The sequence below is a fragment of the Acomys minous genome (genome assembly GCF_964271855.1).
Source record: "Acomys minous genome assembly, chromosome: 1".
Classification (NCBI taxonomy): domain Eukaryota; kingdom Metazoa; phylum Chordata; class Mammalia; order Rodentia; family Muridae; genus Acomys; species Acomys minous.
This window is the reverse complement of record NC_140483.1, coordinates 185,842,617-185,914,705: the sequence shown is the minus strand read 5'-3', so window position 1 is coordinate 185,914,705 and position 72,089 is coordinate 185,842,617. Positions and strand designations below refer to the sequence as shown.

The 72,089-nt window shown below is 45.2% G+C and overlaps 1 long non-coding RNA gene across 1 annotated transcript; it reads left to right on the top strand.

The window, feature by feature from the left end:
• Nucleotides 1–18,137: 18,137 nt before the first annotated feature.
• Nucleotides 18,138–70,143, top strand: LOC311597066. Its single transcript, XR_014779081.1, has 3 exons — nucleotides 18,138–18,747; nucleotides 61,504–61,652; nucleotides 62,890–70,143. It is a non-coding gene; the product is annotated as an uncharacterized lncRNA (long non-coding RNA).
• Nucleotides 70,144–72,089: the final 1,946 nt, after the last annotated feature.

The following is a 72,089-nucleotide window of genomic DNA, read 5'->3' as shown; positions in this document are numbered from 1 at the left end:
GAGCCTCTCTTCTTGTGAGGCACAAGGATTTTCCTGAAGAAGGAACCAGAGCTTCGAAAGCTGTATAATTTGCTCAAATTTCATCTGAAGGACAGGAATTATACAATGTGTCCATTATATATCCAATATGACTGACCAATATGACCTCACAGCTCCTGTATTTTTGTTTGCTTGTTTTGGTTTTGTTTCTTATGACACAAAACTGTATTGCCCTACATCCACTTTCCCATGTTCCCATTTATCCTTTGGGTCCTCATTGGGTGAAATGAATGGGGTTTCCTCACCAGAAGCCTGGGAAACCTGCTTATTCAATATTAGCTTACATCTTTAGATGAACATTCAAAATCCTCTTCAGATCAACACAATAAAAATGTATTTATAATGCATTACTATCTTAATTTGTTTATGGCTTATCTTTGACATAGCCCCTTCCCTGCAATTTACAAACGAGGACACCGAGGCACAGAATGGTTAAGTGACTGACCCGAGGGGGAGATTTGTTCAATCCTAAAGATGGGCCTGAAGTTTTTCTACTTTGTATTCTGACTGGGAAGGCAGGAACATATGCTGAAGGGTAGGATCTCGCAGAGTTTCCTGTCAGGTTGTCCGCCTGCTAATTTAATCCTGTCATTTCTAGTTACGTCCCTTTGGAGAAGACGCCACCATTTTTTTTTCCTCTTTGTATATTTTTTACACTAAAAATATCCCTCTTGCTTGGTACTTCACTCTTAACAGGCGCCATCTTGGCCCAGTCCCATGAGTGTGTGCTGCATCCCCTCCCGTCTGCCAGAGGTGCTGTAACTTATTGCTGGATTTATTCAGAACCTTCCATTCCAGGATAGAGCAGGGAAGGGGGGCTGTGGTCTTTGTGGACCTGAAGCGCTCCTGAACCCTTCCTCCAGATGGTCATGCCCCAGTCAGAGTGAAGGATGCTCTGGAGGTAGGGGTTATTGTAGTTTCTTAAATGCTGTCCTTCAAAACCCTCTTGGCATAAATGTTTCATGCCTTTGCCTCTGTGAGGCCAGGGCTGGAACATTCAGCTGTGAGGGTGTTTATATTTGTGGAACTCTCTTGAACATTTGCTGCGGGTTTCCAACAGCTGCTAGGCTGAGGCTCTGGGGAGAGGAAGATCATGAATATTCAGGTGAAGCCACCAGAATGAACAGCCGTTAATAGAATAAATGCCTAAACAGTTGTGTAAGGCTTATTAAGACCTATTGGGGCTGAGATAATAAATTCCCACTCTGACATGTTGCAACTACTGTCGCTTAAACACTTTGGACCACCTCTTCCAGACCGAAGGGAAAAAATGATGTGAGTTCTCTTTGCGAACACAAAGAAGCACCTGGAAGCCTTGGCACAGTTGAAGAGAGTTGGCAGAGATCTTTCCGTGTACCAGTGCGGCCTCAGGAAAGCGATGTGTTGCTCGTTGTTTCTGTTTTCAAGGTTGTCTCAATCCACTCCAGGCTGGAGTGGCCATTGCTCTTGAACTACAGAAAATGTGTCTTGAGCCTCCCGGATACTGCCTCAGCATTAGTTCTCAGCCAACAAGATTGTGGGACCTGGACATAAATGTGTTTTACCCACAAGCCCATGGCCCAGGTCTGCTCTCCCTCCCGAAGAGTCAGTCCTTCCGGTGTGTTACCATATCAGAGAGGCCAACACACTCCCTGGTTTTCCCTGCTCATAGAGACCCACAGTAGGGAACTGATGCAAAGATTGCAAATGGATGGGAGATCTTTCCTCCCAGCGCCCATCGCAGAATGTGTTGGAGGTGTGTAGACTGTGAAGGGGGCATGTGGGCCACGGTGAAAAGGAGCTTTTTTCTTCTTCCGATGATGGTGACAGCTGTCACCTTGAGTCAGGATCACCTAAACTTCTTAGCTCTGACACCTCTGGTCACAAGGTTCCCCAAAGCTACTACAGAGGACTCTACTCAGGTTCACACCTAGAGCCAAACTCTATCATATTTGATCAGAAACCTGCTGTCAACTCAGATAAAGGGTACTTGACTTCAAATGAAGGCGACTAACTTAATGAAAGACACTTAGCCATGGCATCGGGAGTGCCTCCCCCAGAGGCAGGGACAGCTCCTCCGTGCTAGCCACGCCACCCAATCTCCCCTACTCTGAAGGTACAGCAGGGTACCAACGGATACTAGAAGCCATCCCCAGGGCTTTAGAAGGCACACACAGACAATGAGCCAACGCAGAGGCCTGAGGGTGGTTTGAGAGGAGTAGGAGATTTTAGAGCGATTCAGAAAATTCTACCTCAGTTTCCAGGTACTCAGCCTAGGTCAGAAGACGTAAGGGCAAACTGCTTCACTCTCTCGAACACATTGTCTTACCTGTGACTGAGTAGCATTCTACCTGTGTGAAATACTTTTTTTTTCCTATCAAAGGTGGTTCGCTCACCAAGGACCAATATTCCATAAATCTCTCTGACATTGTAAAACTTTTACACAAATCGTTTAATCTCCCTGAACTGGTAAAGCGTCTGTTTATGTAAAAGCCCTGCTGTATGACTGAGCTTCATGACCTGGGGTGGCCCGTCCTTCTCCTGTTTCCTTCATTTTCTTCATGTCAATTACAAATTAAATCACCGAGTCAGACCTCGAGGTTCTGCTCTCACCAACAGGAGGAGACACAGGCATTACCAGCTTTGGTATAAGAACTAAGTGAGCGTCCGGCTCCATGTGCCTGCCAGTCTTGTTTAGGCTCCATGTGCCTGCCAGCCTTGTTTATGTTGAGGCCCACCCTTCTTGCAAAAAGAAATTGCCTTTTGGTTTGCTTTTGTTTTTGTTCGAGTGTTTCTTTGTGTGGTGTTGAGAATATTCATTTTTCAACACAGCCACTCACAAGCTTATTTTCAGAATTAAAAGCACATAGACCTCTTGGTCAAGGAAGTAACTCATAGTCTGTACTCAATTAGTCAATGCATCCATTAATTAATTACTTCTCTTTCCTTTTGCCAATGACGCAACAAGGTTATTTTCTATTGTGTTATTTTATTTTATTTTATTTTTAGCACTGGGACTGAAGCTAGGGCCTCACACATGATGCTATACAAGAATTCTAACACTGAGTCATATTCCTACTCCTCTCTTAATATTTTATTTTGAGACAGGGCCTCCCTAAATTACATACACCATATGTAGCCCAGGCTGGCCTTGAACTTGTGACCCTTGAGCCTTAGCTTATTGAGTAGCTGGGATGACAAGGCCCAGAAGGAGGAAGGGTTAGGGTTTAAACACTCTCTTGTCATGTAGAAATTAGCATTTTTTCTTATGCAGTTTCTAAATATGTCCATGCCTTTAAGGCATTAGGTAAGTCAGCAATTTTCCTAAAATCTAGGCAGATTCAAGAAGAGAAATCTTTTATTCACTCGGTTTCTTCAGCCCTCCATACTCTCCTCATAGGAGTGACCTGGCTTTCAATATAAGACCAATTCTGTCTCAGAGTTTGTTTGTTTATTTTTCTTTCTTTCTTTCCTCCTCTTCCTCCTTTTTCAGTGTGTGTGTGCGTGTGTGTGTGTGTGTGTGCATGCACATGGGTGTGTATGTGTGTGTGTGTGTGTGTGTGTGTGGTGTGTGTGTTTCTGATATAGTGAGCAGTCCAGAGGAATGAATAGCTGGACTAAATTTGTTAGCAAAGTATGCTTAACAGGAAGGGCGCTTATTTCCAGGAATGGTAAAGGTAAGAGGAACAAGCAGAAGGCAAGCAGCAAAGTTCCTCAAGAAGCCGGAAGAGGAGGCCCGGACTGCGTATCGCACCATATTTTGAATAAAGATGTGTGCTTTTCTTCATTTTGTAGCTTAGTCAGGAGGGGTCTGATGGCCATTGTTTTTCAAGAGATGGGTCAGAAAACAGCCCTGAAAATCTATCCGAATGGGAAAACTCTTTCAGAAGTAGGCAAGGAAGACATTTGTGTAGCCCTAGTAAAGCTGAGGTAGACGTTTATCCGTAATGATGGCTGCTGGGTAAGGTCCGGATGGCGCTGGACGGCTGGCATGCCGTCAGGAGGTGCAGGCTAAGTATGCTTCCTTGGCCAACAGCAAAACCTGACTGATTTTAGACTAAACTTTATATCCTGTCACCCCCACAGCCCATGAGCTAATAGTTATTTTTGACACTTCCTTGTTTCCTTAGTGGGCACTTCTGGTACTGAATGTCACTTCCTGGGTTCTGGTTTGGAGACTTCTGCATGATGTCAGTCTCTGGGAGACGCTAGGCAATTCCCCACACAGTAGAAAACCCTTCCGAGTACAAGGTAATAGACTGAGTGTTTAAAAATTCCTGTCCCCACAGTCCAGACACTTTTGTTACATACACATGCTCTAGCCATTTCCTTCTGTCTCCCTCTGACTTTGAATAAACACCAAACATCACATGCTTCTTATTTTGGAAGAAAACTTCTGTGGAAGCCCACACATGGCCGGATCCTTTATCTAAGGAGTTTTGAGAATGGGTGATTTTATTTTCATCCAGTCTGTGGGAAACTAAATACAAAGTAGAGATTGTGTCATAGCTAATAAATGCAGGAAGAAGTCTCAAACATGGCTAAACCTAAGCTACCATTCCAAAGGGGGGGGTGTCATTTGGGGTCTACCCTAATGTTGCGGGGAGCAGGGGAGAGTGAGGGGTTGTATTTGGAAAAGGTAGAAAGGGTCGGTCACATCTGCTTTTCTATTATCTCACTGTTCCTCAGCAACCCTCTTAGTCGGGTGGGTGCTGTAGGGTGCATTACCACCCCACGGTCACTCTGGTAGGATCTATCCAGCAAGTCTAGGACTCCGTTTTGGCTCTAAGGCTGATTGTTTGATCCCAGCTCACCCTATACCAGTTTCCAAGAGACCTGCGAGCTTGTGTATTCCCTCAGAGCACCAGGCACACCCAGTTTCCCGTCAACCTTCTCAAGTTTCCTTAGGGAGAGTAAAGGAAATGGGAACATAGGTCTCCCCGTGCAGAGTGCAGAGCTTCAGCCAAGTAGTCCAAGCCACTTGCTTAATATCTTACACACATACACACACACACACACACACACACACACACACACACACACACACACACACACAGCCTTTTGTAGTTGTGGTTAAAGGTAATTTAAAATATGTTCCAGATGTGGCTAGCGGGTGGGTTAGCAGGTCTCCAGGCATGGGGAAGCCCGGCCATGTGTGTGCTCAGCACCCCAGGCTGACTCAGGAAGTCGGTCTATAGGCTCAAAAGTAACCAGTTTCCTCTCCCCTCCGGCTGGAGGAAGCGGGGTGGGGTGAGGCAGGGAGCTGCAGCTGGCTGAACTGGCTGCCTGGGAGGTGGAGCCCCACCCCTCCTAATTCTTCTGTGTAAGCTACAGCTGGTGCTTTTGGAGTTGGGTAAACGTGAGCCTTCTGAAACAGTGAAGCGGAGTCTTCTAAGTAGCTTAATTCCTCTAAATCTCAATATTCTTGTATTCTAATATTAATTCCTCTAAATCTCAATATTCTTATATTCTAAAATAAAGGAGAAACTACAGAATGAACGTGGAGCAAGAAACACTAGTATTCTGTTATTATTTCTGGAGAAGAATAACAAAATCAACGCTTTTTAGATTTTTTTTTTCCTCTAACGGTTCCCAAGTCAAAAAAGAAAACGGATCCCAAAGAATATTGTCAGCTACCCTCAGTGGTGTTGACAATGGTGAATGCCATCGCCCTCCATGAAGAGGAGGTGCCACGGGGCTGCTGCTGAGGGGTACAGAGGTTTCAGGGCGAGGAGAGCAACAGCAGCAGCTGTGGGAAAAGTGAACTCGGAGTAGCAGAGATATTTACAAGGATGACCCAGGTGAGGCTGTCCTTTGCTATGTAACATTTTACGCCTTCCCTTGACCTCCACCTGGACACCTCTGCACTTTGGGGCCGTGTTTGTTTGTTTGTTTGTTTGTTTTTGTTTTATTCCTGTTGACGACAAGCCCTCCAATGCAACGGTGGCTCCAAGCATCTCAGTCACTTTTAAGTTTCGTTCAAGAGTCTCTATGCTGTGCAGGGCTATTCTGGAGGCTCAGATGACATGTGGGCAGATCCACCTGTTGCTATGCGGGCACCTGACTGAACTAAAAAGGACCTTTGACCGGCAGGGACCTCTAGAAAGGAGATGACATCTATGATGAAGGTAATAAAGTCTAAGCTGGGGCTTCCAAGTCTGGAATCTTTGAAGTTTTTTCCATGAAAGGGGCAATATATTGTAGGCTCTTTCTTCCTTGACACATGTAGGGCCCCTCAGAGACTAAGCTTGTCCTGCAATGTCCAGCAGACAGACAAAAGTCGGCTACCTCTCAGTATCTGTACAGAGAGAAGGTACTGGGCTCTGCCACTCTCCTTGGGATTGTTGTCACACTGTTCAGCCGCCCAGCGTGGAATGGGTCTGACGCTGCCCCTGACCTCTGAAGTCCACTCCAGGGAAGGGTGAGGAGGCTATCTTGAAGGTTAATATGGGGTAGACACACATGCACACGAGATAATAATGGGATCTCTAGACTCACCCTTGGCCCTGACTTTGGTTACCTCTTGGGAATCTCTCTAAGCTTTGGTTTTTCCTAAATGAGAGCCAGCAGTACTGACTGCTGGGCTGTTTAGCAGAGAGGTATTGTCCAAAGTGTTTCATTAATGACACTGTGCTGGCAATGCCAGCTCTCCTGACACCACTTCTCACTGCTTACAAATTTTAGTATTGATCTTGGGTAGATTAAAGGGAAAAAATGGAGTGTTTATATTAAACACCATATAGGACATAGAGACTTTTAGTGGTCTGTAACACTCATTTCCAGTAAGGGGCTTTCTGAAATGAAACACTCTTCTGAAGCATTTATTTGAACTTAATTTTACTACCTGCCTCATGTAGACTGGGCTTTCTTCTATAGGAGTAAATGACTCACCCCGCAAGCTTTTCCAACAACAGTGAAAAGTTATAGCTATTTGATTTCCCCAATAAAGAGTTACTACCAGTAATAATCCCAGAGAATATTAGGCAAGGCGCTGTGATCTCCATTCTCAGGCCCAAACTCAACAACACTAAATATTTTATAATACTTCCCAGATAAACTCAGCAGAGGTGGCGCACAGCTCTGGGATGTTGCTGTGGCTGCCTCATGGAGCCAGTTCGCTTGCCGCTAGCTTGGCTATCTCGCCACAGGCAGATCTGAACCAGCTTGTGGGCAGAAGAGTCTGCAAGCCTCCAAGCTCAAAACAACTCCCAACCCTAATCTCTTTCTGGAATCTTCTTTTCTAGTTATTGTATCTAATAGTGCCATTAATGTCTACCCAGTCTCTCAGACTCAGTGTTTTTAGTGTGACAACCAATGCCATCCATCACCTTCCCAAAGCCAGTCCAGACAGAACTGTGTCGACCCAGGCAAAGTGTCTGTTAGTGTCTGCCGCTTGTCACAGCCTTTCCCTGAGCTACTGCCCAACTCAGAGTCTCCTCATGTGCACATGACTCCTGGTGGTTCTGCTTAGCTCATCTGGTTCCAGATCTTCTACCTGTCCCCAGAGTCCCTTTGTGTCACCATGCCTTCCCAGGTGTTAGGAAGATTCTGTAAAGAACAGATATGCATGTCCTGTGGCCCTGCTAATAAGTTTCCATGGCTCCTCGATGCCTGTGACACAATATTGAGACTCCCTGAGCATTCTGGGCCCTCTTGTGCCCCACCCCTCTCTGTTTCCTAGATACACTTTGGTTTTCACCCTCCCCTCCTTTGCCATATGGTTTCTCCACGTGTCAAATTTCCAATCATCCATCCAGAAGTCCCCTAAGTAGTGCCTATCCTTTGAGGGGTGCCAAAGTCTTTTAAGGTTGTGCATACATAGACATCTGCATATTGTTCTAGTCTGGACTGTCATTTCTGGAACATGAGACATTTGGGTCACAGGGGGCAGTACAGCTGATACTTTCTCGTAAATCTAAGTCTGAAAAGACTGTTATCCCTTTATGCAGAATCTCACTCTGTCTCCATACATCACTCAGCAGTTTATATTTGTTGGTGCGCTTTTCAACTCAATGTTTGTCTACTTATTCTATGGCAAAGCTCTCTTTGAGAATGGACTATGCATGTTTGTTTGCATCTATCATTAGGGCATGGAAAATGTCTCTGGTGCATCATATTTACTAAAAAAATATCCCACTCAGTTCTCTATCACCTTCTACTCAGTTCTCTCATCTCCTGCTCAGTTCTGCACCAACTGTGAGTGTTCTTGTATTTCCCTACTCCATTTTTTCCTCAGGTCAGCTAGTAGTTACCCAATTAATAAAATCTGAATTTTATTTTAACAGTTATTCTTTTCTTTCTTTTGAGGGAGGGAAATGCCATCGCCAGCTTGTTGGTCTTTGAGTTTGTCCATGAAAGGAAAGTCATGGAAAAGCAATGTAATTAGATGGCCTTTGCCTGCATATGGCAGGTTTCCACATGGGAGGCCCCCAACACACTTCCCAATAAAATCCCTTTCATGATAAAGCAGAAGAGCAAAGTGGAAGTTAACAGCAGAAAGATAGTTATCAAATTTGTCACATGAGTCTGTTTATATTACTACTGTCAAGGGTAATCATGTTAGTTTAAGAAAGATCTTGTGCTTGGAGTTGAAAGATTCACATGTGAAAATGTTTTCAGGCATGCGTTCTGGCTGTGGAATGAACATATATAAATCTATATTTGTGTTCACATTGTGGATGACTGATAATTTTAACAAGGACACAATATGCCTTATGTACAAAATAATTGGTCAGATGTAATATTTAATAACATATATTTATTGTTTTGCATTTTGATTTTTTGTTTTGAATGAGTGAGTTTATTAAGTATGTGCATTTTTATTTTTACTTATTCATCCTCCCTCACTTGACAAGTACCAGAATGGCAATTGTGTGCTTAGAGTCATGTAAGCAAAGCAGCCATCAGTTAGAGCTCTGTGTGCCTACACTGATGACAGAGGCTTCATTGGGAAGTTAATGCTCAGAGAAAAGAGTCCCATCTTTGATGGTGTGTGTGTGTGTGTGTGTGTTTGTGTGTGCATGTGTATGTATATGTGTATGTGCATATGTATGCATATATGTGCATGTGTGTGCATATGTATGCATTATATAGTCAAATAATCATACTTAAACTTAGGTTATAAAAAGAAATAGAATTTAAAATTCTAGCTTTTCAGAATTGAGTGTTTAAAATTTTATTTTGGTTGAGCTGCAGAGCTTATTACTTGAATCATCTGTTACAAATCCTGAGTGAGGCCACATGAAAATATGTACGGACAGCTTGGATGTGTGGGAAATCCAGCATGTGTCTCTGCCCTTCTCCCCCCCCCCCCCCCAACCAAAGAGTGTGGCCAGGGTTTTGAGTTGCATCAAATAAATACCACTGGCTTAACCATTATGGTACTTCCTTTAAAGCTTCATGTTTTGTTAGCTAGACACATGTGCTTAAAATACCAGCAAGTAATCAGAATAGAACAAGCATCATGGCTTATACGTAAGATCCTCCAGGCACCCAAGAACTTTCAGTGCCCAGGCAAGGAGGAAAGAGCTGACACATAGTAGGACGTCTAAAACCCACAGGGCCTTTCAAGATGGCACCTGGGGACTTTGCTCCAGATCACGGAGCTTTAAGGTGATCACAGAACCACCCGTCAAGTATCTGGGGTCTCCGGTGGTGAAGGAACAGCCTACACACCATGTGCTGTAAGACAGCAGGGCTGTTGTTCGAGGCCAACCCTCTGGGCAGCCCTTTTGAATTATGTCTCCCCGTGCCCACTCTTGCTCTGTCCCGTTGCTCCAGGTAACCTGTATCTTAGGTTTGAAATCTCTTGCCTTACCCACTTTCATTCTCTGCATGACAGAGGTTGCAGTTTGGTTTGTATGAGGTTTAGATTCAGTTACTCAGCAAGGAGAATTTTCATCTCTTTTGGATTTTCTGCCAGGGTTTATCACAAACTTCCTTTGTTTTGAGTAGCTGTTCTGACCCTCTGAAGACAAATTGAACTTGACTGGCGTATTTAAGCAGGTGAGGTGCTCTGCTGAGACCATGGAAAAGCTCCCCGTTGATGCAGTTCACTTAAGATGATCAGTAATTAGACTAGGAGGAAACACTATGATGTGAACATTCAACATTGCATGATTAGGCCCAAGAAAGGGCTAATGAGAAGAAATTTAGCAGATGTATTTGCCATGTAATCACTTTATGAGTGAATAAACTAAAATTTCTTCAATATGTCCCAGAAGGGTAAAGCCACAATGGCAGCTTCTAATTCTAGGGATAGTAGACTGAGTGAGTGGTCCATTCTGTTCTTATGACATGCAGAGGGCTCTGTCCTCCCAGTGCATAGATAGGCATGCCTAAGTCTCCTTCTCCCCTGGATTACGATTGTCAAAACAAGGTGTGTGGTCCACGTAGGAGCCGCACTGTCAAAGCCACTGGAGACAATGGGTATTACTACTGCAGGTCTCTGGTCTTCACAGAAGACTAGCTGAATCAGAGACAGTCTCAGGGGAAGTGCAGAAATGTAGATAGCTCCCACTTTTCTGATTGCTTACTGGGAATGGCAGGAGGGCTCAGTCATAGTCTGGGTTTCTCCAAGGCGGTGAAGGACTCACCATCACTGGTCTAGAAGAGGCTGAGGAGGCAGGTTGAACCCCACTACCTAGGCATGCACCTGCGACTCCCACTCTATCTCTTAAGTAGCGAGCGAATAGCATGGTCCGTGGCACACTATGAATTCAAAGAAATCGCTGAAAAGGACAAGTGAATTCATTCAGACTCAAGGCTGTCTGTTGTGGTGTGAAGATTTTATTCCACTGTTTATACTGAACACGGGGGGGACCTTTGGGAAGTTATTTTATGGTGGAGAAAACTGAAAAAATAGCTAACATTTGTGGGTCCCTTATTTGTCAGGTGTTGGCTTAGAGATTGAGAGGTGTGTTCTTTCTTTCATTCAGTCTCCAAAGCAGAAAGCAGTTCCATGAGTGCCTTTCTGTTTCACATGAGAAGAATAGCTCAGATTTCCCTTGTGCCAGAACCACAGTGCTGAGCACAGAGCTGAATACTTGATTGACCCAAGTCAGCCTCTTGCCAAAGTCTGTTCCCTAAATCATCAGGGTGGGGTGTGTGGGTGTGGGCCCAGGAGACTATGACAAAGAAGGTCCCAGCAGGCGAGGGCCACACTAGGCAGTTTGTGAGAACATCCTTTAGAGAGTTGAATATGTTCTAAGATTCCCGATCTTTTGACTTGAGAAGGGAGTGGAGGACCAGCCTCTGAAAACCCAGTATGAGTGAGGTGAATTTGATGATCCAATCCCTTAAGGAGAATTACGAGAAAGGTAGGACAAACTAGTGCAAGTCATCAGCTGCCACGGTTGTTCACAAACAGACCAAATCATCAGTGGGAAATCTCCTTTCCTTGGTATTTACCTAGTAAATCACTTCAAAATGTATTTTTGTAGCAGGAAAAGACATTGGTGGATAGGCCTCTCATTGTATTATTATAGGAAGAAGTCCTTTTTGAAGCTTAAAATTAATAGACGGTACCACAAAGGAGAATATATCTAGGTGAGATTACATTAAAGATGAAAAGCTTCACGTAAAAAATATTCTACACAAAAACTAGAGAGGGAACAGAAACCTAAAGAAACATATGCTACAACTATTTTAAAATGCAATAGCCTTAATACACGAGCATCTGATAGGATGAACGGTGCTCTTCCATTGCGTATGAGTGCAGCAGGGAATCATGGGTAAGGTCAAGCATGGTGTGTCTCTATGATAAGACCTTGGCTAGTTGGCAAAAGGATTCTTAGAAAGGTCATTCAGAGGATGGAGGTCCTGCCGTACGATGCTGAATCTACAGAGCGAGCTGTAAAATCGTGGTAACCAAAATAAGGAGAAGCACCGCCCACTCCGGGCTTGTACACCCTGAATACTTCATCTCCTTAGACCCCCCACACAACCAAGTGGGCCACTTTCTTCTGCTGTTTTCATTTTATATTTGAGGCATGCGAGATGCAGAGAAGTTGGCTAACTTGCCTGATCCTATACAACAAAATCATAGGAGCTGGGATTCAAATTCAGGACTTTATGTCTGCGAAGCTGTAACTCTAGTTTCTCTGTACCGTTTCGACCCTACTGCTCTCTAGGACTCTTGCCTTTTGATCTTTGTGTCTGCTTTTATACCTCTCAAGTAATTAATGCTTGATAAACTCTGAGAGGGTCCAGCAATTGACTGACTAGGAGACCAGCTTTAAAAAGGCAGACGGGAATGTCCTGGAGAGCGTGTGGCTCCTTTCGTTCTCAATTTCTTCCCAGGTAAAGAGTGTGTGTGGCAGGGAATCATAAAGATGCATGCTGGGAGGGCTTCAAGTAGTGCCTAGTGTGGAAGGGATTCAGGACACAGTATGTGATGCTGAATTGAATAGCACCAGCCCTCTCTGTATGATATGGCCAGATAGAACTTTAATGCTTAACACCATCTTTTGCAAAACAAAACCCAAACCAAAAATGAATGAACGAACAAACAAACAAATCCTTGTTAATAGTCCTTGAGATATGAGGGTATGAATATTTAAGTCTGACTTTCAACAAGCACTCTCTACTCAGTCATCTCCCTCCCCTCCCCGCCTTGCCCCCCTCCCCTGTCAAGAGGGATAGTTCCAAACATTGCATTTTGAGCACTTAAGATGCTTTTTTTCCAGAGACTAAGAACCTGTAAGAGGTGAGGCTGAGCCATCGAGGAGAATAAAGCACCATATGTAAGTCTGAGGGAGGTGCATCTAAATGCCCTGCTATCAGGCCTGTGTCCCCTGTTTGGTCTTAGTACAATGTCAATTTGCTACAGGATTCCTTGCTTTGTTTCTTCCACAGCCCAACAAGACCTTCCAAGAGGCTGCTTCCCCTGCACAAGCTTTGCGCTGCAATGTAAGGAGAAATGGCCACTTTCATGATCAGGTGGGCAGAGATCAAGTCAGAAACAGTTCTTTTCTGGGGGATGTTTTAAGACAGGGTTTCTCTGTATAGCCTTGCCTGTCCTAGACTCTCTTTGTAGACCAGGCTGGCCTCGCACTCACATCAATCCGCCTGCCTCTGCCTCCTGAGTGCTGGGATTAAAGGTGTGAGCCACCATGCAGAAATCAATGTGCATATTGCAAGGATATTGCTTTGTGCCTGTTGCCCCTTGAACCCACGATTTCTTAGAGGATATGGGACCCAAATCAATGCCCGGCTCAGAAATAGTTCTTATAAAAGGAGCCAGGAGACCAGGGTGGGCAGAGAACACGGCCCCTCCAGGAAACCTCAGGAACAATTAGAAACCTCATAACAATTAGAAGGGGGGACAGGGGGCTGTACTGATTACAAAGAGGTGGGGAACCCCATCCGTGTTTGGCTCGCCTTGGTTCCTCTGCTGTTGGAGCAAATAAGAACTCATCAGGAATCTTCTGAACAACCCGAGAGAACAGGCCTGAGTCTATCTGTGTGCGCTTGATGCTGGCTGCAGTTGGGACAATCTCCCATCCTATGACTAAAGTTTAACATTCGGGTCAGACTCTAATCGTGGAGTTTATAGAGACCCTTGTGCCTGGAGAAGCAGGGAAGCTTGGATTAGGAGGTTAGACTCCTGGGAGAGCTACCCCAGCAGTGAGCTGGCCTGCTGTCACCGAGCAGATCAGAGCAGGTAGCACTAGCACGCAGTATCAAGGGAGCCTGCTTTCAGTCCTGCACTTACTGTTTTGAATCTCGCTGGAGAATGTGTGGACATCATCAGACTGGTCAGGAAAGGATGGTGCTGTTGTTGTCACAGAGGAAATGACCAATGAATTAATTTTGGACTGGAGCTGTTTGCTCCAGGATCCGGCACAGGTGGCCTGAGCATAAGAGAAAAAGGGAGGATTGCTCATGTTTAGATAGAATGGGATTTAGCCCCATGTGGGTCAGCAGCGTGCCTGTTGCCTAGGAAAGGGCACCTTGGATGCCTCTCAGTTGGAAGATATTATCTCCAGATGGAGTCCTCTGCCTGCTGGCAAAGTCAACAGCATTATTTGGTAATATTTTGATGTGCTCTTTATATGGGAAAGGGGGCTTTATTGGCATATCTTTCACGTCATGCACAAACAGCTCTAGCTTTTCTTTCTAAAAGGGATGGCAGCGATGAAGATGGCAAAGCTTGGAAAGGCACTAGGGCAAAAGAATTGGCCGGCTACGGGCTCAGGCCCAACACCATGTGTCCTGGCCTGAGAGGCCAGACCTAGCCATGATTTGCATTCAGGCTGCGTCTCTGGCTCCTGAGGCTGGACTCGCCTGTCACTCTGACGGATCTGGCAAGAGCTCCAGACTCAGGACTTCATGAAGGAATGGGGAAACACTTCTCAGGGCTGGGCTGGGGGCAGGGAGGGCTTGGGAGAATTACCCAAGGGTTTCACGTCAAGCCTTTGCCTGTTCTTTGTCTCCATTTGGGAAACAACAACTTAAAACCAAACAAAGAAGTTTGCATTATTATAATAACCCCAGGGGAAAAAAAAACCCTCTACGTTGCTTGTGGAAATGTGTGTAGCATTGTTTGAAAATCTCTCTCTCTCTCTCCCCCCACTCTCTCTCTCTCCCTCTCTCTCTCTGTCTCTCTCTCTCTGTCTCTCTCTCTCTCCCTCCCTCTCTCTCCCTCTCTCTCTCCCTCTCTCTCTCTCTCCCTCTCTCTTTCCCTCTCTCCCTCTCTCCCTCTCTCTCTCTGTCTCTCTCTCTCCCTCTCTCTCTCTGTCTCTCTCTCTCTCTCCCTCTCTCCACTTCAGTCAGCACAAATTTGGAGGCAGAACCCAGCCTAGTAACAGCGTATCTCATGCCGCTATCAATTTTCCGCCAGAAGAACATTTTGGGACACAAAGTCCTTTGTCTATTTCCAGAAGCTCAATTCAATGACATTACATGAATGACTACAACACTATAGCATGTTCTGCACCGTTTCAAATTGTAACCTACAAAAAGGAAAGAACTTGGAACTCCGCCAGAGCGTAATGATTTCAGTTCTTAAGAAAATCCAGCAGCCATTACGCTACTCTCAATATTTTCTTGCCCTGGAAATTTAAGAATAGGCTCTAATCAACTAGCACACCCCGCCCCCCCTCCTTCATTTTCCCATGGTTCCTGTTACGAACCAGCCTCCCATGTCTGTTTTAGCTTAAAAAAAAAATAAATAAGTTTACAATACGTTTTTAAAAAAAAAAATTGGCCTGAATCAGACAATTGTATATTTTAGAAAATGAAGGCAAAATGTAAAACAGGCTAATCATGATTCCAAATTCAATCTTCAGGTCTCTAATTGATCCCATCCCAAAGGTAACATTCTATGCTAATTGACATGCTGAGATGGTTACAATTATGTAAAGTAAAACGAGGCCTGTTGGAAACTGTGTATCTTCATGAAGTGGGGGGAGACGGCCAGCTTTTCTAATAGTTGATTGCAATAGGATGCAACCACTTTGCTTATATTTCCTCTTTTGGTTTGGCCCTTGTACACGTGTAATGAGCCCCCATTCCCCAACCCGTCAATAAAGTATAGATTTCAAGGGGGAATGTGACGTCATTATATTTTCCTTGGGATTGGGTGAAGCATGGTAGAAAGAGTTAGAATTTTCAGGGTTCACTTTGTAAGTAAGTTAAAAAGAGGAGAAAACGAAACCTAACATCCCACATTTATTGGCAGAATGATTTTCCTGTGCGATTGTGACCACACACACACACACACACACACACACACACACACACACACACACACACGAAGCGTGCTCAGCTTCGATAGGAAACAGATGGTGGTGCAGTGGCTGCTGCCCCAGGTGGACCCACAGCGTTTGCAGATTCTGTATAGCCGGAGCAACAGCTCCTCAGAACCAGCCAGAAGGCGCCCTCATCCTCGCTCAGACCTCTCCAATCCTTTTTCCTCTGTGGTGAGCACCCTGGATGGGAGGCCTGGACTCCCCAGGGTGAGACTGGATGTTGAAGAGGCAGGGAAACAGGAGGCCTGTTTATGCAATCAAGAGAGGGAGCAGCCTCCTTGGATGGTAGGGAACACCTGTGCCTCTTGGCATCTTGCCTCCCTGGACAGACAACCCAAGCTAGCCACGTGCACGGTGATTAGTAGTAGCCTCCCCCTCCCACTCAGCAGCACGGGCAATAGTGGTGTCATTAATACCACATCTCTGCCTCACTCCCTCTTTTGGCTCCCAACAATGTCAGTCCCTCACTGTCCCCATCGGCCCTGATTTATTGCAAGCATCAACAAGCCTCTCCTGGATGGTTGCTATGGATTTTCTCACCGCATCCAATCTTGCCATCTCTAATTCATGAAGTAGCTGAAGCCATAGAAACTCAACAACTGACTTCCTTGCCTAGCCATTGCCAGCGTTCCAAGCAGCTCAGAATGGAACACAACTGCTCTTTCATCTCTCTCTCTCTCTCTCTCTCTCTCTCTCTCTCTCTCTCTCTGTGTGTGTGTGTGTGTGTGATTAGTTGTCTAATGCCTGCTTGGCTGCCTGATTTTTTTCTTCATGTATCCATAGCAGGAAACCCACAGCAGGGAACACTCTGCCAGGCACTGTGTGAGGCCTTGGTAAGGATTTGTGACTTGAATGACTATGGTAGGCTGCCACCTACAGGGTGTGAGATAGGTCCTTCAATGCAATACTGCCTAACTAGTACTAAGTACTTCCTCTAAGCCCTAAGTGCTTCCTCTAAGACAAACAAAACAATGGCAGGGCCACTCTCAGAGTCACAGTCAATCTGGCCATGACTAGTTCCCCACGAGGGACCCCAGAGGACAATGGCTGGTAAGCGGTGAACACTATAGTTTACTCATGTTGTTCTGAACACTCTCAAGACCTTGGATTGCATGGCTTTTTAGACTATCCAACCAACTAACTTTATAGATGGAGAAACCAAATCTTAGAGAAAGTCACTCATTTCCTAAGTGACCACAGTTACAAGATACAAGGAGAGCCACAGAGCACCGCAGAAAGAGAACCAAGTCTGACCACGCTCTCACATATACATATTGTCTAGTGCCTAGGTCAGCCGAGTGTAGCTGTGTTGGGCGCCACATTGGGTGGGAGACCCAGGTTAGTGTCGGACGATAAAAGGGACTCTCTCCATAGAACCTCTTCCATTCCACTTCATTCTTATACTGATCCCTATTCATCTCCTATGCTGATTCTTTTTATCCCGAGCCTTGTACTCAGGGCTCTCCTGGGGAGACAGACTTCAGGGAAACCAGTACAGCAATACTGTGTTATTTAAAGATACTATGCTATCTAACAAATGTGTGTACAAATTTAAGTTTTAACATAAAATAGTTTAATCGAAAAGTGAAAAAAATTTGTAGTCAAGAAATGAATGGCACAGCATTCTAGGTCCCTAGCAGTCAATGGCATGGATTTGAAGACTTTTCTTCTCCCTTATGAACGGGACCTATTGTTGTTAAGGCTGTGGTGAGGATTAAACAGAATTAGGGCATGGTGCCCGGCACAGAGGAGCCCCTCAGAGAATGTAAGGCCCTTTCCTTTACTTGTTGCCATCTGTGGTCCTGGACTCACCATCCTGATGATAGCTCATTAAATGACACAAAACTGCCCTTCCCAGATGATTGGCTGTAACTTTGGAAAGAGTAAAGAATAGGAAAGTTCTTCCCAAACATGGCCTCAACTATATTATAGTCGGAGATACTGAATGTATTCATTACACATTGCGATCCCTTAAGGGACTCACAGTCACCCACTAACACACCCAGAATTACTTAGGGGATTTACAGCCACCCAACGATACACCTAGAATCACTTTGGGGATTTGCCAGTCACCCACTGGCCCACTCAGAGTCACTTAGGGGATTGACAGTCACGCACCGATACACGCAGCGTCACTTAGGGGAACTTTGATTCTTCTGCAAGCAAGACAGAAGGATCTCTACTAAAATCCACAATGGGTCCACAATAGAAAGGCTTATAGGGTAGAGGAAGAATTTTTTTATATAGAGAGAGCAGAGGACAATTTTGTTTTCTTAGTATGCAGTCGTATGCCGTGAGGTGGTCCTGAAGAGGAGGGCAAATGATCCATGTGAAGAGGAGTTTGTTGGTGGGGAAGAAGAAAGCAGGGGGCTTGGTGAGCATGGTGGCCTCTAAGCCTATGATTCCAGGAAACTGAGTCAGGCAAATCCAAAGTTTGAGTCCAGTCTTGGGTATTCAGTGAGACCCTACTCCAAAAATAACCAGTAGGTGCTGGAGAGGTAAAATGTTTGTCTTCCAAGCACAAGGGCCTGAGTTTGATTCCCAAAATACACATTAAACCAAACCCAACCCAAAAGCAATAAAACGTTGGACATGGTGTTTATTATCCCAGCCCTGGGGAGTCAGACACAGGGGAATTCCCCAGTCTCCCCAGCAAGCCTGCCTAGCCCAATCTTCCCTGGCAGTTTCCTCCAAGATTGAAACACGCAGCTTGGAAGCTTCTTAAGCCAGGTGGTAAACAACTCAAAATAGCTTGAGGAAGTTCCTGAAAGCCTCTAGACTTGGTAGGCTCCTCCCACCCAAGAGCAAACAACAAAGACTACTAAGTGTCTGGTCCCAGACAAGTCAAGCTGCAAGGAAGGGAAAACAGCTGCCTGGAGGAAGTGCAGGCCGGTAGAGCAGCCAGGGTCTGGGTTAGACCAGCAAAGTCACCTAAAGGACACTCTCCACCACGTGGAGCTGCTGTTTTCTGCCTTTGGTGAGCCATCATGCACGCTGGGGTGAGATTTAGTGGTATAGCTGTCTTTGAGTAATTTCTGCATCTCTGCGTAACCCCTAAGAGTCCTGTACTTACAGTAATATTTATTTATTTTTAAATTAAAAAGTTATTTACCCCCAGTAAAACTCATTAGTTCATCATGTTAGACTCATATACTTTGGCCTGTTGTGAGTTCCCTGGTGTGGAGTGAGTAGATATGTGTGTGTGTGTGTGTGTGTGTGTGTGTGTGTGTGTGTGTGTGTGTGTGTGTCTAGTGTCTCCCCAGGAAACATTTTGTCACACAACACCTACTTGGAGAGTTCAAAGCCAGTGACAGGCCCTGCCTTACAAAAAAAGATAGACGATGCCTGAGAAATGCTAACCAAAGTTGTTCTTTGGCCTCTATGTACACATGCATGTTCATTTACTTACACACCCATGGGCATGTGCCCCCCCTGTGTGCACGTGTGTGACCCCCTCCACCCAGGAACAAAATGAGAACAAAAATAAAATAAAATAAATGGAAGGATGGGCTTCCTGTAACAAATCTGGTTTATCTGGTAACAGGGTTAGTACAATGCCAGAAGCTGGTAGACCACGCTAACTGGAACTTTTACAACCTTAGTTGTAAAACAATGGGCTTTCACAACCTTAGTTATTTCTATCCCCAAATGTCGTAAGTATCACTTTTTAATTCCAGCATACTGATAGGAAAGAGGAAGAAAGAGTTGTTAAATGGTATTAAAATAGAAAAGCCATCGGTGAGCATCTATACAGCCCCGACTCAGGCTTTGTACATCAGTCACTTGCATTTATATTTTAAACTGACTGCATGCCAACTTTTGCCTCTATCTTGTGGCTTAGCTAGCAAAACTGAGGCCTGTGTGTAAGGGAACACCTCCTACTCACGCAGCCTAGACCTACTAGCGCGCCGCCTTTGTGGTGGCTCGTCTCCTGTGATTCCCCGAGGCACATCCTGGGCCTGCATTTTACATCCTAAGACTTTCAAGTTTACTGTTTAGTGCATATGTCGGATGGGTATTAAAATGACAATGTAGTCACATCAGTCCTCTGTACTCAGCAAGATAACAGTGGGAGGAAATTGAAAAAGGGAACTGAAACCTTGTGGTGGTTATCAGGAAAACTTCTCAGAGGTAATGACACCTAAGTGGGGCCTGGGGTTTAAGGCAGAGAGTATTTCAGGGGAGCCTTGGAGCTTAGGAGTGCCAGGCACTGATCCCGACATTCCACTTATAGCAGCTGTAAAACGAAATCCATTCTCTTGCTTTTCCCCAGCAGGGGGAGAATTAACAGGCAAAAGAGGAACTGGGACTGCTCAGTTTCATAAGGAGTGCTATAGCTTGGGTTTGAAATGCCTCTTAGGGGCCTGCGCTTTAACAGTTGGTGCCCAGTTGGTGGCGCTGTTCTGAGTAGTCGCGGAACCCTCGGTGCACGGTTGGTCTGTACAGTCTGTTAGGTGTAGGCTGTGAGGCAGATAGCATGGCCCTGCTTTCATTCTCCCTCTACTCGATCTGCCACAATGTGTGAGAAGTCGGCCCGGCCCGGAGCAGCTTCTGCTGCGCTGGGACCGAACTACGAGCTAAAAATCCACCTCTCTTCTCTTAAGTAGCTCTGTCATGGGACATGGCCTTACTACAGACACCACTATGCTAGCAGATAGTTTAACCCCCAAAGCGACAAGGGATAACGCTCTTCTAAAAAATAATAGGCCAACACAGTGGTAATGCGCGAGCTAGAGCAAACTGCTGTATTTGAAGAGCTTGAAAGATTTCAAAGGCAAGGAAAGAAACTCGCATAAACTGCTTGGAACATTTTACTCGTTTTAGAAATCCAGGCATAAACCAGCACGGCCTTGTTGGTAGAAATGCATTGCTACTCGTATATTCTATCCAGAGCCACACTGAATTGTTGTGGTCTTAATGTAAAACCAAATGTTACAGAAATCTGTGTATACATGCAAGGTGTACAGAGATGGGGTATATGTAGACCCAGAAGGACTGTCTTGTGGACTCTCATGGAAAGATGTAGAAATATTTGTCTCAGATAGGTAGGCATAAGGCATCTATCTTCTTTGATTCCTTACAAGCCCTTCTTCTTCTTCTTCTTCTTTCCTAGACTGAATAAGAATCATTTTAACTCGGTGTCATTTACTCTTACATGAGATATCCTTCTTAGATAAATCTCTAGCCACAGAAATGGAAAACAGTTCTAGTAAGAGGAATGGAAATTAATTAGGAGGAGGAAAGTTTTAAAACCGTGAAAACTTCTGTGACTTCACTATGAAATCTCTGAAGGCTCGCCTGTTTGGACAGCACCCCCTCTGCCGCCCCAGCTGGTGGTGATCTTGGGGAAGGTTGAGCAACTTATAGGAGGCAGAGCCTCCCTGGAGGAAGTGGGTCACTGGGGACAGCATTAAGCTGTGAAGATGAAACCTAAATTGCAGTGTAGATTCCAGCACCATAGGATGCCCACGGAAGAAAGCTGAGCGCGTGCAGTGGTGGAAACAGTCTGCGACAGGCTGTGTATGCTGCGGGCAGCAGAAGGGGGGGGGCATGACCAACTATGCTCTTCAGAACCAAGATGACTCCATTATGAGTCCCAGAAGCCAAACACAGAGCTGCAGGACTTGGTGTTTACTAAGTTTTGGTGCTACTTTGGTCTGATCTTTCCTTGCTATGCCCCCATTTCCCTTTTTCCACATAGGAATGCATATTCTGTGCCAGTGAATACAGGAAGTATGAAATTCGGTTGTTTTTTTTAAATTTTATTTTATTTTACAAGGGTCACAGTTAAGAGATTGCCTTGCGTGAAAAGACTTTGGACTTTTGGGCAGTGTTAAGATTGTTAAATACCACGAGAGCCTTTGGAGTTAGACTGAATGCGTTTTTCATCAAAAGATGGCTGTGGTCCAATGAGAAATGTCTCTAGAGGCTCATATGTTTGGACACTTGGTTCTGGTCCCCAGCTGGTGTAGTTATTTGGGAAGGTTGTGGAATCTTTAGGAGGTAACGTCTTGCTGGAGGAAGTGAGTCATGCAGGGCAGGCTCAGAGGCCTTATATTCTGGCCCTACTTCCTGTCTACTGTCCACTTCCTTAGACTTACTGTATTGTGATGGGCCAGACTTCGTGTCCTGCCTGCTGCCAAGTCTTGCCTGTCATGATGGACTGCAACCTTCAGTAACTGTAAGCCAAACAAATGCCCCTCAAAGTTGGTTTTGCTCTTTTAGTTCAATCACAGCAACAGAAGAGAAAACAAGACACTTTTTGAACTTGTTTTTTCATCTGTAAACTGGGCTTGATTTCCCATCTTATAGAATGGCTGTGGCATTAATTAACAGATCACATGACTCTATCATTAGGCTGTCCTGCTTGTTCTTCATGTTTTAAGAAGATGACCCTCCCACCCCTGTCCCCCAAGAAGCCCTGGTGCTCAAGATTTCAGCAGCAAACTTTGGGAGAGGAACCAGTAGGTTTTGATCGTTTAGTGTTCCAGGCAGTGTGACAGCGCTATAGACTTTCAGTACTCGCTTTAGAATTAGAGGAGAATCAACAATGGTTTGGGATGTCCGAGGATTATGATTGGAAAACAAGTGCACTGGTTGGAGAGAAAGAGAAAAACTGCTAGTGAGAGAAATGGAGGGATCCCTGCCCATAGAGGAAAGCTTTTGCTTTAGAACATGGTTTCATGGGAGTGTTTGGTCTCCAAGAGTCTCTGTGATCAATGGAAGGAAAACTCTGGGTGAGAGAAGAGAGAGCCAAAGAGATTCTAAAATAGTGCGAAGTTGGGAGCTTGAAGATGACCCATCCACCCAACCCCCATCCTTCCATGCGCCACCTATTTCTAGCTCTTTCTTGTACTGGTTGGTATCTGGAGGCCACTTACCAGGTGAGATGGTTTTTGCCTCTTCGTTTTATTAGTTTCCCAATAATTACTGGCATTGCTAACAGTACCACCCTGGACACATGGGCATGTTTTTCCCCTTCCAAGTGTGTAATGGTAGATATGGACTTAGGACTTTAGGGCATATTTAGAATCTCTTCCTGATTAAGAAGTTGTCAAATGGGACAAACTGTATTTCAAATCCTCTTAGATGTAATGTTTTTGACTCAACTATTGAGATTGCTATAGAGTTTTATGAGACTGTCTCCAGTCACTTATTCATTATTCGCCTTTATTTCATATAAAATTATTTGGCTGGATGGCCTTTGTTTCATTAGAGTATGAGGAAGGCTCCCACCTCTGGCTTAGGCAACTTATGATAAACACATCCTTGGGTTACACCTTTATGAGTCTAATGCTGGAATTTCACTCTAAGGCACAAATTATCCTAAAAATATGTAGAAGCCAGCTTTCCAGACCCCAAGCTGAACATATAAATCCATAGTGCAGGAGTCCGAGGTTACAGACTATAGCAGAGGCAAGCCTTAACAAGGCCTGGTGGAGAGAAGCTTCTGGAAGCTATAATGATTAGCTTGCCTCCCGGTCCCCATCCTTTTCCCCCAGGTGTAGCCACTTAGCCTACACCTGTGGGCCCAGCCCTGCTCCACTCTGGGTTCAGTCCCCTCCCTACTTAAGAGGACTTTAAAGAACTCTAGGCCATTAGTTCAGTCAACTAAGGACTATCACCCAGTGAGTCAGATTTGCGACCTGATTTCCTCGAATTCCTTGGATTCTCCGATCTCCGTGCTGTGTCTGAAGTCCAGTTTCATGAGTCTTTCTCATCTTTACCCTAGACCACCTGCACATCTGGAATATTGGCAATGCCATTAAGAGACTTTAGCAGCACCAGGATTCCACACAGAACTTTATAGCCTCCAACTGCTGCTGCTTCTGTATCTCAGTCTCCTCCTTTCAAGCATCCTTTTCTTTTGTCCCTATTACAGTTCACCTGGTCTCTGGCCTCTAGTCCACTTTTTAATTTTCCATTTGGAGCCATCTGTGACTCAGAACTGTGCTAAGTCTATGGATGTAAATTGTCTCCTGATAACTCCTAGCTGAGCAGAGAAGGAAGACATGGAAACAAAGTGATCCCACCCACTAGGGGAACCACATGTGAGGTGATGGGAAGAGAAAGTGGGGCAGTTACTCCTGGAGGCTCCGTGATGACTCTGCCCACAGAGGAGAAAAGCTGGGCCCTAAAGGACAGGTAGGAGTCTTTTGCGTAGACGTGGTGGAGGACTGTTCCAGCAAAGAAGCAATAGGAGGCGTATGTGTTTGGAGGTATTTCGAGCAATCATGGGAGGCTGAAGCGAGGGTTGGGCATGAGGTCAAGCCAATGAACCAGTGGAGGCCAGTGATGGCCTTGAACATAATAAATCCCCATAAACATGTTAAAAGTAGAGAAGGGTGCTGCTAACCATGCCAAACCTAGTGTTACTTTTCATATAATATTGTAAGTGTGAATAACATACACTAAAAGAAACTAACATTTATTTCCCAAAATGAAATTCTAAGATGTTCCTGAGTGTTTCTAATAGCTGTGAGCAGAGGTTAAAAACTGATGGCATAAGTAGGTTAACCATGGCCTTGGGAGCATCAATGAGTCTTGTGATAGGAATGTTCTGGAACCCATTTGACCAGCATTACTTTCTCTGATAGCATCTCAAGGTACTAAAGTGTTGAGCGAAATGTGCTGGGGTGCGAATACAAATGCTCCCCCAGTCCTACACTGTTCAGAACATTTGCAAAAAGCTATTCCTAGGATGAAAGAGGATGCTCTTGGCAGGTGCTAATAAGCATGGTGAAGCTGCCTGCCTATCTGCCCTGATTTGTCTTGAGGTTCCATTGCTGATCTCTGTGACATCACAAGGCTACAGGTGTCATGGCGCTATAAGGTGCCATTGAAGACCTCTATGACACCACAAGGCTACAGGTGTCATGACATTCTTAATGTGCCGTTGCTGACCTCTGTGACCTCAAAAGGCTACAGGTGTCATGACACTGTAAGGTGCCATTGCAGACCTCTGTGACATCACAAGGCTACAGGTGTGGAGTGTTCACAGAGTGTTGGCGTAGTGTCAAAGCAAAATGAGTGAACTTCTGTGAGGAAGACACCAAGAGCAAGGAGAGCAGAGGCTGGAAGATACACTAGAGTGGATGAGACACTAGAAATGGGATTCGGAGCCTATTGCCAAATTCTGAGCTTTAAGTGTTTGGGTAAAGTGACAAAGCACTCAGTTTCCCATGCCTGAAAAGGCAAGATTATACTTGACTATGTTCACAGCCTGAGTATCCCTGTGTGAGGTAGGATTTCAATAAACTTTAAATTTGTTTTTTTTTTTTTCTTTCTCTTGGGCTTAGTTGTCTTATATTACTAGGGTTGCTGGTTCCTATTGAGATTAAAAGTAATATTCCTTTGAAAATAGCAGGTTCTTTGGAGATGTTGGATTATGGCAGGTTTACATTTTGTTCTTTTTATTTTGTCTTTTTATTATATTAAATCCATTACTTTTTATAATAAGGAAACAGACAAATGTACACTGGTTCTCTCTTTAAACACTTATTATAGGTACAAAGAATGGAAGATTCCTTCATTTGGTAGGAGCCGTGTAGGGAAAAGTTGAGGTCCCAGACCTGTTTCCAAACACTGAGGCCAGCATGGCTTAAGATGGCCAGAAGATTCTTTGTAAATATGTGTTAAATGAGTAAATGCCAGTGTGGTTGATGATACTAGCTATCATTGGCCCTCTTAAAGTCATCCATTTCCTGTTATCTGGTTCCTTCTATGGACTGTTGGTGAGGGATGAGTGAAGCAGTCGTGGGTGAGCACTATGTGGCCACACCTACTGTATAAGTTGGGAGGTCAGTTTAATCTCTAGGCTAAATCCAGAGACCTGGACTCAACCACAGGCCGACCTATCAAGTCTTGGAAGTCTTCAGCCAGTCAAGGCCATGCCTGCTTTGCAATGGACGGTACGTGTGTTGCTTTCCATGAATGGTGGAGTGGTTCAAAACATGAAGCTGGCTGTAGCACATCTCCATCTCACAGAACACGTTTAAAAAGTAACTTTTTTAAAACAAGTCCTCATACACTGGCACCCTTCCTGCCGGCCCTTGTGATTTTGCACTGAGGGTGCATTTTAATTGCTGCAATGTGCTACACAGCCCAACCAAATGGAAGAGTAACAAGCCTCACTTACCATTTGGAGACGTGATGGAAATGCCAGAAGTTAAAACTCCAAGGACTAGACACGTAACAGAGGCGCCCTACTCTCTCCAAAGAAGCTCATTAGTTTTTGCTTTCTCACATTCTGTTTGCCGTGGCCTGCTGCCAGAAATGGTGACGGCAAAAGATAATAATTGAGAGTTGAAAATATGTGAAGAGTGGCTGGCCTGTGGGGGACCTCAGGCAGCTGGGGGAGTAGTGCAGGTAGACAGCGGCTGGGAGGGAGGAGACAGACAGAAAGACAGAGAAAAATGCACAGAAAGTAAGCACATGGACACATGGGGAGACGGAGAGACAGTGACGGAGACACAGACGACAGAGCCAGAGGACAAGGACACAGAGACTGTACAGAGGAAGATAGACCATATCTGAGCCAGAGTCTGCAGCAGCTGAGGCTCATTTAAAGGTCGAGGACACATTGAAGAAAAGACCAGGACTATGGTCATCCACATCATCTTAAGCAGTTTGTATTCTTCCCACAACAGTAATGAGACAGAAACTGGATTTCATAGTAGGCCAAGAGGGCCACGTACAAGGACGATGGTCCACACATGGCTGTAGCTGGTCAGGCCACAGGTTAAGTCACACAGTGCCCCTTCCACTCCCACCTACTCACAGGTGAGCCTGGACTTCACCTTACCTTATCATGGATTCTTTGAATACATAGACCAAGATCATGCATCTTCCCAGACTGAACCAAGTTTGCTAAAGAAGCACAGATAGGTGGATTTCTGGTGACCAAATTTCTTTCCTTCCTTCCTTCCTTCCTTCCTTCCTTCCTTCCTTCCTTCCTTCCTATGGCTTCCAGATGCCCTACAGTTCCCTCCACTCTCAGCAGATGCTTGCGGAGAGTGCTCATAGAAGGGTATCAATAGATGCTGTCAATCCTGGAAGAGCTCCCCCCACCCCCCAGCATGGCACCAGCAACCAAGTGAGCCACAACTTGGGACAAGGGATGCAGGAGCCCTGTACACACAAGGCTTTGACAAATGCCACTGTGTTCAGGCAGGCTTGGGTCTGAAAGGAAATGTCAGGGAACAAAAAAGGAAAAGGAGAAGAAAGGAAGAAGCAGCTAGCATTTACTTTTGTGCCAGGCGCTGCCACATATGTTATTCATTGAATCCACACAGTAACCCAGCAGGTGGCTATTTTTATCTTTGCTCCCCACCCCCCCCCCCTTCGATAAGGAAAAGAAAGTTCCGAGAGGTTAAGAAACCAGTACAAAGTCTCTCAGCCAGCCAGTGACAGAGTTGCTTGCCTAGGACTGTTGCTCTGTTGCCCCAGATTCCTCTCAAGGCCTCATGAAATTCATCATCCTCCCTGGAGACAAAGGGCTGCTGCTAAGTTGTCATTGAGACAGGCTGGGAACACAGCCGGGCTCTGGCTGCTACCCCCTCCCCCAGAAATGTATGTTTCCACAATGAGGTTTTCTCTGCAAGTTAGTGATTTTATGGCTCTCAGCAAAAATCTGTGACACCAGATGTTAAATGCAGCAGGAGAAAGCTATTTTCATCATCGGTGAAATCTTGCACAGTGCACCAGAGTCTGGTCACATATCTGACTTCAGGCAACATGTGATCTGATTTCTGTTCACAGAGAGAGAGGCCAGTCAGGGCTGTTTGGGCCTCTGGGTGTTGGGGAGGGGACAGCTTAGCCTAAGACTTCTGTGACTTGCTGGTAAACAACACCTGGCTTGTCTGGAGTCCAGGCCCCTGGGCCACAAATCTAGTTATTTGCAGGGGGCCTGGTAACAATAATGCTGATGGGGTTTGCTGTGGCCACCATTCCCTCAAGTCTTTTCTTACTTCTTTCTTCTTTAGTCATGTCTGCCATCATGTTAATGGGCCAACCCTCACAGAAACTGTGGCTCTGAAACACATGAAACTAATCCCCCGTATTTCCTCTCTTTCTCTTTTCTTCTATCTCCCTCCTTTCTCGCCTTCCTTTTCTTTCTTTCTTCCGAGCAAACAACAGGCAAATACTGACAACATACAATACATGCTAACGCAGTGACAGCTGTGCCCACTTTATGTCACTAGCAAAATACCTGAGACGGTCAACTTAAAAAGAAGAAAGGCTTATTTGAGTTTACACTCCTGGAGACTTAGCGTGCGCACTTAGACCTGATGTTTTAGGGTGAGGAAGGACACCATGGTAGAAGTGTGTGGGAGGCAAGCTGTTTACCTTATGGCATCAGGGAGTAAGACAGAGGAAGAACGGGGACTAGCTTCCTCTCAAGAATCCTTCCGCACGTACCACCCACCTCTACATTCACCATTTAAAGCCCCTTCTAGGATTTTGGGGGACATTTGAGATTCTAACTGTAGAAACTACCCAGTGTTACCTCCACAGGGGTGTCCTGCTGTAAATAGGGGTGCCGAATCACAGCGTTGTTGGAAGTTTACACCAGGAAATGTTTATAGTGATACCAGGATATTGATTGGAAACACTTCAGTGCTCAAGAACCGGAAGCCAGGGTCAGAATGACACTGGTGCCCTGCGTGTTTGTGCCATTTGCTCACCGATGAACTGTTGTCACAGACTCTTGCCTAGGCCTCAGTTGTCCCTTCCCCCCCTTGTTTGAGCCTCTCTATTACTCAACACAGATGCTGAATTCCTACCACAAAGTCTGGGCCTCTGGACCTCAGTTTCCTGCCCGCCTAACCTTGCCTGAGTAGGGGCCTCATTGTCTGAGATCCTCAGCACGGGCAGCTTCTGAGGCTCAGCAGAGCCCTTGCTGAGGTAAGTGGGCCTTAGGTTTGCTTCCCGTTGTGTGTGTGTGTGTGTGTGTGTGTGTGTGTGTGTGTGTGTGTGTAAGGAACAAGACAGCAAGATCTTCCAGGGAAGCAGTGATCACTCAGGCTAGGCCGTGCAAGGCAGTGCACTTTGCTGAGTCCAACGGCCTGGTTGTCAGTTCTATAAATTTAGAAACATGATATTTGTTCTTAAAGTCAGAGTATAGCAGGGTTTGAGGACAGATTCCCTCTAGCCTGGTGTGTGAGCTGGGCCAATGTATTCATTTCCAATGAGAAAGAGCTGTGGAGGGGACAGAACTGCTTGGGTCAGCACATGGTCTGTCTGTAGGAAAATGCCGGGTGAGGGGATGGGGTGCGATGCTTGCTGAAAAGTAGATCTGAGAATGGGGGGAGCTGGGACTTGGTGAGTGCACATGGCCCTGCACCTTTCCCCAGCAGCAGCTTCAGCCGCCAGCCAGTCCACTCACTTTCCTTAGAGCGGGACCAGTTCTTCCCCGTAAGGCTTTCTTCCTAATATTACAGCAAAAACCATTGTTTCCTCTTTGGTAAATAGCACCATACATGGACAGCAATGCAGTTAACTTCTTTCAATATGTTTTTGCCTTCCTGTGATTATTTTTCATAACTTAATTTGATAAATATTTACTGGGCACTTACTATATGCTAGGCTTACCTAAGATTTTCCAAGTTATATTAAAATCAGTCTCTTCAATTAAATTTAAATTGGACAGTATAGATTGTGCTAGGACAATATAGGGGTGCAAGAGTGAACTATATATGCCCTATAAGGGAGATCATACCAGCAATCACCAAATTATTAGGAAGAGTTAAATTATAAGTTATAATTAGGAAGAGTTATATACACACAAAAAATGCATAAAACATTATTACTTCTACACTTGACTGTCTAAAAGGACTTTCTGAAGGGAGTGACATCTAGTTTTGGGCCTGAATAATTGCTAGTAGGTAGAACCAAAGTGAGCATGCATGTGTATGTATGTGCATGTATACATATGAGCTTATATACATAGGCATGCTTATATGTATTTCTGTATAGTGTGTGTGTGTGTTTGTGTGTGTTTGTGTGTGTGTGTGTGTGTGTGTGTGTGTGTGTGTGTATGTGATGCTCATGGCACAATGAACAACACACTAGGAGAAATAGCTGCAATGAACTGGTGAAGTGGACAGGGATCCAAGGCTGTAATGTCTTCTCCAATGTTAAAACTTTGCCCCGGCAGCAAGGGAAGAAGGCTATGTAGAAATTGTAAGCAGGCTGTGAAATAATCCTATTTACGGTTTAGGAAGATAATTCTGTGTATGGAGAGATTTAGGAAATTAATGGCATCCTTACTTGTACTTTCACAGATATTTAAACATTTTTGCTATATCTGATTAAATCGTTCCCATCTGTATAAATTTTGTGTTTTTATTTCAGCACTGGACCTTGAACTCAGGTCCTTGTGCACAGTAGACAAGCGCCCCACTAGTGAGCTATACTCTCAGGCCTTTGATCTTACTTTTAGACATTCCCACTAACTTGTCAAGGCTGACCTCAAGCTGCCTGTGTAGCCCAAGCTGGCTTTGAACTTGAAACCCTCTTTTATGTTGTACATTGCTTCGCAGTTCCTGTACCAGTAAGGTTGGGGAGCGCTTTGTCCACTCTGAGTGGAGGAGTACCAGTTTCTTTCTCTTCTTGTGGGCTGCCTGAAATTCCTCTTAGTGCCACGGAGCGGGAATACGACATTGGAATCGTGCCTATATTCAAAAGGTTGTTTATATTAGTGTTACAACTTTTGGGAAAGGGGCAAGTGGCCTTAACGATGACTTTAAAAGGATCGCTAACTCTGCTTTCACTTATTTAGAATACTAACTGATTTCTGTTATAGAGGAGTCCGATGTGAGAGTGAGGAAGGCAGCTCTAAATGAGGGTCACTGATTGCTTCATGAATGGGTCAGGCTCTGGGGAGGGACACAGATAATCCTGTTAGAGAAGTCAGCATGTCCTAATTGACTTACAATCTGTGAGATCACAGCCACTCCTTCACTCACGTCAGCTGACCAAGAGGAGAACTAAAGTAGCCAGCTCCCCTGGGAATCAGGTTTCCCTTCCCTGGCAGTATGAGGGACCCTCCCCCAGCCTGCCATGTGCCACCACGTGCCATGCCTGGAGATCTCACAATAAGGAGTTTCCTGGTATTTAGAGAGTCACTCTTGACTTTTAACACATGGAGGGATGTGCTGCCTCAATTCCCTTTCTCTTAGCACTTTGTTAGCTGTTAAAAATGTGTGGAAAGCAAGGGAAAGAAGCTTCTAGCAGCAATTTTGAAGGCTGAGGAGCCTGTCCCTGTGAACCCTTCACCCCCCCAGCCCCCACCGTGGCTGTGTGGGTATAAATCTTGACGTTATTTCCTTCTACACGTTGTCCTCACGAAGGCTTTGCTTCTCTCTCCCTCCATCCCTTCCTCTCCTAGTCCTTCCTCTCTCTTCTCTCTCCTCCTTTCAAATCTTGGGACTTAACCCTGTTCCACGGGCATTTACAGGGTAGTACACCTGGGGGTTGCCACTGTGGGCCTGTAGGACTGAGGGAGCTGTAGACGGCTTGTCCAGCGATGATGGGAGCAACCATTCCAGAAGGCAGAAGGGTTTGGGGCTCCTCCGAGGATAGGAGAAGTCACTAATTAGTAAGCGCTGACTTTTGACCATACATTATTTCCTTTGATCTTTATGGAAACCATATGAAGTCAAGATTTTAATATTTATTGTATTTAGGAGGAAGTGAGAGCCAAGGGGAGTAAATAGCATATCCAGTGTTATAAAGCTGGACCCATCTATTTAATGGAGTTCTGAAATCCAGAGACAGTATGGCCAGGTTTTGTTGACACTAAGGAGCCATCGGCAAGGCCACAAAGCAACACAGCATCCTACGCTGAAGAGTGGGGCCCAGTTTTACTATTTCAAACAGGGTCCTTAGAATAGGGCAAGGCTTTTAATAAGAGAGATGGGGGGGGGGATTTTTACATTGAAATTAGATGACAACATCAAATGTAAAGTTTTGTTATCCAAATGAGTTATGAATTTCAGAAAAGTGTCTCAAGGAACAAACAGGCATTATTAGTATTATTTGACCTTGGGCTCAAGCTCCAGCTCCCTCCTGCCACTAATTGGCTTAGTTGTGGGGTTTGTTTTCTCTGCCTTTAAAATGGGAACAGTGAGTCCCCCCTACCCCTGGGGACTGAAAACAGTGTTTATAACATGTCTGGCAATGCTCAGCCTGCTTTGCGTCAGCATCTCTTAGGAGAAACATACATGTTGGGGTCTGAGCTCCTCTCTGTACTTGGGGTATGGCAGGGAAGTGAGAGGCAGCCAGAGTCCGTGACGGGAACCACTAAAGTACTCTGGTCCGCTGCAGACAACTTTTGAGTGTTCAGTTAAGGTCAAAGTTACCCACCCTCCACAAGTCCGTAGAGCATATCCCAGTGAAACCCTGCCTGGGTGTGCCGGGTGTCTCCTCCGAGCTCTCAGGCTGAGGGATTCAGTGTGGTACCAGAAACCACATGCAAGTCATGTAAGACCAATTTCCTTATCCGAAACTGAAATTTAGCGGAGGAAAAATTCTTTATCATGGTGGCTGCAAAAGCAGATGGTGTCCCTCTCAGGGAAACCCAGCTACTTCTGGTCACCCCAAGCACAGGCCCCACCTGCCTGCTCAGTAGTCAAGCTGTCTGCTTTCATTTGCCAGTGCTGCCCCCTGCCTCTTGGACTCCTCCACTTTAGCCAGGTTAAACCCTCTGCTTTTTGAGGGCCATGGCTCTTCCTGCAGACAGGACATCCTTCCCTGTCACCCAACTTACTAGGCACGGTCCCTGCCCTGACACTTTCTGCTCCCTTACAGTTTTGTTTTGTACACAGTGCTGGCTTACTGTTTGCTACCTTCTAGCTTGTTCTAGACCTTGATCTTGACCATGGCTGTCCAAATTCCTGGTGCGAAATCCTAACCTCTGTATCTCAGAGCATAAGTTTATTTGCAGTTTGTCTTTGCAGAGGGAAAAGATAAAAAGGATAAAAGTTTGTCCTGGATGTGGCAGTGCATAGCTGTAATCCCACTCCCCTTCTCTCTCTGAAACACAACCTCCACACAGCCAAGGCTGGCTTGAGCTTGTAATGCCCCTGCCTCAGCTTGCCAAGTGCTGGGATTCCCAGGTGTGCATCACCATGCCTGGCCGAGACAATCACTTCCGTTGTCTATGCCGGGTCTGTGTCTGGTTTATGGTACTTTGTTCCCGCAGCCCTAGCAAATGAATACACATTCTGTAATTTGCTTCTGCAAGATTACATTTCTTCTGTGACCCCTCCCCCCACACCCCCCTCTGCTGGTCCAGGCTCCACTCACAGAAAGCTGGCTTTGCTGTCCCCGGATGGGAACAATGGCTGGCTTATATACGCAGTTCAATAAAAATGCGTTGAGTGAATTTATCACAAGACAGAGAGTTAATAAATGCGCTCCCAGGAGGCCATAGCAGGGACTGGACAGAACAAGTAAGTCCCTTTTGTTATCGGCTTGGTTGTGTCTGCAAGGGTGGGTGGCCTCTGGCAGGCTTCTGTCTATCCTCTGACCAGGCTTGGGAAACCCGAGCCGTTCTTTGGAAGACCTTTGAGGAGAGGAGGGCACAGCCTCATCAGCCTCAGAGAGCAGGTCCAGATGGAGCGTTTAGCACAGGGCTCAGGATCCAGTTACACGTCACTGTGCTGTAGCAGGCACTAATAAGGCCCCGCTGCCTAATGGGCTGTCCTGTGGCGAGGCTGTGTGTAAGGAGCCGGGGAACTTTGCAGGGGTAGGTAGCGCCGGGAGTGGAGGGGAACCAGGAGGAAATGCTGTGCTCTCCAGCCCATTTTCAAAGGAGAGCAACGTTTTCCTCTTTGCTAATTGAAATGCAAGACCATCTTCTGGGGACACAAAGCCTTTTCTTTCTTTGGCACCCTCTCCCATTCTGGTCCAGGCAAAGAACTGCAGGCATCAGTGAAGCATAAACAGCCTTTTCTGAGCGCCTACTGTGTGTCAGGTGCTGCTGCACGTCCTAGAGTGGGACGGAAATAAAGCAAACGCAATGGCAAAGCGCCCTTGAAAGGTGTGGCTCAGAATGCGCCCTTGAGTCACACACTCGCGTTCTTTCATTTTTTGGCCCCCAACTGAGAGTGACTGGCGGCCTAGAAGGCAGGGCACACTGTGGTTAGGTGGCAGCGAGGGCCGTTCTGCATGAATGGCATTGGAGTGGGCGGCTCCGTGGGGGTGGGAGTGGCCAAGGGAGCAGGCGTGGAGAGGAGAGAGGATAAAAACATCCACGTTGCAGTTAAAGCCAGTGCTGCCCTTGGCAAAGAGGGTCGCTGTGGGAAGGAGTGTATGGAGGTTGGAGACCCTTGTATTCAAAGTCCGGGCCCGTGGGTAGACGGCTGACTCAGAACCAAGCACAGTTCTGTTTCAGCTGGCAAGCAGGAAAGGCAGCTCTGCTTCTGAAACAGGCGTAGGAGCCGATAGTTTGTCCCTTACTTCTACGAGGTAAACTATTACCTCTGGTTCATTCCTGAAGACATGGAGGCCCAGAGAGGGGGCGCAACTGATCCTAGTTAGCACAGTCAGTATGGGTCAGCACGAGACCCCCACTTTGGCCTGTCTAATGCCAAAGCTGGCTAGCACTAATGCCTGTGAACGGTGCTGTCTACCTGGCCTTTTTGGTCAATGCTTCCTCCTTTGTCTCTTTGGGTTCTCCCAGTGTGCAAATGGATCATTTCAGTGTCCCGTGAAGATCCTTCTGGCAACGTGGGACCATCTTCTTCTTTGCGGTTCTGTACAAACCAGTGTTGCTGTCACTAGTACGAGTGAAATGTCTGTATGGGGTGGTTGCCTAAGGCTGCTGTCATGAGTGCCACAAACTGGGGGGCCTGGGAACAAGAGGCATTTTCTGTCTCACAGTTTTGGAGACTGTAAGTCCACAGTCAAGGTCTCATTGAAGCCAGACTCCTTCTGCGTCCCATAGGGGACACCCCTTCCTTGACATATTGCTGTGACACCTCCTGGAAATCCTCTGTGCTGTTGGCCCTGTCTCACTGTCCCCTTAATGTGGTTTCTCTCTGCATGTCTCTGTCCTTGGCATTGCCCAGTAAAGACACCAGTCATATTGAATCAGGGCTCACTCTAATAACTTGGTGACATCTGCAACAACTATTTCTAAATGAAACCCCCTTGCAGGGTTATGACTTCAATGTGTTTTCTCAGAGACATGGTTGACTTAAAGGACTGTAACCAAGGCCCCAAAGTTCCAGAGACGCCACATTAGACGCAATATTGAGTTTTTAAATGTTCAGCACCTGTCTGTCTATCTGTCTGTCTGTCTTCTTTCACTCATTGTGTGACATGCAATATATATATATATATATATTATATATATATATAATATGTGTGTGTGTGTGTGTGTGTGTGCAAATTCATGTGCCTGAGTCTGAGCACACATGCTTGATGTGTGTCTTGCACAATACTTGACAACCTCAAGTGTCAGTCCTCACTTTCCACACTGAGGCAAGTCTCTGCTATCACCAGCTTTATACCCCAGGTTAGCTGGCCCAGGAGCCTGGGGATTCTTCTGTGTCTTCCCTGTCCCAATGGAAGCACTGAGATTACAGACGCAGGCAGGATATGACTCCGGATTTTACATGGGTCATGGGGATTTGAACTCAGGACATCACATCACGAGTTAGGAGAGATGCATTAAACACTGTGCCACATCCTCAGCTCTTAACTTACAGCTCTGAGCAGGGATTCTCTGCTTTCCTCTGCCTTGCCCACACTTTCCTACGGATCTACTTTTGTCTTTCTGATTCACAGTTGGGATTAATTAGCCTTTTCTTTTCTCTTTTTGGTCCTGCAGAACTGTCTTTCCCTACCTATTCCAAGCTGGCAGTGCGCCCTCAAGAAATAGGGCTATCTGCATCCAGGGCATGGGCGACTTACAGTTCACTAGACTTCTAGTATTTGGTCTTATTTGCCTAACCAGGTTAAAAGCTACAGCCTCGCAGAACTGCAAACTGCTGCCTGGCTTGTAGTGACTCAGAAAACTTTGCTGGCTGGCTGATATGTATCCGCTTCAGATGCTGCCCGAAGTGCAGGGTGCCATGGGATAATGGGGCCACACAGCCTGGTGACATGGAGACCCAGGAGGAGATCTGCTCAGACTGGTGCTTATAAAAAGCCATGCCCTGAAGACAGGCTCCATATTCAGTAGTTTTTCTACTTTTGTAAGCCTCGATTCTTCTGGGTAATTACCTTAACTTTCCACCTGACTTCTCCTGTGCTGACCCAGCCAAAATTGCAAGGGGTTTGACTAATCTAAGAACTGGTTGACCAAGAGCTCAACTGATTACAGAGCAGAGGGGGCTCAGGAGAGAATTCTAAAGGCCCCATTGTTCCAGGTATCCTCAGGGAGGCCCCACCCCTCGGGGATCACATTGCCTCCTCCAGTTCTGGGGGAGCGGAAAAGCGTCTCTGCCCTGCCCTGCCCTGCCCGAAGGCTGGCAGGACCTAGGAGCACTGTCAGCCCATCCTTGCCAGCTGCTTCCCTTGTTCACAGCAACCCTTTGTGGGGCCTTGGCGTTTCTTCCTTCCTAAGTTCTGCCCCCTGAGAGTTCCCAGGGACAGCAGTGAGGCAGGAGCAAGCATAGCAGATGCTTAGCCCTGTGCTTTGTTAGTGACAGTCCCAACATTAATGTCACCCAAGGAAGTTGGCAAGAAATCAAAACTTAGAGTCCAAGGATTTTATGTTGGATGACATCTCAGGGATAATTTTGTCCAAATCAATCTTATTTTGCTGGAGGGAAACAGAGGCATGAAACAATGAGGCTGCCTTTCTGATGTGGACAAAGAGGCGAACGTAAGATGCCAAGCATCACCTGCTGTCCCAGGATGGTTCACAGGTCAACACTATAGGATCATGGGCAAAGACCCTATTCAAGCATAGGAGTGTGGGCTGAGATTCCCTTGGTGTTTAGGAATAAACTACAGAAGCTAGTGTCTGACCCCACTCCTCAGCCTCATCTTAGCTAGCCCTCTCCTCCATTTTAGTAAGACTCTAGCAATCTTGGTGTGTGTGTGTGTGTGTGTGTGTGTGTGTGTGTGTGTGTGTGTCTGTAATTACAAATCTCTTCCCACCCCTGGTCCTCACTGCATGGTTTTCCTACATTGTAGGTAATCTTTGACCCATACTTCACCTGGGTAATGCCAACTAACCCTTTTTGTCTTATCCATCTCTATGAGGTGGCATTCTTTGACATCTGCCATCAACATAACACTTCTAATTACCTGCACAGAGCTATGCCTTTTCTTTTAAGGAGCTGTCTATTGGAATTGCGGTGCGTCCTTTCCTTGGCTAAACTGAAAAGCTTGTGAGAGTAGGCCTGTCGGGGATGGGATAGTTGCTGTATATCTGGACTAGACACATGGATAGAGTAAACGACTTTATATCTGTTATAGCTTTGTTAGTCTTATCTTATAGAGAACCCACTGAGATTATCTTACTGAGAATCAGTGCTCAAGCTGGTCTGGGATGCACATATTGTTATACTTAAGTGTGCATACAGAAAAGAAAGGCTCAGAGAGGAAAGCAGCTCCTGGTTAAGACAGTCTATACCATAAGTGGCCATGGCTGGGGTAGAATGCAGTTTTGGCAGGTCCAAAGCTGAATTTTTATTACTATTATGAATTTTTCTTATGATGAATCTGTTGTATCTGAGACAAGTTCCCTGACATGAGCACTGTCAGGGTATATTCTTTACAAAATGTGTCATGTTTTTCCTTTCTGAGAACGCAACCGAATTTGGTGGAGCCAGGTATTGTCAAAGAGTTTGTTAATCCCCAAAGCAGAGTCTTATATTCTGGCTTCACTCTTGGGTCACACTACTGGTCACTATATATTCTCTGGGGTCACAAAGGCGCTCCAGACTCCTGGGTCCTGTGAGGCAAAGGAGAAGCCATCACTGTATACCCTTGCCATGGGTTCTGCTTTTTAAAAAATTTTTTTACCCTAAGTAACAGAGAACAAAGCTCAGTTCTCCAGGGTGCTCTGTTGCCAGGAGTCCCAGTGAACTCCCATTTTTAATCGCCTGCGCATAGTTAAGTGGACAGAGTTAAAGCACTCTAACTACTGAGGTGGTGGGTACTGTGACACCTGTAAGGCCTTCGGTGCAGTTCAGGAAGTAATGCTTCCTTTCCAGTTTACATCAGCATTTAACTGAATTATCCCTTCCAGTTTAGCTTTCACATACTCCATCAAAGAAGAGATTGCTCATTTCCTTGGGAAACTGTATACATCCCCCGTAATACAACTTTTCCCCTTTTGTAAGTAATCTGAGATTTTTGTAACCTTCTCTCCCTACTGTACTCTGCTGGTTAATGTATTAATTTGAAATAAGGTTCTTGACAGAGAAGCCAAGAGAGTCTCTCATCTGAGGGATTAGCATTTCCCTCTCAGGAACGTGACAGCTCAAAGGGCCCTTTCACATCACCAGCATTTAGTCTCTTGTTTTCCAGTGGGGGAAACTGAGGCCCAAACAGGAATAGTTGGTTGCGTCTGTGCTCTTCCCACACTCCTCAATGTAAAGGTCCAGGAAGCCTGAGCAGTGAAGTAGGCAAGTAGGCCCCGCCCTCAAGGAACTTATATCCAGAAGAGCAAACAGAATTATCGCAATAGAATGTACTCAGTGCTTTTAAAAAAAACTTTGTAAAACAAGTACAGTTGTTTGGTTTTTTTAAAAGATGGTTCTACAAGTAGCAATGCAAAGAATGAGTTAAGGTATGAAGAAGATAGGTTGTACCTTCCCCAGGCAAAGAGTGCTGAGAGAACGTTCTAGGTGGAGGGAATGAGGCTCCAGTTGTAGCGGTGATGGGGTGCCTGAACACTCAGGGAGGAAACGTGCAGAGGAAGCAGCTAAGCAGGAGGGTGGGGTACACTCATGAAGCTGGGGGTGCTTCTTAAGATTAGCCGGTGTGCATGTGTGTGTGCACATGTGTGTGCGTGTGTGTGTGCATGTGTGTGTATGTGTGTATTTGTATGTGTGTGTATGTATGTGCATTTATGTGTTTGTGTATGTGTGTATGTGTGTGTGCATATGTATGTATGTCTATGTGTGTGTATGTGTCTCTGTGTGTATATGTGTGTGTGTCTGTGTATGTGTGCTGTTTTGTTATTGTTGTTGTTGTTGGTGGTGGTGGAGAAATGTCTCAGGGTGACAAGTACTGGATGAGCTTCCAGAAGACAGGGAGATTTAGTGTCAGCACACACATTGTGAATGCAACCCAGAATTTTCAACCGGGGGGGTGGGGGTGGGGTTGAGACCCCTTTGGGAGTTGTGCATCAGAAATTCTGCATACCACATACTTACATTACAATTCATAACAGTGGCAAAATTACAGTTGTAAAGTAGCAACAAAATAATTATATGGGAGGGGACAGTCACCACAGCGTGAGGAACTGTATTAAAAGGTCACAGCATTAGGAAGGTTGAGAACCACTGGTGCAGCCACTTACAGCTCCTGTCACAGAATATTTGACAGCCTTTCCTGGCTTCGTCAGGTACTGTACATGTGCATGGACAGACACTCAGGCAAAACATCCATACGCATGAAAAATTTAAAATATATAAAATGTAAAAGAAAATATATATGTAGGGTCATAAGGATCCTGTCAGCGCTATTCAACTATTCCTCACCTTTGTCTTACATTATGCTTTTCTAGAAGGATAATCCATTTGCCTCTGGACAGTGCTCTTTTTCCTCATGATGGCATCTGGACAGTAAGAAGATGTGAGGAAGGCCTTGCTGCCTGCCACTCTTTAGTGGACGTACCTACTGAACAAGGACTTCCTAGACACCTTTTCGGTCTACATCCCCCTTGGATGCCAAGCCATGAATGGTCATAAACGAAGGCAAGAAAGCACAGCAAATGGGAGAGATAGATGAAGAGAGAGTCATACGCACAGAGCCAAGCACAGCAGATGTGTAAAGGCAGGCATGTGCCTGCAACGGCCACCATAGTCACACACAGCCGAGGAGAAAAGGCAGGCATGTGCCGGCAATGGCCACACACAGCCAATGTGTAAAGGCAGCCATGTGCCTGCAATGGCCACCACAGCCATGCACAGCCGATGAGAAAAGGCAGCCACATGCCTGCAACAGCCACCACAGAAGGCAGAAGCATGGGCTGATGTTAGTCTCTAGGTTAAGTCATTTGCCAGGATTCACCAGGAGACTGACAGGATTGCCTAGATTTTCAACCAGACGACGCATGAGAACAGTGCTAACACCCACTAAGCTGACTTGTAGGCATCAGGGACTTAGAACACTCAAACTCCTTTTGGATTTTTCTCCCTTGTTAATTTTCCAGTTTCACAGCTTTAGGATACGCTGCAAACTAGACTGTGTTTGAGTTACCTGTGCCACTGTTGAATTTTATTTAGCCATGAAAATACTTATTGGGGACCAATTCTCATGTAACTCTTGTTCTTTTAATGTACGTTGGAAACTGCTGCTTTTGATATCAAACATGAAAGCAGGTTTAACAAATGAATGTATTCCCCCCCTAGGAAGGACAGGAGTGCAGCTTCTTAGAGTCAATACTGTGAGATTTAGTCTACCAATAGAGTTGTGAACAAATGTTGATGGTCAAGATCAGGAAACTATAAAACCATTAAAGGACACTTTGTATACCTGGCATGTCATACAGGTGGTAAGTCGTACTTTGCATTCACTTAGTGAGTTTCAGAACCCCATAGCCTGGACTGGGTCGCTTACCAACATCGTCACAGTAAAGCAATGGAACAAAAGCACAGACATAAAAACTGGTCCCAAACTGGAATTCATCTTTGTCCCAGTGATGGGAAGCAGAGCAAGTAGGAGTCCGTAAACCTCTCATGGAGTGCCATCGGCGCCTGGTCCTTCATGTTCTCTAAACCTCTCATGGAGTGCCATCGGCGCCCGGTCCTTCATGTTCTCTTCAATGAGGGCTCAATTTCCGAAGCACCCGGGTGTCACTGCAGCAACTCACAGAGAGGCTGCTCACAGAACACTTGGTCAGTGCACGGCTTGGACTACCCTTCCATTTCTGAGAAGAGGACGCTGGCCCTCTTTCTTCCAGTTTGCTTTGTTCTATGCCCAAATCCCATGGGCTTAAAAGGTCACCCTACAGAAACCTACGGGCAAGAGTTACAGCTGTTACTGTGTGGACAAGTAGGGTGAGATCAAGGTAAGTCACATGGCTGCTTGTCCCTGGTTTTTGGCTTTCGTTGGGTTGTGGCCCACACGTACATAGACAATAACCTTAAGCACCAGGGAGACTGGGGTTTTCCCAAGGAACAAAGAATGCAAAAGTCCCTGGAGCCTTCCTGGAGACGGTGAGATATAGGAGACCCTGCTCTTTTTCTGAGGCAGGAGACTTGACAGGACCCTCGTAGGGCTCTGTGAGAAGGACACATTCAACTCTTTCTAGACACACAGTCTCTCACTACCTTCCCCCACTCACTCTGTTTTTGGTACTTCCTGAATAGTACCTAGTCTTGAGTAGTCAGGGGTACTTTAATGCACCCGGCCACTTCTTGTCCCCTCTCTTCCCTGGACTCACATGTCTGGTCACTTACATCTCTTAGCCTCTTACCCAAGAACCAAACACTTCAGAGTCTACTTATCTGACTACTCCATCTAGAACTCAGAACTTCCCCTTATCTGGTTTTTTTCTTTATCTTCACCCACATTGCTCCTTAGCAAGCAGAGGAATGCCCAGCAGAGAGAAGGTTCTCAGTAGATACAGTGAATTAACTCAAATATTTAAGCAGCCTCTATTTTAATGGGCTTTTTCTGCAGCTACTCAACATTCTGAAATGCCTGGGCCTAGGAGGACTTTCTGCTCAAATACAGCCGCTCTCTTCAGCCAGCCAGTTTGAGGTTAGGCGGAAGATCGGCTCTCCTAAACGTAGTGAAAGCTATGAAAGGCTATATGCTTTGAATGTATTTACAACCTACCTTAACTCCTCTTCATATCTCTGTAATGCCATCTGATACATGCAAGCAAACCCAGTTCTGTTTGGTATTCAGTGTTGACTTAAATCAAACCATTTTCACTTATCTTGTAATCCAGTTGCCCTCTGAAGGAAGAACATTTGAGTCTGTAATCTTCTGCCATGTGGCCTGGGTGTTTTTGCTGAGTTATTGTATCTCTCAGTGTTCTCAGTAGGAAAGGAAGAGTAGACACCTCTGCCTCCCAGGGTCACAATGGGACCCAGCTAGGTTAAGACATATACTTTGAATCAGTTTAGAGTAAGCGTTAATGGTTTCCTGCTAATTCATGTGGTGACAATATTGCTGTCTCTGCATTGAGCTTGGCGGAAAAGATAGAGCTTTCTCTATATTGACTGCCCATGACTACTCTAGAGCCAGGGCTGGACTGGATAATGACAAGCTAGGTTTGTATGTGTAATTCAGTGAGGAGAGGACACAAGCATGCCTAGTGAGGCCAATTTCCTAAAAACACTGTGCTCTGGCCAGCCCAGCTGGGCCCCAGGCATCACCCTGGCCACTGGCATTCTCTGGTAGCTACTGCCCAGCCTGTTGGCTGGAGAAGAGACCACACTCCGTGCTCTTGCCAAGCTGTGGGTGAAAGGCAGGCTGCTGCCTTTCCAGACCAGTGACACAGGAGCCCACGGCTTGACAGAGAGAATTTTCTTGCGTCTGAAATAGTCACTGGAAGTCATCTTCAAACTGGTGTTCTGAAAGAGGGCCAAATCCTCAGGCCTGAGTTCCCAGACTAGGGAGCTGGCATTCCCTAAAGTGAACCTTTCTAAGAAAAGGAAAAAAATCTTAATACAACTTGCCAGGGAACTAACACCCATGCGCACGCGCGCGCGCACACACACACACACACACACACACACACACACACTCACACACACACACACATACACACACTATCTCTGTTTCTCTCCTTCCCTCCCTCCTTTCTTTCTTACTTTTTTCTTTGTACACATGCAATGTGTGTGTATGTGTGTGTGTGTGTGTGTGTGTGTGTGTGTGTGTGTGTGTGTGTATGTGTGTGTATTTGGACATATGCACAAAGCCTCAGAATCTCTTGCAAAAACAGGATTAAAAGAAAGAAAAAGTAAACCTGTCCCTCTCCAGGGAGATGTTAGAGGAACAGTGGAGCCCGAGGGAAGTTTGAGTGCCAAGAAAGCATGTTGTGAGTCAGTCAGAGAGCAGCCAGGGTGGGTACCGGAGGGCAGCTGTGAGCTGCTGCCGCCTCTTGTCTATTCAATTTCACTCTGGAAGAGCTGAAATGATCTTTCTCTTATTGCCTCTTAAAGAGGAAAGTTTGTTTAAAAAAATTACAAAGGAAGCAAAAACATACTGATGTCACTGAGAGGGGAGACACAGGTCACAACCCACAGTGAGTGTCAAGGTTCCCCCACCTCACAACCACAGCTCAACTCTAAAAGGCAGCCCAGACAATAATCAGATGCCAAGCCATGTGAAGTGCCCAGAGGCGACTCCAAAACACCCAGCCCACCAGCGGGTGAAGGCTGCCAAGGAGCCAGATGCTGAAGCTTTAAAAATATCTTCCGCTGCTTGGCATCTGTAATAGCGGCTGCTGTCTCTTCTCCAGGAAGGAGTGGCCAGGCTGGGGCAGCCTGGCAGGCAGTGGCGGCAACAGCAGCAGCATGCTTTGCTAGGTGGAACCCAGTATCCCAGAGTGCCTCGGGCCAGGCTGCCCATTTGGCCTTGTTAAATCGCCCCCCAGCATATGGTGAGAGACATCTGCCCAGGATCTGGACCTCACAGACGGCATGAAGAGGCTGGGACCAGCTTTCTGAGTGTCCAGGATGAACTTCCACTGAGAGCCAGGAGGCATTTCCAGGACTTGGGTTTTCTTTGAGCAGAGCCAAACTCTGAAGAAGAAGGAAACCTTTGGGTCATGCAGCAACCAATCTAGTTTCCCTGAGACACCCGCTGATTTAACCGTGAAACGGAGTAAAATCTTTGCCTCATGGTTCGCTGTGGGGATGGGGTAACCCAGTCAAGTGGCTGCATCTGCCCTTTGTGCTCAAGTTGAGGGAGCCCCAGTTTTCCCATTATAGAATTTCAGAAGACTTCAACAACAGGTTGCAGTTTCAGGAATCCTCAGAGATCTAGCTAACACTTTTCCTGATTCCTGTTAACTGCCTGGCACTGGGGGAATTCATCTGCCTAGGAATTGTGTCTCTTTGATGCAGAGATGGAGACTTCTTTTAAAACCATATGACTAAACTGTGAAGTTTGTCTTCATGGTAAATTTCTTCTTAGGGACTAGTAGGGAGCTAATAAGCTATTTATGGTGGAATCCAGAAGCTCCTTAGACAACTGCCCTTTGTCATTCAGCACCAGGCTCTCCTTCTACCCAGAACACCAAGTTCACATGCCAAAACTGTGGTTTCCTTTCTCTTTCTTTTTGGCCATTGGATAGCACTTCGTGGGTTTATTTTGTGCTTCCCCTAGCACCCCTCCCCCTTTAGAATGTCCACCAATCAAATCTTTTGGTGAGGCAACAGCTCAGAACTGAAGGCGGGGAAAAAACCCATTCCCAAAGTGATTTAAAGAAGAGAGACTCATGGGTAGGCTTTCAGGATCGTCCCTGTACACTGCAAGAGGTGGGACAACCCTACTTTACCCTTGCATACCCCACAGCATAGCCTTGTGGTGTGCAGCATCTTTCCCAGGTTGCATCTGGAGAGTTTCTTTTACAGTGACATGAACGGTCTGCAAGCCAGTAGATGTTTGTGGTTATGTTTCCAACCTTCCAACCCTCACCTGTCCCCAACCCCAGTGATCCAGAGCTCACTTAGAGCTGCATCACTTCTGTGTTTTACTGTAGAGGTGGAGCAAATTGCTGAATTACAGCAAGCCATTTCTTCCATCTTCTGGCTGCCAGTTTTGGTTTAGGAATAGGCCATAGGATCTGCACAAATCCAAATGGAATGAATCTTGGATGCTTTGCTGGGAGTTCTGAGATGCTTCTTAGATAAGGATGATGATGTTACGCCAGAGGAGTTCATGGAAAACAGGTGAAGAACATAGGCCATTGTGAGTTCTGGATCAGCCTTGACCAAAGACAATTCTATGGTTGAACTTTTCAATGACAAGAGTCTATACATCTTAGGGATAGTTTTCATCATTTTATTTAAACAAAAAGGTAATATATTTACTTTCTTGCTGTAAGGCCTGGCATTGGGACCAGTGGCTGTCATAGCCACCTGGGCTGTTCTTTTCATGTTGGCTTTGGGGTTCTTGGAGGAGCCATTGCGGGCAACCTCAGTTCAGTGAAATTCGTTACATACAAGCAGCAGTTTCTGCTCCATCACATGGTGGCCCAGAACCGTCTGGAAGCCATTTGGGAGGGATGTGTTTTCTTATCTTACTGCTGTTATCAACGACATTGGGCACCTGTGTCAACTCTTTGCGTCTCCCACATTGTCTGTTGTCAATCACACCAGGTTCCTGTTGGCTTAGTTAGTTGTGGCACAGTCATCCGACAGTGCTAGAGACACATCCTTATGCTCCAGCGTCTTTGGATCGCTACAAGATGGAGAGCGTCCTTGATGGCAAGCAAGAGGTGGCTTGCTTCCTAGGCAAAGCTGGCAAAAGCTCCAACACAGTATTCTATAGTTTCTCTGTAAGTCGATTTGCCCTATGCTTTCAATATTCAGCAACCGAAAGTGCCCATATACACTCAGAGAAGGTGGGAGAAGTTGTATTTTCAGACATGTGGCCTGGCTTTATATATTTTATATTTAGACTGTTAATTAAGACGTAAAGTTGTTTGTTTTTTTTGTTTTCCCACATATGACAAGGCTATCAGAGCTTGGATAGGACTAAAATTTTATTAAAAATAATTTCCATCAAATTTTTAGTATATGATAAGACCATCAGGCAACGTTAAGGCCACAGTCCGCACACCTTTTCAGTGACTAAAGAGTAACAACTTGTACTTGTATCCATGCTTTACCTCTTTTACCAAGCCATTGGCTGGAAAAAAAATTGTAGATCTACAGTATGGTCTTTCTAAAACACAGACCTTGAAGCTGAAGGTGTACGAGTGAGCCACAGGCCCCTAAAAATAACCAAGCAAATATCCCATTGGTTGCTTGGCTGACCTGCTATGCCGCAACGGCCCATTCCAGGCACTTGTGCGCTCATGGCAGGCTGGTAAACACAGACCCTTACTGTAGACAGCGTGGTCTAAGCTTCGGGTTGCTTGTGTGTCAGATCATGATTGTCTGTCTGTCTGTCTGTCTGTGTACCGCCAGGAAGCATAGAGCAAGCAATAATAGTTGTCATTGGTTCATGGACGGAATGGAAATATCGTGCTCTCCTGCTTTCAGAGTTCTAGCCTGGAGTAACTGAAGAGTATTTTGAGATTGAAAATCAAGCTATGGACAAAAAAAAAAAAAAAAAAAAAAAAAAAAAAAAAAAAAATCAAACAAACCAAAGGTCCACAGACACTGCTGCCTCTATTCCTTGGCAATCAGAGTTTGTGTGAGGCCAGGCATTGAAAATATTGAAACAAAAACAACCGCTAAGGAATATCATCTATAGCTCAACAGGAAATGTTGTTGCTATTTAGAATAAATTAATTTCTGTTAGTCTTTGAGCATGAAAATGTATTATTACTTTGAAGAGATCAACTGACATTCGTTTTATCTGTAAAACTTCAATATGTACATTCATTCCATACTAGTGTAAAAAAAATAGTGGACCAGATGCTACTTAAAGTGTTGTTCTGGCTCCAACAAGATGAAGTCCATGCTTCCCTTTGGGCTGACTTTAGCCCAGAGTGGTAACTGTGACAAAGAGTAGGAATGTGATAAGTGACGTTGTTCAGGGCTTTGCAGATCACAGAGTCACTCAAGGAGGAAGACTGGTCCAGTCTTGTGCTAGAAATGTAAGTTTTCTGCTTTCTCTCTATGCTCCGCTATGCATTTTCTCTCAGGACTCCAGGGACGAATGGTAGTGCCCTGTTGCACCGTTTTGAATCCCTACTTCACATGGCGGCTTCTGCTCCTGGACCGTGTACTTCTCAAGAGAACATGGAAAGAACGGGAAGGTTGTCGTTTGAAAGGGAGCCACTTGTGTCAACCTTAAATCAAAGAAGTGAACAAACTAGGTGAAGGGCCTGCTGACTTGTACATATACCTTACAGTAAAGATCACTGAGGATTCTCCCAGAGCCACGGCCTTGCAGAGTGTCCACAACCTTATATAAAGACCACTTTGACAGGAACATTTGCTTAATAACTTTGTATCCAACCCAGATTGAGGCCACTTTGGCTAATCGGTTGCCAAGGATGACTATTTCACAGTACTTGCTAGAGTTCTCCATTTTGCCTTTAAAAACTTCCCTTTGTTCCCAATGTTGTTTTTCTCATGGCTTCCAGTGGCTACAATCTCAGTCAGTCCACCCCTGTTACAATATCTTCTTTTCCCTACTAAATACTGTGATTCTTTAGAGAACTTATCTGTTTCCTTGTATTTTAGATTGACAAACCAGATGATGTTGTGCTCATTTTTGTATTTTCAGTTCTTAGACTGGTGCAGGATATTTGCTTAATAAGTGTTTTGTTGGAAGCCAATAGAAAAATTTAAGTGGTTGATTTTTCCCCATTAGCTCTGCACATAGCTTCCCCATCAGTAATATTTATTAAATAACATCATATGGTGTTATTATTGAGGAATGTTTATTAAGCAAAAATTTTGTTCAGAAAATTTGGCAAGGCACCACTGTCCTTGACATCATCCTCTTCACTCAGTCCTTCCAACACTCAAGTCCATGAACGCACTGATTTTTCTTGGGTTTATTTTAAGAGCATCTAACTCATAGTAGCATACCCCCAAGCCTTCCTACTTGGGAGGTTTCCTCCTGCATGCTCACTGTGACCTGTATGATACTCCCACCATCTCTCCCCTTTAAATCCTTGTTGGAGAGAATGAAGTTAGAAATGCAAGTTTCCTAATGTCCTTTACTTTTGCCTGAACATCATGGTTAGTTATGAACATCCTTTATTTTTCCTTCCAGTTCTGGAGATTGAACCTAGGCCCTTGCATATGCTAGGCAAATGTTTTTACCAGTGACCTCTATCTCCAGCCTTGTTTAATTTGTTGAATTATTTTTGTCTATTAGAGCTTCGAAGTATATAACAAATGATGGGAAAGCATTAAGGCAGAGAACAGTGTTTACGTCCCCAGTGGCTCCTACCTCTGACCTAATCGACTCATATGCTTGTCTCTTTTCAGGATAAGAACAGACTCCTAGAGTCTTTGGTCAGATTCACCCAACCAAAGGAAACAAAAGCAGGGAGTATCTGCTTTTCATTTGCCTCAGACGTGTTAGGGATCTTAGTTTCCTACGCCAGGTACTCAGAACTCATTCCCTAGCCTCTGTTCTATGACCTAACACGCACACTTGGCAAGATGTGCAGAGGTCCTGTTACAGGGCTGCCTCATCCAAAAGCCCATTTAATTAATAGCCATCCCCATTGCAATTGTGGGTTTGCTGACAAACGATACATAAAAATCTTTAGAAAATGAAAACAACTAAAAGGAACTCAAGTTGAGGAAGAAAGTTGCATGTAGCTGGCTTGTGGTTGCTTGGGCAGTCTCTCCCCATGGAGAACTCCCAGAAGGCAGGTTCCGTGTCCTGTCACGATCCACATCCTTAGTATTCTCCATAATGCTTGTTCAGAAAGGGAGCCAGCAGGTTGAGAGACATAACCACATGCCTGTGCTGGTGATGACAAAAGCCATAGCACATTGTCTTGGTTTGGGCATGAAGGGGTATCCCACCAAAGGCTCCTGTGTTTTCAAGGGTTGTGTCTCCAGTTGCTGGTGACTGAACTGAGAGGCAGCTGTATATCATGAAGGTATAATGCTCAGCAATGGCTCAACCCACAGGGAAATTTCTAGTTCGAGAGACTATTAGGAGGTGGGGCTTAGTTGGAAGATGTAGGTTGCTAAGGACATGCCTTTGAAGTGTATCTTGTCCCTAGCCCCTCCCTGTCTTTCTCTGCTTCCTGCCACAGTGAGATGGGTAGCCTTTTTCTTCACCCGTACTGCCAACATGCCATAATGTCTCTGTCCTGCCTCAGGCCTAGGATAAATAGAACCCAAATCAATCTTTCTTCCCTTGTGTTGTTTTTTAGTGTGTTCTGTTATGCATGACAAAAGCTAACATACATAACTAGTGCTCATGATCAAATAGCCTCAGATCCCTTACAAAACTGTCTCAGACCACACAACATCACTGTGAGAAACAAGACCCTCTCCTGTGCTCTGGTAGAGGCCACAGAGTTACTGGGGGCAGGGGGGTCCCACAGGTAAGAGGAGGGAGAGCCACTGCTAAGAGTCACGTCTGTTGACTTTCATGTCTAACCTGCTGAAGCACTGCCGTGTATACACTCTGATGTTGCGTCACTGCTAGAAGGCTAATGTTGTATTTCAGGCCCTGGGATAGAGAGGGGCATAGAAGTGGGAGATGTGGGGAAAGAAGGAAGGAGGGAAGGAAGGAAGGAAGGAAGGAAGGAAGGAAGGCCATTAGGACTAGGTGTGCACAGAGGCAAAACTGATGAATACAAGGAGAATTTGTGGCCAGAGGGGTGAGCCCGATGTCCAGTTCCCACTGCTATGTCGGTCCCTTCACCCCAGCGTAGCAGTGTTTCCCCAGTAGGTTTCCTAAGAGGTCATGACCGTGGCCAGTATCAGCCCGCTGCAAGGCAGGCCAGAGCTGTAACAGCAGTGCTAATGGGAACTTGGCCCTGCCCCAAGCCAGCATGGAAAGTGGCTGCTGGCTCCTGTAAAAATCCTTGGTCTGGGCCATTTTTTCTCCCACAAAGCAAAATTCACCACCCCAAAGAAACGCCATCGCCTGTTCCTGGTGCCAAGCTCTAGGAAAATCAAGTTGTGCGACTCTCTCCCTTGCCTGGGTGAAATGACAGATAGCAAAAGAGCCTTCAGTTTCCTCTACCCCAAAAAAGTCTGCCAGAGATATAAATATTTAAAAACAGGAGCTCGGCGGAGGGAGTTAGCTTTCACCGTTCTGCCTTGGCAAGCGTTCATCCACCCACTGGATATCATTTGACTCCGTGTAATGGAATGGCAGGTCTGGGTCGCACATCCTAACTTCTGACACCCGAGTGGGGGAAAAATGACTGTGAACACTTTTTGTCGCCTGAAACAGACCTGGACCCTAGTTGTGAATGCCAGACTGAGCACAGCTATGAGAGCCTGTGCGTTTTTTCTTTTTCTTTTCCCTTGCTGTTTCTTTATTTTTATCTCCTGCTAAGTAGTCCTCTCTGATTTCTGCCCAGTAGGATGACACCTTCCTTTGCCTTGTCACCGGGTCTCTAAATTTATTTTTATTTCTTATTCCCTTTTTACTCTTCTTAGCTCAAACTGGACAAGCCAAGGACAGGTTTGTAAGTTTAAAAAAATGTGGAGAATCCTCATTTCTTTGTTTCCTTTGTGCGGCCATGCTCCAAACAGTAGTTCCAGGGGACAGTTTGATGCCGTGAATTCTTTTTTTCCTATGGAGGTGTAAACACTAACCCCATGGTAGGTGTGGATATCACAGGTGACCTTCACAGGGGAGGCCTTCGTCACGGATAACCCTCACAATCTAGGACTCCATAATTTTAGGTGGATTAGAGGGAACTAATGAGGCTTTTGAAACAGGCTTTGGACTAAAACGCTCAGTGCAAATCTACTGAAAACCCAGATAATTTGAAAGCACAATTACCCCAGTCCACCTCCCTTTTCTCTGTCTCTTAATTTATCTCTGCATGTTCCCCTCCCCCTCCCTCCCTCCTTCTCTCTCTCTCTCTCTCTCTCTCTCTCTCTCTCTCTCTCTCTCCCTTCTCTAAATTGCTTGATCCTCAGAGTCCCTTTTAACATGGTTTAGGACTCACAAGAGTTAATAGGCGAAGGAGGGAGGGACCCACTTGTTTTAAGCCGGGAGCCTGTCACCTTTTCTTGGCAATTACACTGCTAATGGCTGGGTCCCAAGCAAAGTGGCAAAGAATATCTCTTCTCACGTTCCCAACTCACAGTGCATTCCCAAATACCAGATGGTGTTTTTGGAATCCATTTCACTATGTTTGATATGACAATACTTTTGTATAATGTTAAATTATATATAACTATTGCAAATAGCTGAGATCAGAACAACCAAGAAGTAGAAAATTAGCCCCAAGAAGGAAAGATAGAAACTAAAGACTGTAGGCTTTCATTTGCCCCCACTGTGCCCCGGCCCGTTGGATTTTCTTTTAGTCTGATGAGGATTGGCAGGAGGGGTTGGGGTGTGCAGGGAACCAGGGTAGAGCAGCCTGGAGGAACATAGGGGTGGGAATGGGAGGAGCAAAGCGTAGAGCTGCTGCTGTGGTTTTGCAGGGAAATGACATGTACTGGGAATCTTCTCACTGCTAGGTTTCAATGTATAGCAGGGAAAAAAGTTGCCAGACATTTTGAGAGCAGCGTTAACTCCTTTCAATGGCCAAATTCTCAAAGCAAGCCAAAGAAGATTCCTAAAGCTCATGAAGAGCCCTCTCTTCTGGAATCCGTGTGTGTGTGTGTGTGTGTGTGTGTGTGTGTGTGTGTGTGTGTGTGTGTGTTTTATTTTTTATTTTTTTTAACTCCTTGTTGAGGGACAAGTAAGTGAACTGGTGAAGCTGGAAACCTCACTCACTCAGAGAGACATGCTGCTGCTGGTGATGGATAACGAACAACAATAAAACAAATACTGATTTCAAACAGCACAAAGAAATCCAGCAGAAATAGGCCAGAGGCTTCTGCCTGTTTGGGGGCACAGGATACAATAATTTCATTTTTAAAGAGTGGAAGGAACTGGACGATTGTAATAAAAACATCTCAAAGAATCCACCCTCGCAACAGAGGAATAACACCCATCCTGTGATATAGCCCTACCCTAGCTGGCCAAGGTGGCATAAACACAGCTCCTTAATTTTAATTTTCTGGCTATTTGACAATGGGCAACCTCTGGTCTTCTTTCCCCAACCTTCCAACAGGCCTTATCTCCACACTGCAGGACTTAACTGACTTCAGCCCACAGCGAATGCATTACAGCCAAGTGATAAATTGCTTAAAATTATTCTTAAAAACCGAAAGTGCTGGAAATCTCAGAAGCTGCGTTCTGAATGGAAGGTGGGCAGGACAATTTCCAAGCTGCATATATTAGAGATTCTTTCAGCACATTGATTCATTCTTCATTAGTCACATTACCAGCTTCTAAAACCCATCTTCAGGACCGAGGGCTCACCCTATCTACGACACTTGGCTTGACATGGCAGGCCAGCTGTTTTCCCCCCCTTCCCTCTCCTATCATTTTTACTTGTCCCACGTAACCCTTCCCCCACCTTCTCCTAGCATATAGCCGCTCTCTGCTCCCCAGAAAGGTCCCCCAGCTCCAGTGACTACTACATAATTAACAATAACTTGTAGCGATGCAATTTAAGAGTCCTTTTAATGAGCGCTGATAGCAGAACGTATAGCCCATCTTTCTTTGTCATCTGAGAAAAGCGGCCCCATGTAGAGCTGCTGGTAGCCGAGTGACGCTTTGTTGTCGGCACCAGACACAGTACCAGCTGCACTGGCAGGTAGCCGAAGTGCAAGGAGATAGCTGCCAAACTATGCTATACAGAGGGACCCGTGCCAAAGAGAAAGGGACCTTTGCACGCCTTGACCCTTAGCCCCAGAGCCAGCATGCATCTCATAGACTTCCAGACAATTGCATCTTTCATTCCTCCACAAACTATGACGAGAGACTGTTTGTGGTGGGGTTAGTTAGCTTTTACTTTCCCAGCAACTGAGTCATTATATTTTCCCTCCAGTTTTAAACAGTAACATCCCCCTGCCTCCTAATCTGGAGGTAGGGATAGGTAAGTAATTAAACAAGGGAGAATGAGGTAAGCAAAACAGCAACCCGACAGCCAAGTGGTGTGGGTCAGGGATTCAGGAAAAGTGAAAGGGGTTTAGATAATGACCGTGTGGCATTTGGAAAGTCAAAAGGAGATCGAACTCTCAGCTGATGGGACGGGCCTCCCCAAAGAGGACCAACGGAACATTCTGAAGGGGATTGCCAGCACACAACGCACGTCAACCCGCCAGCGAGGCTTTTGTTCACTCAACTTGGATTAATGAGAAACCAAGAGCAAGTATTTGAATATATCCTAGCAAGTTCACTTTTGTTCTTTGAACAACACAAGCAGTCTTTGGAAAACAGATTTTATTTTGTGTTTTAAAGCCATTCTACACCAGGGACTGTGAAAAGAGGCCCAAAGGCTCAGACAAGGACCACCTTGGAGTCACAGTAGCCTTTCTAATCAGTGGACAAGGAACAGGATGTCTTTATTTCATACCTAACTCAGCTGCACACCACGGGGCACCTAGGAAACATGCCCACAGTGGCTGTAACATGAAGAACCCAACTGTAGGGTCCTGTATCTTTACTTTTTTTTTCTAGAAAAAAACAAAATATCTGTGGTGTATGTGGAAGTGAACTCTGCCCACTTCCCCAAGAGCAGAGGCACTTTAGGGATTTAAAAAGAAAAAAAAAATCTATGTCCCTATGTCAAAGGTACAGCTTTTGAAAGTAGCAGAAGGAAAAGCTACCTGCAGGGCAGCCTGGAGGACCACACCTAGCTGCAGGCTCCCACATGGGGCTCTCTGTTCTTTATTTTCACCTTGTCTGAAACTAATGGAATTTGCAGTTGATTAACCTCAGATCTGGAGAAGTGATCCAGCCAGACTGCAGCTGGCAGAGTCCAGGCTCCTTGTCCTGAACTGAGTCACATAGCAACAAGTGTTCCTCCTCTGAGGCACAGGTCCAGAGAAATGGGTCAGAGAGAGAGAGAGAGAGAGAGGAGAGAGAGAGAGAGAGAGAGAGAGAGAGAGAGAGAGAGAGAGAGAGAGAGAGAGAGAGAGAACATGCCCCGAGTGTGGAGCAGCTGGCAGAAATGCAAGCAGGCTGGGTGAGCTTCTGAGTCTAAGAATAAAATGCTGGTGTTTTTGATGACACACTATATCAGGAACCCCAAAGCCTCTAAGCGAACCAGAAGTCCTTTATATGTGGAATCTGTGCTCGGGGGAGCTGATGCTTTTTTACAGATTGTGTGACCCTGCAAGCGAATGAAGTTCTCGGTGCCTCACACTCCTCATCTCCTGGCTGGGAATGATCATAAAACTTGAAGGAGTGTGAAGACGTCTCAGAGGGTTAGGATTTGTGAAGTAGTTAAGTGCAATGCTTCGTCTACTCTGAATTTATGCATTTTTCCCCTTAAACGGACACAGATTTATTTTCAGGAAATTGTGCACCTATGTATCAATCTTACTGAAACCACTTTAGGAGAAATCAGTTCTTTCTTCAGCAGCTTGTCAACATAGCAGAGGGCAGTAGTACAGGTGCCTTGAACTCTGCTTGGTTACTTAGCAGAAGAAGCAAGGCTACGGATTGTTTGTCATTGTTCTGTGTGTGATGGTAAAGGTTGCTGTTTGATTTTCTGAGGGGAATCTACCACATATGGTATATTTAGTGCATGAAATGTGGCAGTTGGATTCCTGTGTGTTTTTTAAAATTGTCATGTAAACAAATAATTCCAAACATATTTTCTTCTTTGTAGATTTGTTTCTATTTTGCAAATTGTTTCAGGCATCAATAAACAGGATTGTACAAGTGTGCACACAACTGCAGAGCCCACTTAGCGCAGCGAGCACTTTTCACACATTCATCTACTCAACACTGCTACTTTCAAGTCGTGTCAACATCACTCCATTTCTACCTCATGACTAATACAGTGTTATTCAAACCCACTGCATGTCTTACACCCTGGGATCTCCACTAACCTTTCTGATGTGTACCACCTGGTGCCTATCTAAAGTCAAAATAGAAAAGAGGGCTTCTTCCTTAATGAAACTTCTTCACTGGCACTCTTGGAGCAGAGTCCTTGGCCAGAGTTTATAGGGGAGATCAGTAAAGTGAAAGCCCTTTACAAGAAAGGGCAAGACAGGCAGTGAAATGCACACAGCACACTGATAAGGAGACTTTTGGTGAGAGAGAGGCACACTAGCATCCAAGGGGACCATGTTTCTATTGTTTGCTCTTTTACATCAAGGAAGGTGAAAAGACTCTTTCACTTGTAAAATAGCACTCTGCCAATTTCAAAATATCTTTCCCAACCTGGGTCACTAAAATGACGGATGAACAGCGAGACACTGGCTAAAGCCTGTTACTTGCTGTGTTATGTAACAGAGAGAGAGACTGAATCTACTCTCTGCGAGGTCTCTAAACATGCGACCACTCTAACCACGGCTGATATGAAGACAATGCCCGTACTCACTTTTGTTGAGCTAAAAAGAGGCACATGATAAAAACATATGCTCTAAATGTGACCCATGCAGTTTGGCTTAAAGACAAAATAAGATAAAAGTCGGCGCCGCACACAGAACTCAAGGGAAGCACACTGCAGCTGCGCGCTGCCTCTCCCTCCCTGTAAGCTGCCCTGTGGAACCCCGCACCACCTCCCACTCTAAGATCTTACGTCCTGCCACCAGCCTGAGAAAACTGGAGCACAGCGAGCCTGCAGCATCCCTTCAAGTCACTGGGGAGGCAGGGGAGCACTGTTTTTAAAATCTCGGTGACAGTGCTAAGGGAGTGTAGTGATGTCAAGGTGACCTTATGCAACATGCTTAAAGGAGTTGCTTTCTTTTCATAGAACTTGACATGGTCTCTGAATCTGTCAGGAAAAAAAAAAAAAAGAACAAAATTGTTGAGCCTCAGAGTAATGAGCCAGACTTTGTTCCTCCTGAGTCTCTTTTGGATAGAGCTAGGCATACTAGCAAAGGAAGAGTCACAACCCAAGGAAACGACTCCCCGAACCGCACGGCTTCATAAGCTAGAGTAAGGCCTGGGAAGCCGAGAGTTGAAACCGATTCGCACTTTCCTCTCTGCTCCAAGCTCTTGGTCTGTGGTTGTGGCAGCGGACTCGCCCTGTAGGGACTGTGCTTCCTTTGCCCAAAAGCAAAGCTTCAAAGACTCTATGTTCGAAAGAAGCACACGTGTTCGGGAACCATGGCCTCTGCCCGCAGGCAGGCTTCCCTGGGATAGTACATCTCTAGTGTTAGCATGGATTCCTGTTTCCTGCTGTTTCCTACAGTCTTGAAGATCCAACATGGTGTGAAAAAGACCAACACACTCCATAGGGACCTAGAAGCCTCTGCTTCTTCTTCTTCTTCTTCTTTCTTTCCTTTCAGAGAACTTCATACAGTTATACAAAACGTGAAGCAAGTGAAAACCTCCTTATGATGGGGAAAAAAGATTCAGACAAATACAAGGACAAAGATGTACTGATCTCATGATAATGACGATGACAGCTAGCATCATATCTGTAATGGGCCTGTACACCACCAAGCACTTCACACCATCAGGAATGTAAGGAACCTCCTCATAGCCCCACAGGTAATGTTTCGCGACACCAGGGCTGTCTGTCTACAGAAAAAATTATCTTTTTGAATATTTAATCATAAATTTTTTTTTTTACAAAAAACAATGAGATAGAGTTCTCTCTACATAGTCCAAGCCGTCCACAGACTATCTGCACTCCCCCAAGTGCTGGTATCACTGGCCTATGTCTGGAAAATGCAGCATGCTCTAATCATCGCTGAAACTGCCCAGAGACAGCACTGTTTCTGTGGACTATGATGGTTTAGTTAAAAATAAGAAGAGAATGAGGTAGCCAGTCAAGAGCCACAAGAAAGCCTTGTCTTAACTCTCCTGGATGGATGAGGCCCGCCTCCATGTGGTTGGTTCTTAACCTGTGGGTCGTAATCTCCTTGGAGTCACATGTCACGTGTTTTTATTATAATCCACAATCCATAGCAGTAGCAAAATTACAGTTATTAAGAAGTCACAAAACAATTTTATGGTTGAGGAGGTCACCACAACATGAGGAGCCATATTACAGGGCTATAGCATTAGGAAGACTGAGACCCACCACCCTATGGTCTCAGGAATAATGCTGTCATTACCCAAGCCCCTGTGAAGGGATAACAGGTGCTTGCCACACATAAGCATCCAGGAAAATTTCACTCAATGAGTTAATAAATGAAACAAATCTTTTCTGAAAGCACATTTACCCTTTGACAGATTTTGAGGGGTAGATTTAAAACTGTGGTCCATTTTCCAAGGTATGGAGCTAGTTCCCTTCTTTCTAGTCTGCATGCTTTCACAGCATTCATTCAAACTTATAGATGCAACAGGCTGTATAAAGCGTGACTGGATTCACGGGCAGTAGGGCTTGGTGACACAGGGTGACATAGGGAGGGGAACGCAAAAGGGCCTCCATGAAGAGATGGAGCTAATGCTGGGAATTCCGCAGAAGAGGCCAAGTCCTGTCTTAAGCACAGGAAGGATGCTCAGCGTCACTGTCACTGACCTTTAAGGAAATGCAAATCACACAAGTGGTGAGATAGTCCACCAAACCCATTAGGTTAGCTATAAACAAACAAAGGGACAACCAATCGAGAGTAAGATATGTTGGGCCAACAATGGAGAGTTTGGAATCCTTTCATTGTACTGGTGGGGGTGTTAAATGGTGTTTCTGCTGTGGGGAAAAGTGTGGTAGTTTCCCAAGGAACTAAATACAAAATTGCCACAGACTTCCAGTAATTCTAATTATACTTATATATAACCAAAGGAATTAGAACACATTTTTGCACACCATGTTTTTACACACCGTGTTCACAGCAGCATTCACTACAGCTAAAAGGGCAAATAATCCACCTGGCTGCCAGCAGAGGATGGAGGTGAGAGAACCTACGGGTGTTGCTGATGCTGCAGGGGAATGACGGTTTTAGCCAGTGCTACAGCATGATGCTAAGTGAGTTGAAAAGCAAGGTGCGGGCAGACATGTATGACTGCACATACAAGGGTCACGAAGCACATCAGACATACAGAAGGCTGAGTGGGGGCCGTTGGGTCCTGTGGGCATGGTATGGCACTGTCTTTTTAATAGATGTAGAGTTTTAGGTGGAGAAAGTTTTGGTGGTGATGGTTGTACAATAAATAATGTGAATGCATTTAATAAAACTGCATTATATACTCATCAAAGGGTAAAACAGTATTTTTATTTTTCTATCATCTATCTATCAATCAATCAATCTATCAGCTATCTGTCTATTATCTATCACCTATCTATCTATCATCAATCTATGTATTTATCTATCTATCTCCTATAAATCTCTATATCTCTATATCTTAACACCTGCAAATACACACACCAGCCCCTTCCTCCTCCAAAACAAAACAAAACAAAACAAACAAACAAAACCAAACCCTTTCTACCTTAAAGGCAATGAGCAGCAGGCTAAAAGTGTGAAAATGACTGTAGGCGTGGGACTAATTTAATCTCTTGGGACACCAACAGATTCTCAGTGTCCACCTTCACAGTAGAAGTGTGTTGGGTGAGGGTGCTGACGGCCTGCTGGCACTCTCCCAGAGATAGGGAAGTGCGTGGCAGCTGCCCAGCCCCTAGGGCATGGTGTTCCTGAGCTTGTCAGTGAGTCAACCATCTGGCACTCAGGGCTCAGGGGTCCCAATCTCTGCCTTGAATACTTTTTGAATTTGAGTGAATCTGGGTATGGTGGTCCTAAAATCTTTCCCATAAAGCTGGTTCTTCTTCAGCATCGCTTCTGGGTTTTTACAGTGAATTCAGGTCTGAACGAAGATATGTCTTTTGCCATACGTGACTTAAAGGACAGTCCTTCTAGGCAATACCTTATTTCTGTTAACAATAGGAACATCAATAAAGACCACTAAGTCAGATGCCTACTGCTTGTTGAGGATGGACGGTTCTTTTTATGTAAGTGACACTTGTAGAGATTGCTTCAGGACCTAGGAAAGCCTGCAGATATGAAAAGCCAAAGAGCAGAAGTAAATTTCAGTTGTGTTGGAACTGCTCATCTTTCTTTAAACTTGGGGCATGAGTCTTGTTTCCCACATGGCCTCAGCATCTGCCTGTCCGCAGCCCAGAACCTGATCGGCTTCTAGATCTTGTCAGATGACGCCATGGATGTACCAAAAATCTCTCTATTAATCTACTAATCTTTCTGATTTCCATAGCAGAACCTTCATATAAAGCAGCCATCTTTTCTGAGAAGTTATGTCTGGGGACCTGTCAGACCTGTGAGGTTAAACACGTTGGCACCAGCAAGAGCCTAGCTTGGTGGGCTCAATGCCTTGGGGCTTCCAGAAGGGGAAGTTGTTAGTCTTCATCAGAAAGCCGGCAGGGAAAGGGTGCTCCTACCCTCCCCATTATCTCCTAACTTGCTTTCCCCTCCTCTCCTCTTTGAACCCTTCCTGTGGGAGCTCTCTGACACTCCAAGTGCCTGCCACCCTGTTGCTGCCCTTGTCAGGTGACTCTCTCCTCCTAGATTCAGCTCAGCCAGACTTTTATCACATGGCTTTCTGTTGCTGTCTTATCAGGCAACTCCGCTCCTGTTCCACCTCCCAGGCCTTTAATAATCTGTCTCCCCCTCCTCCCTCCCCACTTCCACCCTCATTCACACAGCCTCTCACTCCTCCTCCATCACAGTCTGCTGTTTCCTATTAGGGGAGTGTGCATTTTAAACGTCTTAGCAGAGGCCACAGAACCCCTGCTGCACACCCCCCCACCCCATCCCCGGTACCCCCACCACTTCCCAGTGAGTCAGACACTAGAGCAGGAGCATCAGTTTACAGTTGCTGGCCAGATACCAGATGTTCTGGGTGGAAGCAAATTGTCGTAAAAAATGTTTGTCATTTCAGATAAAGATCAATGCTAAAAGTGGTAAGGATGGAAAGGGGAAAGAAGGAGCTACAGTTTTCCTTGTTGTTATCATAATTAATAACAGTCTTGGGCAGCCCTCCGCCCTTGCTCCTTATCTGCTTAGAAATGCTTATAAACTGTTCCCCCTTGAAGCATCCCCAGAGGTCCCGGAAGTCTTTATCACACCATACTGACATGGCTGGGAGGGCACTTAAGTGGATAACAGAAAGAGGTGACAGGTAACACAGGAAGAATATTCCTTATCTGAATGCTTGGAAAGAAAAGTGCTTCAGACTGGAATGTTTTGGATTTTGTAATTCGTGCACTTACGTGAACAGTTTCTTGGGGATGAGGTGCTAGACTAAACAGACAATTTATTTATGTTCATTAAACATGTGGCTTATGTAACGGTCTTAATCCTTTCAGGAATGGAGCGATACTTTATGATACAGAATTATGTTGGCTCTCAAAGAGTTTTGGAGTTTGGAGAACTTGGGGTTTTTGTCTCCTCAGAGTAAGGATGTGCTACCTGAATCTCTGGAGAAAGTTCTTCAGCATAAAGCTACCATGGACTGTAGACTATTAGGACAGGGAGCCAGGGTGATGCCGGCCTCGTTCAGTTCAGCCTTTTTCCTTGGGGATGGTGTGACTGAGAGTGGAGCTCCTCAGCTGGCTGGAGGTGCCACAACATGACTAGCTAGTCTTGCTTGCCTACCGTGAAACCCATACTGGGGCATCACATACTTTATACACACAGCTTGTCAAAGACACAGTAAAACTCAGGACATCAACCTGGCTGCTCCAGCACATGTAGCAACCCTCTTTCTCCTGGTCATTAGGATCAGTGCTTTCAAAGCATGCTTTCAGAACTCTTCACTTAAAAAAAACTTTATTATAATTTATTCAGATTACATCCTGAACATTATTCCTTCCCTTTGCTTAGTCAGTATTACAAAGACCAGAGGTCTGTCTCTATTGATGTTTTTGTAACCAAAGATGCTTCAAAATATTTGATATTGCTTTGTGTGTTTTTTTTTTCTGTTTTCTTTTTCTTGTTTTGGCAGGATCTGGCTAGGTTAGGATGCCTAGGCTGGTCTTGAACTCATGATCCTCATGCCTCAAACCTCGCAAGTGCTGGGATTGTAGACATCATCAGTCCATGGAGCTAGTACTCTTCTTTGGGTGACTTTAAGGGCATGGAAAGAATTTCTGCACAGGTTATAATGATGTTTGCCAGAGAAGGAAAATACTTGTGTTGGGCTTGGGATAGTTGGCACCTTGGCTCCAAGGGGAGAAAAACAATCCTTCTTGGTGCAGAAACAAAGAGTGCTTTACAAAGCTGGTGTGGAAGTTAAGGAAGAGGTATCCGAAGGGAGGACTAGGAGAAAATCCAGGTTGAGAAATGCTGGCAGCTCCCTGTGCCACTTGGCGGGGGCTGGGATAAACAAATGTCCTGCAATATTTTTAAGGTGTCTGAGAACCAAGAGGATGCATTGCCTGTGTGCCACTGAGAAGAGAACTGGGTGAAACCAGAGCCTTAGAACTCTAGTTCCTGATCGCTTCTTCCTCTTTGCTTTAGTCTTCCCTGGTGAGCGTTCAGTAGATGGTTAGGTGATGCACTGTAAACATTCAGAGCTCCTGCTACCCTGAGAGTCTTTTAGGGCCCAGCAGCCATTCAGTGCCTAGCAAAATGCTTTGTTCATAAAAGGAGAGACACACTGAGCCAATAGGCAGCATCTCAGCCACGTGACAGCCTTTACAGAAAAGCATTAGCCTGCACGTCTATTAGCATGTGTGGACTGCGGCCCAGCTCATTTATTAGGAAAAGATGTGAGTATGGCAAAACCTTGGTTTCTGTTTTATTTATTTATTTATCTTTTATTACCACAGATTCAACAGAAGGACCGTAGGCAAGCCAAAGGTCAGAACTTGTCCTCAATGCCAGAGGGAGATGTGCTACCACTTCAATTCCTCTGCATCCGGATCTGCAGGAATGGCCTCCCAGGTTCCTCCACTTATGGCAGCGAGAGGGTCAGACGGTAATGATGTGTCAGTGCCCAGTTGGCTCAGTGTGTGAAGAGAGGGGAGGACCAGCCCTGCAGATAGGAGGGAGGATGGTCCCCTACTGTGCTCTAGTACATGCGGTGGAACAGATAGGAACAGAGAGCAGAGCGAGCAACGATCCAAGTAGAGAAGACACTGCAAATATTGCCAAGGCTTCTCTAGATGGTGTGAATTTTATCCCAACTTTTGAAAGCATTATTTAATTCAGAAATACATATTCAAAAGCAAGTAGACAAAACATATCGGTTGTTCTAAACTATGCTAAGTAGAAATGTGCATTTTCTTGGTTTATAGTTATTTTAACAAGGTAACTAGAAAAAAGCATAAGACTGGCAATTTATATCAGTTTTTCTCAAAAGCTCTCACTTGGTCTATGAGGAATCAGGGAAGAGCACCTCCAAACAACTTTACTTGTTCCTATCCCTGTCCGAACCCTAAAAGCATGTCTTCTGGGAGGCCTTGACTCTCAGCTATGCTAAGTCTGTGCTTTACAATCGTTGTAGGGGTCTGTTTCCTCTGTAGGCTCAAATGAAAGGTCATGGGATTTGGGGATGCCTTGAAATTACATTATGATATAGGTAAATTTATCCACTCTGAGTCTCAGGGGACTTGGGAGTCCGGAACGTGGGGACAGCACTATGCAACTTGGAGAGGTATAGAGTAATGTATTTGGAAATGGCAGGTGATACAAGGTCCAGAATTATTATGCTCTAAAGATGTTAATTTTTCCTACATTTAAATTTTAGATGTCACATATTCTTAAACTAATGCTTGGAACAATGCCCCCGGGCTTGGTAAACCCTTAGTGTTGATGATAACATAGTGCCTAGATGCCAGGAAAGTATATGTTTAACAAAGACCTGTTGTCTCCAGAGTAGAGTACCAGGAGGCCTCTGGAGTAAGTCCCTGACAACTAGAAAGAAAACCACACTGACTAGCTTTTACTCCCTAATAGCAATTGCTATTCAAGTGCCCAAAGGGTGGACCCAGGGAGCAATGTGACACAGGGAAGGCAAATAATCTAAAATTAATGTTACTGTTTTCCAGAATTAGGTCTTTCAAGCTCACGATATGCGTTTCTCCATAAGGAAATTTTCATTTTCGAAGTTGAACTTTCAAAGTAAATCTGTCTCTGGAGAGGAGGCCTGGGTGGAAAAGGAAGCTCTTTGATAAATAAAAATTTGCCTCTCATTATTATTATTATTTTCACAGCCTTTCCCTAGAGAACAGATAATTGACTGGTTGCCTTAAAGTCTCTGAGTCCTCCAAGCCGATGGGTCCAGTGTAAAACATCACTGTTATGAATGAAATGCCAGTTACGAAGGGTGGGCATTCGCTCTTACATATGGTGTCTTCCGTCTGCTCTGTCTGCACAGCTCTGGCCAAATCCTCCGGCTCCTGTGGGACTGGGAGGAAGGCTGCAGATGCTCTTCTTCATCTCGATACCATGTGACTTCTGGCTGCACCTCTGAGGTGTTCGTGCTTCTTGTTGAATTCGTATCTGGGCTTTCGAGTTCCATCCCAGAACTACCTACCACCTTGCCATGCATTCCCGCAGCCCTCAGATCGGCGCTTTGATTCACCCCGTAGGTTTGCGTGGATTGACTTGAGCAGCTCAGGCAAAGCTCTACCACAGCACCCACCACTGTACGGCGGCAGCGATCCATTCCCTCGTCAGTGCCTGCTGCTTGCAGGTATGGATTTAATGAACACTTCTGAGCTTCATTCAGGACAGATAGTTCCTAAGCTCTACCACGTGCCAGATAATTTTCTGGATATGGGCAACAGGAAGAAGAGCTATACCCTTGCCTTCCTAGTGCTACAGTATTACTACATACAGACTCGCAGTCATTGGTGAAAAATAGGAAGGGGAAAAATAGACTGATAAGGAAGAAAGGAGACAGGCTTGAGTGTGCATGGTGGCTAACGAACAGTTGTCAATGAAGACCCCTGTCAATGACTGATCAGAGTCCTGGACACCCTAAAGAAATGCATATATGAAGAGGAAAATATTCTATGAGGAGGAGTGAGCAAGTGCGGAGGCTGAGAGGGAAGGCACCCTCAACCCAATCGCAGAGCAAGGAGACTGTGCTCCCCAGAGGAGTGAATACATCAGCGGTCAGGCCTGAAGTCACAGACAGTGGGTAGCCTGCCAACCTAACCTCGGCACCCCAGTCCCGGCTCTTTCTCACCCATCTTCTGCACACTTGCCACAGGCACAGAGGCTGCTTAAAAGTGTGAATTCCTTCTCACTGTTTTCATGTTCAAAACGTTGAAAGTATTTCATTACTTATGGTAGTATTCCCACATTCCTTCACTAAATTCCGTCCCCTGGGAACCACACTCAACAATGAGTGGCTCTTCTGGAGGACCAATGAAATGGAAGACCAAGAAACTGACTTGTCTGCCTGCGTCATTGGAGATTCTGTGAGTTGTTTTCTTCTATCTGCAGCCTCTACCCTCTGTACCCCCAGTGCAAATTTTCATGCAACTCAATCAGCCTTCAGATTCTAACAATCCCATTTCCTGACACAGCTATTTTAACCCTCTCTGCACCTTTATTCTTCCACATAGACGTAAGCCCAAATTAAGTCAAACCAAAACTCTAGCTAAGCCCCCAGCCCTAACCTAGTCCACTATTACCACAATTGGAACACACTAGTACTCTCTTCGACTTAATCCTAGTCTTAATCCTGAACCCTAGCCAAAAAACCAACCTTAAACCTAACCGCAGCTTGTTTTCCACATGAGCCAGCCCAGGCCCTATCAGCTGTGAGGCTGCGGTGTGAAAGCTGTCTTTCCAGCCAGGTGGGTGGCTGTGACATCACACAGCTCCTCAGAAAACCAGTGTCCATTTTTTAAACTTTCAGTGACCATCTTATGAGTCAAACACCAAAGGAAGAAATGGCCCCTGGAAGGCAGCGGAATCTGTTCGGCAGGAAGCTGGGTTCCCTCTAAGCCTGGGTCTGACGAGTTCCTATGAATGTCCACAGCTCCGTGGACAGAGGATTTTCCCCAGCTAGAAGCCTAGCACATTTTCCTTGGTGATATTAGTGTCCTGGAAACTCAGAGCAGCGATACTCTTCTTTTAATGAAGAAAATAACATCTGCCACTCTTTACATTTATACGGAAATTTGAAGTTAAAAAAAAAAAAGTTTGCTCTCTACCGTGTACATTCCTAAGCTCTAACAAAGCAATGTCGTACTGAACCTACAGCTTAACTTGGGGTGGAACTTGCTTTTCCAATATTTAGAGCATAGCATGTTCAGTCCCGACACTACTGACTTTTATGTCATTTATTTAGGGTATGCACACTTGCTGCAGGGGAGACCTGTAGGTGTTTATGATTTTGCTCTGGATACTGTTGGGGATAGGGTCTGCTTCCTACAGGACTTTTAACTGTTTCCTGAGTAGCTCACCCTCGCCTCAGCAGTCCACACTGCAGTAGTTTCTACTTGGTTCATTTTGGTTTTCCTAGAACTTAACCGTCTCATCTGAAGAGAACAACCCTGCAGACTTCCTTCAGGAGTTATACAGAGTACTCTGGTTTATGTATTCAGGCTTGGTCAGCACTTCTAGGGCAGCTTTCAACGATAATGGCAATATGGGCAAGTGCCCATCATTGCTAATTTTGTGATGGTGACCACTCTCTGCTATTGGTTCCTAGTTTTATTGCATGTGGCCAGGCAAGATAGCCTTTATTTTAAGAATTTACTGTGTTTGTACATGCTTACATGTATACGTACTGTACAACATAACACATTTTCTGTAAAACTTTTTTGAGTATTCTAGAAGATGATTTATTCTGTTTATAGAGGTCAACGTTATCTAGCTATTTTAACATTACTAATTATATTTATTCAAATGGCTCATGTCATTATTGTTGTACAAAACTGCACAGGTGTAAATTGAGTTTCTGTCAATTCCTTCTTTTTTTTGCTAGTTTTTGTGTTATATCATTTGATATTAGGTTAATTGATGTATGAAGGGCTTAATTACTCCTGTGCCTTTGTCTTCTCTAATTGGTCATTATGAATAAGTGACAGATAATTTTATACATTTGTCTAATTTCCTTATTTAGTCGCTTCTGACTTAACAGCTTGCTAATATCAGAGATTGAGATTATTTTTCTTTTCATTTCATTCTATTTAACAACTCTGTCTTCCTTTTATTTTTTTTCCCAGAGCTGAGGACCAAATCCAAGGCCTTGGGCTTGCTAAGCAAGCGCTCTACAACTGAGCTAAATCTCCAGCCCCCTTCCTCTTATTTTTAATGTAAAGACTTTTAAGTATGTCAGATGTCACAAATATCAGGACTTAGTATATTAAATTAATCTGAAAATCATGTTTAGATCACTTTATTGTTGTACAGATGATTAACTTCTGTTAGTCTGTTCTTTCTCCCCTGAACCACAGGAAGCGTGGCTCGGGCTAGGAATGCCTCACGTGTGCTCTTTCTCTTTCCAGCCTCTTCTTTAATGTCTTTTGTTTTGGCTTCCATTCCAATTGTTCAGATTATAGAAACAACTTTGTGGTCCTTGAGTTGGATCTTAGTTTCTGGGATGGTCCTTCCCTGTGATGTGATGTTTTCTTTACTTTGTGTAACTCATCTGTTTGAGAAAGATTTATTGGAAACCTGATTCCTGATTCACTACGCCCAGGCCCCCGTGCCATGTCTGCCCACAGCAACATCCAACTGCTAGTGCAGTCTTAGGTGTCTGAGTCACTACTTCACCTTGTTAAGCTCATTTAAAAATTTCCCACCCAGGTCTGTCTTTCCCTTCTAGCTTTTTATTCTCTTTTAGAATATAGAAAAATGCAAATATTATTTTAATGTTTTTTTTTCTATACTCCATGCTTTTCCAATCTTTCCTTCCTCTGAATTTTTCCTTTATCCCCACTCAGCGGCATTTAGCACTTTCACTGTGTGTGACTTCCACCTGCTCATTTTCAAGTGCGTGGAGAGCTGTTTGGAGCCATCATTTGCCGTCCCTGTGTTTTGGTGTGTTGGTGGCTCTGGTAGTCCAGTCACTCTCCTGTCGGGTCCTGGTGAAGTCCTTTCCCCTGATCTGGGTGAATGACGCCTGGGCCTCACATCCATGCAATCCATCTTTCTGCTACTCTGCAGGCCTGTGATGAGAGTTTTTCTTAACTCAGTGCCTGACCATCTAATACTCAGAGCAGATGGGACGCACAAAACTGTACTTCTAGTCTTGCAAACATACCTGGGCTTTACTCACCTCTTTCCTGTCCTTTAGGATTTACTAGCACAATGTGTTTTCCTAGACAGTGGCAATCACACTAGCGTCACCCTTCCCAACACAGCTGATTTGTGGTAAGTTCGTTATCTGAGTAAGTACAGGAATAGTAGAAAGGAGGAGGAATGGGGGGTCTCTAAGTGACATAGAAAGACAGTATGTGGTGACACAGGGCTCACTGCCATGGCAGGTGGGTATTTGATTTTGTTGTGGGAGCATAATATTCATGAGTTGTCTATTACATATTTTTATCCTGTATTATAGACATGGGCATAGTGGACTTTCCTACCAGAGTGGTTGGTGAGTTAATCTACACAACTTTAAAAAAAAAAAAAGAATTCCCACCCTCTATGCCTTAAGGGAAGGTTGATAATGGTTTCTTTAAGGATTTTTAGTGAGAGGCAGGAAGTCAGAAATGTGCAGTCCTTTTAATGGACTCAGCCCCTGAGGAGCCAACTATTACCCCGTGTAGAAAGGCTGTAGTGCCATGACCTCAAATATTGAATTTCACTGAGCTCTGGGGGTCTTACTCTCCCATGGAAAAATATTAACGGCTCAATTAATAACTAATTCAAATCTTAAATAGCAGGCATTGCTATCATAAAGTGCACATTAATTTTGGGTGTATAGCTAAGGTTTAGAGAAGTGTTCAAATCACAGATCTGGCACTTAACTGTTTTAAAAGTACTTTTATTTGCTTATGTTTGTTTCCATTACATGTTCTTATTTATTTTGTGCTTGTGCCCATTCATATGTGTATGTCGGTGTGGTATGAGTGTACACATGTGGAGGTCAGAGTTCAACTCAACAGAGTCAATTCTTTCCTATAACCATGTGACTTGAACTTAGATCATCAGGCTTGTCGGCCAGCGCCTTTACTTCTGTGCCAATCTCAACAGTCTACTTACTAGCTTTCTGAACCAAACCTTAAGCAGTTCTTCAGCCTCTGACCTGCAGAGTAGGCTATCATGGCATGGAACCAGGGCAATGAAGCAATTGGTAGAGCATGGCCCATGTATATGCTTGACTGCATGTTCTCTGCAATGATTATTTTTACTGTTATTTTAAACACTCTCACCATTTCCTAATATAGTTTTCTCAGGTAGGAAGATGTTTCTGTTACTAGGTTTGTTAAGTGCAGTGGTAATCAATAACTTGAGAGGAATTTGTATGCAGCCATGGCTCCATCTGCCATGGGAACAAGAGGCATCTGGTGGCCTATGAGGATTGCTGAGTGAAAAATGCTAATTGGCATTGGACACCTGACAATTCCCAGAACAGTGAGCGTACCTGCACACCAGCATGTGCTTCCAGTGAGAGTACCTGCACACCAGCATGTGCTTCCAGTGAGAGTACCTGCACACCAGCATGTGCTTCCAGTGAGAGTACCTGCACACCAGCATGTGCTTCCAGTGAGAGTACCTGCACACCAGCATGTGCTTCCAGTGAGAGTACCTGCACACCAGCATGTGCTTCCAGTGAGAGTACCTGCACACCAGCATGTGCTTCCAGTGAGAGTACCTGCACACCAGCATGTGCTTCCAGTGAGAGTACCTGCACACCAGCATGTGCTTCCAGTGAGAGTACCTGCACACCAGCATGTGCTTCCAGTGAGAGTACCTGCACACCAGCATGTGCTTACAGTGAGAGTACCTGCACATCAGCAGTGTGTGTAGGCTACAAAGGCATTCTCCCAACCCTTTTCCTGAGTCATCACTTGAGAATCAGGTTTTGTGTCTAGAGCAGAAAGTGTACTTCCTTGGATGAACATTTACCACAAACAGTGATTTCCATATTGTGGGATGAGGCTCTTGTTAACAGGACTTTCTTTAATAAGTTCTGAGTTTATGAGAGGTGCCTTAGCTACAGGAACAGGTGTTGCCTAAGTTGAGTTTATGGGGCAAATTAATTGAATACACTGGGACAGCAATGGCTTTGCCTTCATATACAAATACATTACTTTGAAGGAATCAGTTTGTTACATATTCTTGAACCACTTTGCTACATTCCCAGGCCCTCAATTATTGATACCCTAAAATGTAATCGTTAATACAATAATGGTGCTTGACAACACCAGTGAAAATAATTACAAATTTAATGATGGCTGGGCCTTGCTAAGTGAGAAACACATGCCAGGCATGTTGTTAACGACTTACACATGTAACTTGTTATCCATGCGGCAGGTACTACAGCTGAACTAACTTCACGTATGAGCAATCTATCTGAGATAGTGATTCCAGAGTGATGTCAGGAGCGGAGTCCACCACAGGCTCTCAACCTGCCCCTGTTAGCCTCTTTCTTGCCCCTGTGTACACTCCTGTGCGTTCTTTCCGTTGCCAACCCGTCAGCATTACTGTTGGCTCGGAGAACGGATCGACTTCTCATCCCTCGTACTGGGCTGTCGGGGAGAGCCGTAAAGGGTCATAAAGTGCCCTTAAAGGCTGTGAAGATTTTGTTCTAACACCATCAATTTGGAGTCTGTGTTTCTATGGTTGGCAATTGTGGCTTCCTACATTTGTGAAATTTCCTAGTTTTCAGGAAGGCTTTCCTGCTACATAACAAGCCCAATCGTTCACAATGTGCTTGCAGTTTATATGGAGAGAGACTGGTACCATCATCTCAAAGGGGATGCAACAAACAACCAGATGGTTCAAGGGGGATTTTTAAAGTCCACACGGGTCATTGGAGGAAGATTTGGGACTATTAGTACTTTAATTTATTAAATATATTTTATTTTATTCATATTACATCTCAATTGATTATTAGTATTTTAATAGAAATAATCTAACACTTCTCTATGGATGTTTATTGTATTCCCAATGCCTTGCTAAGGACATCAGATCATGAACTTGCTGAACCCTCAACAGCCATATGTGGGCCATCCTACAGTTAAGGTGTGCTGTGGTACAGCCAGATCTCAAATGCAGGATCTTAACTCACGTCTCTAACTCACATATTTTTAGGGAGAAGTGAACCCTAAGTGTACATATAAGGAAAATTGCCCACTTTCAAATACATTTCTTCCATGTGGGACAACGGTGGGTAGCAGCAGCGTGCGTTCCACCACCCCCTGGCCCACTGGGTCAGGAGACTTCTCTCCACTACCTACTGTCATGTCGGATACTTTCCTGGAGGCAATAAAACGGGTATGAGCAGCATCTTGTCTCTCGTGGACCTTACCGTATGATGGAGGAAATAAAGCATTAAACAGTCACACATTTCTGAATGTAAACCGTGCTCTATTTGTTTATGTTTCAAGGTCTGGAATGCCCTGAGATCCCATAACACAGACATAGAACTCTGTGACTCAGTCTGCGTCGGGTTTGTGTGTGTGTGTGTGTGGGGGGGGTGTCCTGCGAGAGCGTGTTTGTACTGAGAGTGGTAGTTAGAACGTTAACTACAGAGAGAATGGTTTTCTGGGGACAGGAGAGGAATGTGACCAGCATCTGAGGCCCTGAGAAGCTGAAGAACTGACAGCAGTTCAGTTTCGGGGATGAATCCTTTCAGGGAGAAGAATGGCCTGAGACAGACTTGGAGAGGCAAACGCACGCAGGCGGCCTGAAGGGTTTTGCTCTTTCTCTGAAAGTCAGGGCAGTCTGTTGAGATGACAGATGACCTGTGTCTGAAAAGATCCTTTAGCCTTCAACGTGAAGAATAAGTGCAGGAGGCAAAGACAGATGCGCTGGGACCAGCTAGGAAGCTATTGTGGCAGTGTGGGCCTGTCAAGATGGCAGCTTAGACTGGGAGACGGTGGAGGATGGAGATTGTCAGGATTCCATGGGAAATAAATGTAATGGGGTCTGATGTGAATTAGCCAGACAGAATGGAGAAGAGGAAGGGGGCCAGGGCACCTCTCGGGTCTCTGGCTCGTGCGCTGTGCACTGTTCTATTACAGCCCACAACAGTGGCTGTGGCATCCCCACTTTGAAGATGTAGAAGCATTCGGAATGTTTCTAGGCACTGGTCATCCCATGTCATGCACCCTTCCCAGGGCCAGCGTTCAGTCCAGCAGCCTGAGTCGGAAACCTGTGGTTTTGACAGCCATGTCACTGAGGAATGCCTCATTCTAGAAAGGGAAGCCTTACACACAGCAAGTTGGTGAGGGGTGCCATGAGGGAAATGGGCCTAGTGTGGCTTTTTCCAAGTTAGGCTCTCAGATGCTCATGGACACTGGCGGCTGGTCCTTTGTCCATCCTTAGGAGGTCAGTGAGGACACATATTTTTAGTGATTATAATTTTGTTAAAGTTCAATGTGTGTGTGTGTGTGTGTGTGTGTGTGTGTGTGTGTGTGTGTGTGTGTGTGTGTGAGATGGAAGCTGGAGGCTGGTATTATGTGTTTTCCTTAGTTGCTGCCCATCTTAGTTTCTGAGACCCTGTCTCTCATGGAACCTGGAGCTCGCTCGCTGATTTGGTCTGACTGACTGACCATCTGGCCAAAGGTCTTCTCTTGCCCTTGTCTCCCCTGTGCCAGGACTGCAGGTGCCTGCATCTACACCCAGAGTTTTATGTCCCTTCTGGGGATCTAAGCTCGCTCCTGAGGCAAGTCAATTTAATATCCAAGCCATCTCCCCAAACCTAAACAGCACTTTTATAAGTAAATAACGCATGTTTGTTTCCCAAGAAAGATGAAAGCACAAACAAAAGCAGAAAGAAATTAGAAAATAGAGAAGAAGGCCTTTTGCTAACCTGCCATCCAGAAGAGGAGGAAGAACTTGCTTGATTTTCTTGAAACAGTGCCCTGTTGCCAGCCTGATGGCTATTTTACAGAAGGGACACTGTTACCTGGGCTTGGGATGTGTTTGAGTTTAGGGTCTCTAGGGCTCCTATATTCACTGTAAAGTGGGGGTGGAATCTACCTACATTTATTAATATGGTCGCAGGCCACTGTCTTTTGAGCTTGCATGGGAGTGTGACAGTGCTGGTCATATTAGAACCATTGCAAAGAAGGGCTGATGGACACAGCTTTGGACTCTCTCACACCTTCTATTGGCTTCTTCATCTTAACAAGGACTCAGTTTCCTCACTGGTACAGTGGAAATGGAAACGGTGCTCTCCCAGAGATGCTATGAGCAGTAGGTTCACCTTGTGCAAAGTGCTTGCAAAAACTCTACACCCAGGAAGCTGTCAAATGGTAGCCAGAGGTCTCATCAGTAG